Source organism: Pituophis catenifer, unplaced genomic scaffold (genome assembly GCF_029215685.1).
Source record: "Pituophis catenifer annectens isolate HBS135680 unplaced genomic scaffold, rPitCat1.0.hap2 SCAF_1, whole genome shotgun sequence".
In the NCBI taxonomy this organism is placed as follows: domain Eukaryota; kingdom Metazoa; phylum Chordata; class Lepidosauria; order Squamata; family Colubridae; genus Pituophis; species Pituophis catenifer.
This window is the reverse complement of record NW_027256881.1, coordinates 195,080,226-195,152,314: the sequence shown is the minus strand read 5'-3', so window position 1 is coordinate 195,152,314 and position 72,089 is coordinate 195,080,226. Positions and strand designations below refer to the sequence as shown.

General features: G+C 37.9%; 2 protein-coding genes across 3 annotated transcripts; both read right to left on the bottom strand.

The window, feature by feature from the left end:
- Positions 1 to 12,176: 12,176 nt before the first annotated feature.
- ATF2 (activating transcription factor 2) lies at positions 12,177 to 58,510 on the bottom strand. Of its 2 annotated transcripts, XM_070934092.1 has the most exons (12): positions 58,472 to 58,510; positions 49,941 to 50,010; positions 46,222 to 46,318; positions 43,684 to 43,802; positions 43,178 to 43,306; positions 41,878 to 42,056; positions 40,788 to 40,902; positions 39,166 to 39,252; positions 30,213 to 30,362; positions 29,275 to 29,481; positions 18,644 to 18,749; positions 12,177 to 12,491 (listed from the first exon to the last, which is right to left on the bottom strand). In XM_070934092.1, exons 2-12 carry the CDS (start codon positions 49,986 to 49,988, stop codon positions 12,265 to 12,267), a joined length of 1,464 nt encoding a protein of 487 aa, XP_070790193.1. In that variant the 5' UTR covers positions 49,989 to 50,010; positions 58,472 to 58,510; the 3' UTR covers positions 12,177 to 12,264. The 2 variants fall into 2 exon arrangements, with proteins under 2 accessions (XP_070790193.1, XP_070790256.1); XM_070934155.1 differs by lacking the exon at positions 46,222 to 46,318.
- A 3,067-nt stretch (positions 58,511 to 61,577) lies between these two features.
- Positions 61,578 to 69,302, bottom strand: ATP5MC3 (ATP synthase membrane subunit c locus 3). Its single transcript, XM_070934005.1, has 5 exons — positions 69,194 to 69,302; positions 68,930 to 69,058; positions 66,108 to 66,185; positions 65,154 to 65,350; positions 61,578 to 61,827 (listed from the first exon to the last, which is right to left on the bottom strand). Exons 2-5 carry the CDS (start codon positions 68,969 to 68,971, stop codon positions 61,713 to 61,715), a joined length of 432 nt encoding a protein of 143 aa, XP_070790106.1. The 5' UTR covers positions 68,972 to 69,058; positions 69,194 to 69,302; the 3' UTR covers positions 61,578 to 61,712.
- Positions 69,303 to 72,089: the final 2,787 nt, after the last annotated feature.

Below are 72,089 nucleotides of genomic sequence, written 5' to 3'. Positions count from 1 at the left end.
CCAGGGCATTTCACAGTGGGACATGGGTGACCCTGGAGTGGGGGGGGTGGGGGGGCGACTTAAATTGGAGCATGTGATCCTTTCTAGGAACATTTTTTCTGGAACATCTCCTGCTGAAGGAAGCTGTTGCCAAATTATGACAATTTTTTAGGTTTTAATAAATAGGGTATATAGAGGATCACACAGCAGCCTTACATATGTCTCCAAAATGGTTATTAGTGTAGAAGATGACAGGTGTGACTGTGTTTTTAGTTGAATGGGCCACAATTCTCTATGGTCCTGGTTTGTTCCATATTGCAGACATTTTTAATGACCCAGGTGAAAGGGTTGAAAGGCTTTTGGAAGACTGTAGATGATTTTTTTTCTCTTTTCAGATAGATCTGAATAGAATATCTGGCAGGAGTGGTTTCTACTTACCTTTACTACCGGTTTGCAGCAGGGCCACGCGCGCTCGCTCGCTTTGCTGGCACGTGTGTGCGCTTCTGTGCATGCGCAGAAGCGTTTTGATGACGTCAGGGTCAGTGTGCAGAGCCTCCCACCGGTTTTACTACTGGTTCTATAGAACTGGTGCGAACCAGGGGCAACCCACCACTGATATCTGGCTTGTAGTTGTACTATTTTAAATCATGGGGATTGATTTAAGGCTGCAGAGGAATAAATTAACCTTTAGACATAAAGTTTGGTTTTAGGCCCAAATTTAGTCCCAAATGATAGTTTCTTTTTGGATGGTGCAGAACTGACTGATAGCTCACTTATTTCCAAACTTGCTTGGCAAAGGTTTTGGCTGCTATTATAGGAATACTACGTGTTCAATCTTGCATATAGCCATTCCTGCTTTAGTGACTACCATGTTTGGTGACTGGGAGTACGGTGATAATGTTTTAAAAAAGAACAATTTTCCATGCAATATCTGCAATAATTATAAAATGTTGTACACCTGATAACATGCCAGAGTGAGAGTAAAGCTGGAGTAGCTATATGAGAGAACTTTATTAAATGAGAAGACAAACAAACAGTGATTTTCCCAGTGTCTGTCTGTCTGTCTTGTTTAGTGACCATTTCACTTCCAATTTAAGGAATGGATTGCAGTCACAAAACAAGTAGAGAGTTTAGTTGCTTCCTGCAACTGTGAATGATGAACAGTATGGACTTAAAACCCAGTAATCATTTCTCTTGTGAGACTATCTGGTTGCTGGTATGTATGCTCAGTTGATTAGGCTTAAGGACCAGTTAAATACTGGTACTTGGTCACCATGTTTAATCTCAAGGATGGGTTAAGTAAACTCAGAAGACTCTGTGAATTCTGTGATGTGAGATTGCTTGGAACCTCCCCCCCCCCCAATCCATTATAATATGAACCAAAGCATGGAGATCGGAACAATTAATTAAATTACCTAAAAGTGTATTCACTGGATTCTCAGTCAAAGTGATTGAGACCCTTGACAATAGATAGGCAAAGGATTATATAGGAGATTTTTAAAAGTTGCATCAATAATCATGAATAATTAATTACATTTGCATAGACAAGAACTCATCCTCCTCTATATCAATAACTAGCTGGATACTCATGCTCGGCTATGAAACTATGTGATCGGGCTTGATAAATTGACACTTACAGCTTGAAAATAAATGAGTAGTTGATCAGCCTCTCCTCTCCCCTTCTCTCTTTCAGCCTTGCCCCACAGAATCCTCCCATATCCTATCCCCTTCTCTCCCTCAGGCTTTCTAGCCCCTTCTCTCCCTCAGGCTTGCCCCACAGAAGCCTGTCCTATGCTATCCCATTCTCTCCAGAGTTATTTTTAAGTTGGGAGGGGGAGTGAGTAGAACCTGTAACTAATTAGCATCAGAGGGTGTTAAAATAGTATAGGAAATACTAATGCTCTGATGGTCATTTCAAAAAATCCTTTCCTAGTGAGCACCTAGAAGCCAAGAGGAACAAACGTGGCAAATGTCAAGTTTGTAGACTTTACGGTTCTGGAGATTTTGTGATTACAGCGTGAGTGGTTTTTGCTTTTATATGTATATATAGATAGATAAGAATTCGCCTGAATTCAGACCTTGATGCTGACACCCATAGTATTACTTTCACTCCTGATCTACATTCCTTTACTATTGCATTATAAAATAATCCCTTGGCCGCCTGACATTTCTGTGGCCTTCTTATCTGACTTGCGCTCCCTTCCTCAGGGTCACTTTAAACCAAGTTGCGTTCTCAAAGGACATCCTGAATCCCTGCAACTACTTTAATTCGGTAGTTTTCTACTGCTTCACGAAACATGATTTAAACGTAACAATCTTAAACTAAGAAAACCTACTTTGAGAGAACTTTAACTTTTAAATTCCTCATCTTTTGAAACATTCATCTGATGTTATATGGATTCATCGGTGGATAAATTTTGTCAGCCTCTTGATATTAGGAATTAGAGCCACTTTAGAGTGTACTTTAGAATTTATAAAGCTGTTTTGTTTCCTATATTTGAACCTGGATGAAAACATGAAGAATGTCTTGTCTTATTAAAAACACTAGGAATAATAGCTGCTTTCATCACTTATTACTAGCTTTAAAGGGGACTATGGAGCTGGATGTAAGCTCCAATTTCAAAGCCCTGTGTGCTGAGGGTTGGTTTCTCCAGTAGCGTCTTTTTCTTTCTGGAAGCTCTCCATATCTGAGCCCACAGCAAAGCAAGTTATGTAAATACCGTCTTTTGCATGATAATGTGTGTGGCATAATAAAAACATCCAACCTGTGATTATTCATTTGCCAAGCTTCCCAACTGCACGCTTTCCTTCTTTTCTAAATCCATACTAACTAATTTAGGATGACAGTTGATGAAATGGTCTAATCATAAAAGCTTAGGCTATAATCTTTAAAGAGATTACTTAGATAAATAAAAAAATCACAGGCAGCCCTGTGTTTTGTGGGATAAAATTAGGCTTCAATTTGTTGTAAACTTCTTTGCAGACAAACCCAAAAGAACTTTCAGCTGAGCACAGGAACTTTGCTGACACAAAGTATTTACAAAATTGAAAACAAATTTACTGCTATTAAACTGGCTTCTGTTCAAATACCTTGGCTGTGGGTCTGGCTGGCAGTATTGATCCCTTGCTCTAAACGAGAGCTATTTAGGGAAACTTTTAACTAGCAAATTCACAAGCTCTCACGCACGATCTCACTGTATTTTCTTCAAAAGGTACACTCTCAGAGGATAGATTATACTGCATCAAATACAATGTCAAATATCTTGGAAGTCTGCTTTATGGTTTGCAACCTTTCTGGGAGGGGAAGAAAAGATTTATGATCTTTAATAGGCGCAGGAACCATTTCTTACCATTTTATCTGACACCCTACCGGTAGCTAAGAAAGTCACGGGTGGAAGGGAAAACTCCACCCTGATGCCATTCAAAAAGATGGTGTCATCAGAGCAGTGACGGTGAACCTTTTGGACTCAGTGTGTCAAAAATTCAGAAAATGCCTAACTTGACTCTTCTGGCATGTCTTTCATACACACATACACAGACAAAAGACAAGCAATTTATAACAGAGTGGCTGTAGATCATGGGTGTCCAACCTTTTGGCTTGCCTGAGCCACATTCAGCAAAGAGGAATTATCTTGGTCTATATATAAAATATATAATATAGTTAATGTACATAAATGATTTATTAAAAGTTTATGGCCTTGTGGGGCTGTATTACCTGTTGTCCTGGGCTGCATGCATTTAGATAGTGAGATGGGTGGCCTATAAATTAATTACTTATGTATTTCTAAATATTTTTCTATTTGTCTCTGTCTCTCAAAAAAATAATGTCTATCCAAGGCAGCTCTGGGCCGCCAGAGGCCTGGAAACTTCAGATAATGCTCTTGCATGGCCTTTGCAGCAGAGGTGGGTTTCAGCAGGTTCTGAACCAGTAGCGGAAATTTTGAGTAGTTCGGAGAACCGGTAGTAAAAATTCTGACTGGCCCCACCCCAATTTATTCTCTGCCTCCCGAGTCCCAGCTGATTGGGAGGAAATGGGGATTTTACAGAAACCTTTCCCTGGAGTGGGGAGGGAATGGAGATTTTACAGTATCCTTCCCCTGCCACGCCCACCAAGCCACACCCACAGAACCGGAAGTAAAATTTTTTACTGCTTTGCAGTCTCCAAAAGGATGGAAAATTGTACCCCATTGTCTGGAGGGTCCACAACCAGTTGCTACCGGTTCACCCCGCTTCGGGCGAACCAGTAGCAGCAGCGGCGGGATGCTCTGTCCACCTGCCCGGATGCTTCTGCGCATGTGCAGAAGCTTCTGCGCACGAGCAACACTGGCCTGCTGCTGCTGCTGCTGCCTCTTTGCCAGTGCGAACGGCCTGCCACCCCAGCCTCTTTGCCAGCGCGAACGGCTTGCTGCCGCAGCCTCCTTACCAGCACGAGCCCTCCCCCCACACCCTGTTTTGAGCCAGGAAAGCCTCCACCAACCTGGAAACCAAAAGGGAGGGCGGGGGGGCCTCGCACAGCATGGGGGGTCTTGGGTGGTGCGCCTGCATGTGAACCCCCCAAATGCAATGCGAGGACCCTGCGTATGCACCCCCTGCATGCACGGCAGAGACCCGATGACCAGCTGGCTGGCAGGAAGTGCATGGGCATGCGCGGTGGAGCTGGGCTGGGGCGACGGCTGGCGTTCTGCAGAGGGCTCTGTGTGCCACCTGTGGCATGCATGCCATAGGTTTGCCATCATGGTACTATGCCAATTTTAAAGGGCAGAACACACTGCCTAATTAACAATTTGCAAATACTGTGTGGCCTCTAGGTGTATCGCCAAAAATGACACATGTGTCATAGGTTTACCATCACCAATGTAGAGCACCAAGGCCATAATCATAAAAATTGATAGTTTCTTCCATGCTTAATAACATCCATTAACACAATGAGTTTCAGACTCTGCTATTTGATCCCTTCCCAGGGTGATTTCTCTTCTTATTTAAGCAGTGATATTATATCTATGCTGCTGTAATTTGCAGCAATATTAGTATCAGTCTAAAACTAGACTCGCAGTGAAATGTTTCTCCTATATATCATCAGTATTAACACAATATTGTTGATATTGTGAAAGATCCTCAAGAGATTTACCTTTGCAGTATGTTATACCAAGGAGCTTGGGGAGATTTATGGAATGTGTCATGTAGTTTAGTCATTAGCTCAAATTTAGGACTTATCAACACACATTCCTTTAGCCCTTGAGCTGGCGGAAAAGCATGCCAGCATAAATGGTGCTGCCCCATCCACTGAACCCTATCTGGTCTCGGGAATTAGGCTGGTAAAAGGTGCTGTCTGTACAGTTTTAATTTATTTTATTGATTTATACAGCTACCTATCTGCCCCTGTGACACTGGGTAGCAAACATAGGATTGAAAGTATAGGGCAGATAAAGAAAATAGTTGGTAACATCTTCTGACATTCTAAAGTCATCGCCCGAAATCAGAATTGTGGGATTGATTTTTTTTCTAGATGACCAAGAGTTCTGTCTCATTAAAGCTTTTGCATGGTGCATATCTATTTGTGACTAGCTGTACCTGGCCACGCGTTGCTGTGGCCCAGTCTGGTGCTTCTGCTGGGCTAAAAGAGCGAGGCTAAAGTTCCAAACTCTCCACGAACATTTGGTGGGCGTGGCCAACTTGACGTCACTCACTTTCATCAGTCACATGACAGCCGCCGAGCCACGCCTACCCAGCTGGTGATTAGGGCAGAGAAACGGTTGCTAAAAAACAATGGGAACCACAAAATCCTCCCTGTCTCCCCCTCTCTCTTTGTATCTCTCTATGTCTCTCTCTCCCCCTCTGTATCTGTGTCTCTCTCTCCCCCTCTCTGTATCTCTGTCTCTCTCTCTCCCCCGTCTCTGTATCTCTCTGTCTCTCTCTCCCACCCTCTCTCTCTGTATCTTTGTATGTGTCTCTCTCTCCCCCCCCCTCTGTATTTCTCTATGTCTCTTCCTCTCTCTCTGTTTATCTCTGTCTCTGGCCCGGCCTCTTCTGCATCCCCCACCATCGCCCTTATCTTTTCAGGCCAGGCCTTCGCAGCTCTCTGCACCAGAGCAGAAACTTGGGGGCCCCCTCCGTCCTCCCTACACAGATGACCAAAAAAATGAAAACTGAACCTCAGGATAGAGTTGAGCCACTCTGAATGATAAAATACTTTGACTGGAAATAATTATTGCTTAAATCCAGCTATATATCATAAAATAACCATAAGACAACTATTGATCTTTTTTATTTTAGTTCAGTTTATTGACTGAAGTTCATACTTGCATGTAAATGAGAAAGTAGAGCTAAAAAGGAATGTTATTTAAAATTTATTTTTATTTATTAAATTTATAATGCTGTCATTTCACTATCAAAGGACTCTGGGTGGTTTTAATATTTAATCATCAAATGTTTCTTCTGAAACCACTTAAATATATTTATTATTATTAGAAACATTATTTTTAAAGCTGGTATTATTGCTTACAAAATTTGCAAGACTTTATATTCTTTGGCTTCTTTCAGATCTTGTGTTTCATCATCTTTGATTTTTTTTTTTTTTACCAATTTTGTGTAAAGCCTCAAATTGACATTAGGCAATGTACAAAAGCAACATTACATCTCACTGATTTAACTAGAATTAAATAATACAATTTGTTCTTATTTTAAACATACTGCAATCACAATTCGTATTATTGAGTAGAAACCAAAGCAATCATCTGACTTTCTCAGGGGAAAATTGAAGACTAACAAACCATACAAAATATTTAAGTTTTCAGAGTCATTTAACTAACATTTTCTCAAGAGACTAGCATCACATCTATTGTTAAATGAGAAATGTAACAATTTTCTCATACTAACACACTAGATTGCTCATCTATAATGGGAAACTCTGTGGTTCCTCTCATTTAGCTAAATTGTCCAATATTACAAATGCATACTTGAAAACCATCTCTTTTTAAACCCGAAAGCACCTTTTATGTCTAGTTTATGTAATGTTTCTTAAATAGGAACAAATACAGTGAATACTTTGTTCATTCATTCTTCAGGCATTTTGGTTGTCACTCTAAAATTAAGACATTTTAAAAAGTTGCCTGCCAGATGATTAACAATAAAGGGAAAGAAATCTCTTTCTGTAGTTGAGAAGGGTTATTTGGAAACAATTCAATTTTTGAAAGAAATGCTTAGATGAAGTGTTTAATAACAGGATCAGGACAGGAGTGGAATGGAACACATGTACTACAAATCCCAGCAAATAAAAATTATACAGGCATGGTTCAGCCAAAAAAAAAACCCCTTCTTGCTCTCAAAATTTGTTCAGTAGAGAATTATCAATTTGTTCTGATTGCTAGATTTAATTATTAATAAAGCAAAGATAAGTATTCAGTATTTTCAAATGCGTAGCCCAGTATTACAGAAATATTATATATTGTAAATAATATTACAGTATTACACAACCATGAATGGTGTGAATGGGTTTTAATTGTTTTTAATGGTTTAATTTTTAATGTTTTAAATATGGTTTTTAAATGCATTGTAAGCCGTCTTGAGTCTTCGGAGAAAGGCGGCATACAAGTTGAACAAATAAAATAAATAAGAACCCAATTTCTGCAATTCTGCAGAATTGCAGAAATAAGCAATAAAATATTAGATTGAATTTGAAAATCTTAAAAATAGGCAACTCAGAAGATATGTTGGGCCAAATTTATAGATAGCTGGTGAACTATGGCTCATAATCTGAACAGATAAAAGATTGTTCAATAAAATAGATTCATTAATAGGGATCCAATAGCAGAAATCATTTCAGTGGAAGAAAACATTAAATTTCTTCAAACATCATTCTTAGAAAAAATTGTTATGTTTTACCATTGGTATAATACTTCAGGTCTGATTTCTAAACTTGACAATTCATTTTCAATGACCAGCTTGGATCATTCTTTCATATTTGGTGGGAAAACTATAATACAAATCTGGAAAAGGATTCATTCTAGTATGAAACAAATCTTAAAAGTTGCATTTGATTTCAACCTATATTTTTTATTAAACTTCATGAAACTATATATCCCCTGAATCAGCTTTGTATATAACTGCTACAAAGATACTATATGCATCTTACTTGGACAGTTACCTGATCCTTTCAGTGGAAAAAAGGACAACCAAGCTGAAGCTATGTGCTTTGATATGAAATTGAAATTGATACGTATTGAAACTTTGATATTGATAGAGATTTCAACTCAATCTGGAAACCATTTTTATATCTAATATTTTTTGTTCTTTTTCATATTTGTTTACGTATTTTCTTCAAAGTATCCGTACAAAAAAAAGCAAAACTTTAAAAAGTAAAATGATGGGCAAAATATTGTACCTGCTGCATAACTAAATTGCCTTCCAGTATTCTACATTCCAAGGACAATGGCCTTTTACACAAATCCCAGTCTACACATCGTTCAAAATACAGGTAGTCCTTGACTTTTGACCACAGTTGAGTTAAAAATTTATGCTCCTAAGCAAGACATTTGTTATGTGAATTTTGCTTCACGCATTGTAAGCCACCCTGAGTCTCCGGAGAAGGGCGGCATATAAATCAAATAAAAAATAATAAATAAATAAATAAATAAAATGTTAAGTCAATAACTGCAGTTGTTAAGTTAGAACAACATTCATGGTTGTTAAGTGAATCTGGCTTTCCCATTGACTTGGTTTGTCAAAAGGTTGCAAACGGTGATCACATGACTTCAGGATACCGCCAACTGTCATAAATACAAGTTGGTTGCCAAGCGTCTGAATTTTAATCATGTGACCAGGGAGATGCTGCAATCTGAAGTGTGAAAAATGGTCATAAATCTTTTTTTTCAGTGTCGTTGTACCAATAGCAATAGCACTTAGACTTATATACTGCTTTACAGCCCTCTCTAAGTGGTTTAAAGAGCCATCCTATTGCCCCCAACAATCTGGGTCCTCATTTTACTGACCTCGGAAGGATGGAAGGCTGAGTCAACCTTGAGCTGGTCGGGATCGAATCCCTGGCAGTCAGCAGTAGGCAGTTAGCAGTAGTACATTCTGATCATTGTGCCACCATGGTTCTTCGAATGGTAACTAAACAAACTGTTGTGAGTCAAGGACTACCTGTATAATGCTTCAGTTTTGAGAACTTTACAGAACTATTTCTTACAGATACCTTGATAATATATTGTGTTCAAATATTACCTTGTAATATAGTGTTCAAAAAATGAGCCATCCAATTGAAGGATTTAGGATTTTTATGCTAGTACAGGTAGTCGTCAATGTATGACAATTAGCACCAGAATTTCGGTTGCACCACATTGATCTAGTCATTAAACAAGTCACCACATGACCAAACTTATGAAATTATTTACTGTAGTTGTTCAGCAACTCAATTGACTTTGCTTGTTGGAAGCAAGCTGAGAAGGTTGCAAATCACAACCATGTGACCAACAAGATGCTGCAACCTTCGTAAGTGTGAACTCAAAATTTGAATATCTCAGTATGTTTACAGCAGGATGGCTTCAGACAAAACTATGCAGGAAACAAATCCTATTCTCTGGCACTATGCCTTGCTGTAGAGAAACAGCAGGACTTGGTAAGGAAATCTCATATCATAAATGCAAGACAGCAGATACAATTTAAAGATAAATTTTATTCTCTTGATGATTTACTCATGCAAACTGCACACTGAAGAAAACAGTACAGTTTGTGAAACATGTTAAATTCAAGGAACGCAAATGCAAAGTACAGAAGTAGTGACATACAGTTTAAAACGGAATCTATGGTTGTACAACTGTTTTGTTGAACATAGATAGGATTTTCACTAACCCCTCCATTAAAATCATTTTACATATCTCCTCACACATACTTAGATTTACAACAGCAACACTTTTGTTACTAAAAACACCGTGTTACATTAAATAAGGTTTTAAAATAAGATTGGCTTATATTGCTCCAGGCATTGTTACTGAGCATCATCATTTAATTCAGTGAGCTGCTTCAGAACAGAAATGAAGATAGTAGAGTACAGCACAGCCCATCATATTTAGCAGAGCAAACACAACCAAATTATTCTTACCTAGTTCATGGAATTCACAATGAGAGAGTAATCACTCCAATTCAGATAGGGATATGAGTCCAGATCCCTTGCTTTTTACATTGTGCCTAAATTGGAGGGAGCACAAAGCAGGTGTGTACATCAGGTGTTCACAAGAACATAAATGCCACCTATCAACGATGCATTGCTTTCAACTGGGGGCACATCCCCACCTTGGCATGGCTAGAATTAGATCAAAGCAATTTTCTGTGGAGGTTTCTTTCAGGATTTGTATTTGCTGATGGAGACACTCGTTTTTGTTCTGGGTTTTAAATTCTGTAAGCGTGCTTTCAGTATTACAGTTCTTCTAAAACAACCTGATAAAGCAAAGGCAATTAAGAGTACTTCTTTGCAAACTATGCAAAAACCTGTTCCTTGTAGTTTTAATACCCAAAATATTTAAATTCTTATTTTCAGACTTAAAAGCAATGAAATGATATATACATAATTTAATGACTGCATCCAGTTTCTGTTCAAGTTTGGTTGTACACCATAAAGTTGTTTTCTGTCATTGCCACCGCTTAAAATTGTGACTTCATAGCTTGATGGCACCCCAGGTTAAAACAAAGCATAGGTGAAACAAGTCACACAACCCACAATAAATGCAATAAATGCTTGTTATATACATAATGGGTTTCTCCTGGTTTTTTTTTTTTTACTGCCGATATTGCATTGTGTAATTTACTTCATTGTTCTACAAAGGTTTACTGATGTGAATGCACAGACCTATATTTTCAAATTTTACAATTTAATAAAATGGTATACTGCTGTTGTTTTTAATGTAAATTCAGAATTAAAATAGATAATGGCACATTAAAAAAAAAAAACTCCGTATCTTACAGATGATTGGATAATGAGATGAACTGTACCTACACCATCTCATCAGAAACTACATCATGGAATGTTAATTATCCAAGTTCACACAGTAAATTACAATTCAAAATTGCAAACACCTATTCAAGCCAGCATCACATTGAAGGCATCTTTAAACATTCAAGCACAGATTGCCGGCATAAAGTATTGAATCATTCTTGTTTTCACTCATGTATCTACATGCACACTCACAAATGCATACTGCACACCCACGCACACCCACATACTGTAATTGTTTCCAAGGTATGGTAAATCATTAACTTCCCCGCATCCAGGTATCAAAATTTCTCTACTAAAACATGACAGTGCTTACACAAGAATAAAGTCAAGTTATGTTGCAACTACAAGACAATAACCAAAAAAGAAAGAAATCTTGAGTTGTTTGATGAGGGAATTTAAGCTTTTCTGGCACCCATACCATAGTAGAACGCACAAAAGCTTCTTACTTTAAAAGTCAAGAAACCACAAAATATCAAGTTATGTTGATTTTGAAAAACAGTTCCATTTTTCAACCCTGTTAACATCTGTCCATTGTCTTTTTTGATTTTTGTAAATGGACAGCTGCAGAATTTATTTCCATGTCAGAAATGAAAGTCCTGATTTTAAAATGGAAGTGTTAGCTAAACTGGTATCAATTAAAAAGAAAATCTAGCTAAAATGACCCTGATCAAGATTATGTATGTGCATAAAAGTACTGTATATCATATACTGTACTGGCCCTGTTGAACAAAATTCTTTAAAAAAACATCCAAAGTTAAAAAGCCAAAAAAATATTAATGCTACATAATATAATCAAACATATTCTCCCAATGTTTTCTTTTCATAATGTGCAAAACAATACAAAGGCAAAAAGACTAAAAGCAAATTTACCATTCCGGTCTTTTCCCCTCTTGCCTAGTGCTTTATGATCATGTCAACTTTACAAAGTTTATGTAGAACTTTGGTATAAAATATTATAAGATTATGATCACAGTTTTGGGATGAGTATTTAGTGACTGGTCTTAATTATTATTTTTGGAATATGAAATGAAAGAGGAGTACATTTCAACTGTACCAACACTTTTACATGGCAAGCAATGAAAATAACAAGCCATCCTAGTTAGGAATCAAAGTGACTACAAAGAGACTAAAACCGGCTGTGCAATTCCTGTTTGCCAACTTCCAAAGCCAAATTCAAGTTTGTATTTTACAGATGAGTAATTATTAAGCTACAGATGTTTCCTAGATGAAGGCTATTTCCTTGGTTTCCCTTTGAAGCTGCTAAGGAATATCTAAAAACAAAGTTAAGTTTTTGATCAACTTCCTGAAGGCTGTGATTGGGACGGAGGTGCCATGACAATCTGTGACAGCACTGGCTCTGTACTCTGGTCAGGCATCTGGCTGAGAACTGACGTAGCCACTGCTTCTGCCTTGGAAGTGGAGCTTACTCCATTAGAAGTGCTGACGGAACTATGCTGAATAGCTTCGGTGTGAGGACTACTTGGCACGGAAATGTCTTCGGAACTGTCATCTTTATCTGTTGCTGAAAAGAGAAGAACAGCATTTCTATTCCTTGTTCATGAAACACCCACCAACCATCGTGTTATATCCAAACAACTACAGGTTGAAAATTCTGACACAAACCATGTTTTAAAGGTTTTAACAGGCGGTTAAAGCTACTTCATGAAACAACGTGGTCCCTTCATTTTTGAGAAAAGCAGCTGAATGGTTTCATTATGCTTTGCTTCACTCCTCAGACTCCAGCTCTTATAATAACTGGAAATCAAGGGGGAGATAGGTGTTTACATGAAGGGCCTTAATGGGCCAAAGGCACCTATGCATCTCGCTGTGAAATAGGCTAATCAACCCCCCCCCCCAAGTTTAATATTTCGTGTCAGTCATACAAAAGAGCAAGCTCCTGTTCTATTAAATTGCATTAGCTGCTAGTCATATATATTACGAAGAAACTTTTTATTTTAATAACCAAAAATAACTATTTAATATATTTTGACTTTTTCTTCTCTACTTCCTTTCAAGACGTGAAATTCTCCAATGAAGGAAACAACTGGCATAGGAAACTAATGAGGGAAGCTGGGCACCAAACACAGCTCTATCAAATTCAAACAATTATTTGGAGAATGTCCTACCAGTAGCATCCAACACAGCTCTGTTACTGGTAGAACTGCCTTCCATCAATGCACTGGGGAGTATGGCCATTTTTTTCCTCCCTCTAAAAATCTGTCCTTGAGAATGAAGAATACTCAGATCCGGGGGGGATTTGGACTCTGACTGGGTAGATCAGGGCAGGGTGACGAGGAATAGTCTTGAGAATGTTACCTGGGAGGAATTTGATGCTGTGACTCCGGATGATGTGGACAGGATTTTGGGGAGACTTAGTGCGGCCACATGTTTACTGGACCCGTGTCCCTCCTGGTTGGTACTGGCCTCCCGGGAGGTTACACGAGGCTGGCTCCAGGGTGTTATCAACGCTTCGTTGAGTGAGGGTCACTTCCCCGCCGCCTTGAAAGAAGCGGTGGTGAGGCCTCTCCTCAAGAAGCCGTCCCTGGATCCGGCAATATTGGCCAACTATTGTCCTGTCTCCAACCTTTGCTTCCTGGCGAAGGTTGTTGAGAGTGTGGTCGCGCGACAGTTTCCACAATTCTTGGAGGAAACATCCTATCTAGATCCGTTCCAGTCGGGTTTCAGGCCTGGACACAGCACGGAAACGGCATTGGTCGCGTTGGTTGATGATCTCTGGAGGGCTCGGGACAGGGGTTGTTCCTCTGTTCTGGTCCTGTTAGATCTCTCAGCGGCTTTTGATACCATCGACCATGGTATCATGCTGCACCGGCTGGAAGAGTTGGGGATGGGGGGCACCGTATTACGGTGGTTCTCCTCCTTTCTCTCCGACCGGTCGCAGTTCGTGTTGGCAGGTGGGCAGAGGTCGACCTCAAGGCCTCTTATATGTGGAGTGCCTCAGGGGTCGGTCCTCTCGCCCCTCCTGTTCAACATTTATGTGAAGCCGCTGGGCGAGATCATCCGTGGCTTTGGGGTGAGATACCACCAGTACGCTGATGACACCCAGCTGTACATCTCCACCCCAGGCCACCCCAACGATGCCCTTGAAGTGATGTCCCAGTGCCTGGAGGCTGTGCGGATCTGGATGGGGAGGAACAGGCTCAGGCTCAACCCTTCCAAGACTGAGTGGCTGTGGCTCCCGGCATCCCGATATAGTCAGTTGACTCCATCACTGACTATTGGGGGCGAGTCGTTGGCCCCCACAGAGAGGGCTCGCAATTTGGGAGTCCTCCTGGATAGGCAGCTGTCCTTGGAGGAACATCTGACGGCTGTAACCAGGGGGACCTTTTGTCAGGTTCGCCTGATCCGCCAGTTGCGGCCCTTTCTTGATCGGGATTCCCTGTGCACAGTCACTCATGCCCTCGTCACCTCTCGCCTTGACTACTGCAACGCTCTCTACATGGGGCTCCCCTTGAGGAGCACCCGGAGGCTCCAACTGGTCCAGAATGCAGCAGCGCGGGTAGTGACGGGAGCAGCCTGGCGCTCCCATGTAACACCGCTCCTGCGCGAGCTGCACTGGCTCCCAGTGGTCTTCCGGGTGCGCTTCAAGGTATTGGTTATCACCTTTAAAGCGCTCCATGGCATAGGGCCTAGCTATCTTCGAGACCGCCTGCTGCCACCGACAATCTCCCATCGACCCGTGCGCTCCCACAGAGAGGGCCTCCTCGGGGTGCCATCAGCCAAACAGTGCAGGCTGGTGACCCCCAGGGGGAGGGCCTTCTCTGTGGGGGCACCTACCCTCTGGAATCAATTGCCTCCAGAGATAAGGAGAATCCAAGACCTCGGTGCCTTCCGCCGTGCCCTTAAAACCTTCCTTTTTCAGCAAGCCGGGCTGGCCTAATTTTTTAAGTGTTTTTAAGTGTTTTGTTTATTGTTTTTAATTAATGGGGCCAAATTTATATATGTATATTTTAACTGTATTTTAATATTTGTACTTGATGTTTTTACTTGGCTGTTCACCGCCCTGAGTCCTCAGGGAGAAGGGCGGTATACAAATTCAAAATAAAAAAATAAAATAAAAAATAAATACTTTGAAGTAGGTGAGATGGCTTGTGGGGGGGAGGGGGGAGGAAAAAGGCAAAACTGCAATTTGTGAGCAAATTTCCACTCAACACTGAATTTCATCGACTGTTTCAAAAATGTTAATCATCATACCTGTAACAAAGTTCTATTTAGTAATTGTGTGCCTTTATTTAAAAAAAACCTGATTACATCCAGGGATATCAAATTCAAGGCCTGGGGCCCGGCCTGTGGGGTGCTTAGGTCTGGCCCGTGGGACCGCCCTGGAAACAGCGAAGGACTGGCCTGCGGTGCCTCTGCCAGCAAAAACAGAGCTTGGGAGGGCCACGGGCAGCCCTCCCAAGCTGTTTTTGTTGGCAGAGGGTCGCAGGAGGCTGTCACAGCCAAAAATGGAACTTAGGAGCCCATTTTCTCTGGCAGAGCGCTCGGGTCACCACAGGCTCCCTGACATGAGTGACATTGAGCTGGCTACCTCCACCCTGGCCATGCCCACTCCAGCCCCCTGAGGTCAAATACAACCCTGATGTGGCCCTCAATGAAATTGAGTTTGACACCCCTGCATTAGCCTATCCCTTTTGTTCTATCGTAGCATTAAAAACTATAGTTATTTGCCTAATCAAGCATTTGTAAGTTTTATTATTTTATTTATCTTAGGCACAATTTACTGCAACTGACTTTGAATTTACCAAGTAACTTATACAGTAAATATATTATTTTACCTGCTATTTCTAAAATATTTGCCTTTTTATTCAGAATCAAGATAGGTTTACAGTACCAATACTATGATGAAGCTAGCAAAAACACATCCCTGGTTCTCAACAACTATATATAATATTCTGGAATGAATATACAGCTTTACACATTTTTCTACTTTGTGTGCATTCCTGGTAATACATAGAATTATATGTTGTGAATAGAAATATGACTGTATGGAGAGTATATATAAATATTAAAATAAATTTTTCAATCTGAAACTTATTAGTAAGTTTTTGGATCTGGAATTTACAAGTCCTCACATGGCTAATAAACAGATATGGATTTTGCAGAAAACTTTCACTTTGTGCCAGACTCCAAGTTGGAGAACTAGACCTAATTTACCGGATGAAATAAACAATGCTAATTTTACATGATATAGAAATACACATGAAAAAAAGGCCAATAGCCAAAAGTAATTAACAGAGACATTTGACTACAGGAGTATGTACAACTAATACAGTTTAAATATTAATTTCAAATTAGGAAAACAGGAAAAAGATTTTTATTGGAACATTTATAAGTATTTAAAATAAAGCAGCTCAATTGACTACACTTTTTAAAATTTTGGTTACTTTATATTGTTTAAAGACATTGAACATACACATTTTAAAATGCCCAAAGAACTATATAGCATCTGAAAAACGCTGAAAAATTATAAGTATTAAACACAAAAGGTAGATTTCTATTCTGTAATTTCATCCTTAGAGCAAATGTTGATGCGTTCGGGTAGTAAGAGGAGAAAGTTTATTTTCACTGATTTCCATATTTCTATCTAATACAGAAGTCTCTTCAAATGCTTAGAATGGATTTTTGGGGCATGTTATTGTATAGAATATAGGGAAGAATAGGTAGCAACATTTTGTGATGTTTCCGCCATGGTATCTTTTGGGTTCTTCAAGGTTTCAGTGAATTGTGTAGCTTGTGTTCAATTTTTAAATTATAATTTAGCCATTTTGATATGGAAGCAGGTTATATGTACTATACATCTTAATGGCATATGCCAAATTTTTACTTGTATTTGCATTTGTATATTCTGGTTATAGTCTGATACTATTTCTTTTGAGTGATAATGCTAGTTTAATGCTATTTTCATTGCTGACTTCCATACAGAATAAAAATAGCATATACTAATGTCTCTGAGATAGTTAAATATGTCAGAGGGGGGAAAAGTTATTTCTACATTAATATTCAAGACACCTAAGCTCATTCAGCAAACTAGGCATACAAGAAGCTATCCTATAGCAGCCTGAATATATGAAATAATATTGTTTTGTCAGATGGGAGCTATAATAGCCTCATCCCTGCAACAATCATTGTTAATATAAATTCAAAATATATTTTGTATGGTTTCAATTTGCTCCAAGATGCCACTTTCTATCTTGTCAAAATGACTGGAGATCAAAAGGACTGAGATTTATAACCTCAAAACTGACAAAATCAATGTGCTAAATATATACAGTTACAGAGAGTTGCTAAATCTCCAGAATCTTTTAAATTAAAAAATATTGCCCATTCTGATGAAATTGCTTACAATGGCTACAAGTAAAGATGGTGGCCATTAAGTTTTATCGCAAGCACCTGAGGAACTGTTCACATGCAATACAAAATGTTCTTTTATTCTCCTAAATTACTGACACTGGCAAATTAAAATGAAGTGGCTACATATGGCAGAAACAATCTTCACATTTACAAATACCCTGAAATATCACTAAATCATAAAAACGAAAGCTGTGGGTTATATATTATGAATGTTGCCTAATGCATTCCCAGCTCAGTTATTTGTTACAAATTTGTATACAATGGACAAAATTGCCCATTTATTCTACTGCAGCAACTGCTTTCTGGACTTTTTATTATATCCCCAAATAAGACATACACAATTAACCTTTGAAGTGCTGAAAAAATCAGAAAGCCAACAATTTAGTTCCTTACATTTTATACCTTTACATTGTTTTAGCCATAAATATTAATGTTTATTTTTTTCCCTTCAACAATACGATATATTACTTTTTTGGATGAAAATTAATTTTAATTCATCTAACAGCTTTTTAATATAAATATATAACATCATCAAAAGGATTTATGAAAATATTTTTTTTAAAAAAAATTCTATGAATTACTGTGTCCTTGAACATATTTTGCCAAAAACATGTGGAACAGTGTGCAGTGGCAGCTAAAAAAGCCAATGTATTTAAATTGCATTAACAGAAGGATACAATAAAGATCAAGTGAGGTACTAATACCACCCTATAAAGCCCTAGTAAGACCACACCTAGAGTACTGCATCCAGTTTTGGTCACCACACTATAAAAAAGATGTTGAGACTCTAGAAAAAGTGCAGAGGAGAGCAACCAGGATGATTAGGGGACCTGAGGCTAAAACATACGAAGAACGGTTGTAGGAACTGGGCATGGCTAGTCTAGGGAAGAGAAGGAGCAGGGGAGACATGATAGCTGTCTTCCAATACTTGAGGGGCTGCCACAGAGAGGCACCTGAAGCACCTGAAGGCCAGATAAGGAATAATGGATGGAAACTGACCAGAGAGATTCAACCTAGAAATGAGGAGGAACTTTCTGACAGTGAGAACAATCAACCAACGGAACAGCTTGCCTTTGGAAGTTGTGGGAGCTTCATTACTTGAGACTTTCAAGAAAAGATTGGACTGCCATTTGTCAGAAATGGTGTAGGGTCTCCTGCTTGAGTGGGTTGGACTAGATGACCTATAAAGTCCCTTCCAACTCTGTTAATCTGTTAAATTTCAGCATCATTTTTCAGTATTAATGTTTTCTTGGTTTGGTACTTCTTGGTATTTAGTGCTATGGGAAATGGAATATTACTCACTATGATAGCCAGATTTCTTCTGCATGGCTGTAACAGGACAATCTTTATGAGCCAGAAGTAGCTGTTTCAGCTGTGCCACTTCATTTCTCAGCAGGGTGACTTCATTCTAAATGAAAAAAAAAAAAAAGCAAGTTGTATTTTAGCTGTATTAAATTGTATGCATTTCAGTCAGAGGTTTACAAGATCCTGAAAAGACAAGTAAAAGTCACTGTCAGGGTTCTGAGTAATGCACCCATTGAAAGCAGAACTCTGAGGCAGGTAGATTCCTCAAAGAACATGTTTATTGGATACATATCGGCACAGCCGGTGAAAACCAACTCTAAAGGTTCCTGTGGTTTTCACCTAATTAAGAGTAAACCCCCCTCCCAGGTGTCACCAGTCACATTGTCCAATGAATATAGCTGGCAGGCTCCTCTCCTCCTTCACCAGCCACCTGTTACAATAACCTTGCTTCGCACAGGAAAACTTTTTTGTTTTGACTGTTAGCTGGGCTATCTACTTCCCCCCTCCCTTTCCTCTCTCAGGCTTCGTGGCAACTATGAGGCAGCACAAGATGGCTTCAGCCAGATTCGCTGGCTGGGTTGACAGACACAGCACACACTTCTAGTACATATTAATAGCAAAAAAATTAATATTTATGAAAAGTGGGATATAAATAGAACGAATAGCTGAAGCTTGTGGCCAGATAACTTCATTTCCATTCCTTTGTTACACAAAGCTACTCAGAGTCACTTCGAAATGAGATGGGCAGCAAATAAATTTAATAAATAAATAAATCATAGTGGGAATACTTTCTTCCCTCTTAGTATTATTCATATTTATTAATTGAATTATTTTTTTCTTTTATTTTATCTACTTCCTCTAATCTCTATGACCATACAATATCTTGCACATTGCCTTTTATTATTTAAAATCCTCACTCTTATCTTCTTGAAGATTTCATCATCTGCATTCAAGTATGGCTTTCCTTTTCTTCCCCTTCCGTCACATTTTTGCCCTGTAATATTACACAGTAGTAGTATTGTGTAGTATACAATCCCACTACATTCACTTTATTCATGCTTCTTCTTGATATGCCCACTCTCATTTCACATAACAAAGTAGGAATATGATCTGTCCCCGTACCCACACACACACAAACACAGCCAGTCGAGGGTTAAGGAAACGCTTTGGAACGCACCCAGGTCTTATCTCCCACTTGGCAGCGATAGACACACCGTCTGCCAAGTGACTTTATTTTCAAAGTAAAACAGAAAGATAAATACTCAAGAGTCCAAATGTCCGACACTTTAAATCTTTCTCTCAGCAGCTCCGGACGAGGCTTTAGTGACTATCCAAGGTTTGCTTTGTTCGTCACAAAGATCCTTGACCACCACCCTCTATTATATAGTCTCTGGGGTGTGGTCCAGTGACTCAGTTCTAATCCCTAGCAAGCCTCCTAAACTGCTGCAAACGTTTATCACGCCTTCGGAGGCGTGCGTCCAGGAATGATGTTTCCTCATCACTCTGATCCAAATCAGCTGTCTCCTCTCCCTCGGCCGGCACTTGAGACAATGCCAGAGGGGAGGGGCCTGGAGAGGGAGGCCTGGCTGACTCCTCTTCCTCATGCTCGGAGCTTTCTTCCTCCGATGGGACAGGCTCAGAGGGCGGGGCCACAATAGAATAAGCATTCCTTGTAACAGACCATATGTTATCCAGTACCTTTCCACCACAATGTTTATCTCTTAAAATTTCCCCATCTATTTTAATAAATATTTTATCAAGCTGCAAGCTGCACTAATTGATCTAGTGTTTTGTCATTTATATATATAAATTGCAACTGATCACTCCGGTTTCTTTTGGCATGAGGAAATGGTATCTCTCCATGCTCCTTTTGGCAAAATAAAATCTAATAGTCAGTGCAAATCATTTAACTTCTCAAACAAAATGGCACTGTCTGTGTATAAAAATGAGGACCCGGTTTGTGGGGGCAATAAGCTGACTTTGTATAAAATATACAAAAGTATGAAGGCTATTGCTTAACGCCTTGTAAGCCTCCCTGAGTCTCCGGAGAAGGGCGGCATATAAATAAATAAATAAATAAAAAATACACATTCACTTTCCAAACCAACAAAGTTACAGATGCAGTCTTAATGCACATCAAACACACACTTTTATGGAACCTTTCATAAAGAAACCACATCATATTTTAAGACTTCTCTTAAAATATTTAAGATTACAAATCCTACAACTTGAACCTCGATGATTTTTCAGCATTGTCATAGCATTGATGCCTCACTTTTCATCATTTTGCCTTGATATTAACATTTGTAGCATTCATTTTTGTCTTATGTTCACTTTTATTTCATTGACTTTTTTTGGTTTTTCTCTCTTAAAATTTGTCCTTTGTTCTTCCATCACAATATCACCATATATATCGCCAAGCTACGATTCCTACCTTAATAGTAATCCAGAACCTTTCTTTCATTCATAATTAAACAGATCCCATCACTTTCCTACATCTTTTAATGAACTTCATTCTACAAGGATCAAAAATATTATTTGCATCTCTTACATCTTTCAATTTTCTCTCAGATTTCAGAAAGGCACAATTTTCATTTAATAGTTCACATTCCTCTTAATTTCAACTTATAATGTTTCATGGTCATCATCTGATGAACCTCATATTGATGTCTGTGTTTATCATGACCTTAACTGAAGCTTACACGTAACTTTTTAGTAAGGCAGTAAAACAGGAAAGATGTAGACTAGGTTATCACTATTAGTTGCACCCATGCTACATGCAGCACTCCTTGCTTACACTATATTTTGGACTGTATATCACAAGACAACAGAAACCTTGTTTTATTCCCTCATATTTGTGCTAATTTATGTAAATTAGGATTTGTAATCCACATACTGCCTTATGAGCCTACATATGATCGCCTGAATCCCACCAATTAATAATTATATTCAGTGAAGTGACACAACCCGAGGATATATATGTAACTACTGGTACAACCTCCCCCCCCCCAACAATATCTAAATGGTAGACCAGAAGGATATATTCAGAATACATTTTCTCATTTAATTAAAAATAATCTGAAACTCTATTAAAGAATACTATATTCCTACTCCATATTACTCAAATTTTTAATGGTGTCCAACTAAAGCTAAAGATTCAGGCTGCAAAATCCAAATGACCCCTAGATGGCAGCAAAGTAGGGATGTGCAAAACGTTCTCTGCATAAACAATATAGAGTAAGGAACTGGCAGCTCAGATCAAAACACACATATTTTGTCTGAGCATGAATCTGAAACACACTTCAGGCAGGACCTGTTCTGGAATAGGAACAGCAAGGGGGGGAAAAAATGGCCTTCAGTGGCAGCACATGTAGTGTCAGCTAAGGGAGGTAATGGAAACAAATATGTTGTGAAGATTGGAGAGGAATGGGCAGGCTGGCTGAATTCAAATGTGACGATCTATAGGGAAGAAAGAAGAAAGGCACTGAGAAAATTACAGGATGAGCAGGCGGGTGGATACTTGAATGTAAATGTGTCATGGGAGTAAGAGAAAGAAGGTGCTGAATTTGGTAGGAGGGCAAGCACAATGGCTATGGAGGAACAGAGAAAGGAGAACAATACCACCATTTGACCTACTGACCCTATTATACCTTTCTGGATTTTGCCTCAGCTGAAACTCCAAACAACTAAAAAGTTACCGATTTTGATTTGGTTGTGCTTCCAAGTTGCAACATCTTTGTTACTAAACACACTTTCAGCATGCAATATTTGCTACCATTGGTGATTGTCTGGATTTTTGCAGTCCAGACCTGAGGTAGACCTAATTATGCAATAGAATGAACAACACTTGAGAAAGTAAAAAGGTGGTTTTGACCTATGACTTCGTGGTCAAATTACTTAAATTACCACCAATATATATATCAATAGATATCAATATATATCTCAGCATTTATAAGTTATACATAGCTGGGTCTTTTTTGTTGTAGCCATAAATAAAGAATTAATACCACTGCACAGATTTCCAGAACATATTACTTCAATATCGCAAGAGATAGTAATGCTAGGACAAAAGCAGAATTTTAATTTCATTTCTGCATAATTAAAATTAAGAACTAAATTAATTAAGAATAACCAAAATAATTTTCCATATGCATTTAATAATTATCTCCTTCTAGAAATTACAAAGTATAATTTGATGAGAACTTTTAGGAAATTTTGAGAAGCTTTAGGGCTTTAGGATATGTATCCTTGCGATATGTTGAGTTGAACAAATTAGTTTAAGTCTAGGTATCATCGACAACTATTCCTGAAATAACCGATATTTGTATTTTTACATTTAAATTATATGTAATTTTTATTATATTATATAAGCCACTTTGGAAATAATTTGCCCCAAAAGGCAAATTAAAGGTATATTTAAAACAAATGTACTATCTCAATAAACTTTTCAGAGCCAACACCTAAAATACCTAGATAATAAACTTCAAAATGTAGTCTTCTCAATGTTGCCTGAATTCATAGGACAGCCTTTTAAATTCAATAGGAAGAATTACAATTGTAATCTTTCCTTCATTGCAACTGCTACAGAACAGAACTGAATATTCTAAATTTTATGGATTGTACTGTGAGTGGGGGGAAGTATCAGACACCTAGCCAGCCAAATATTTTTCATGACCTGAGTATATTCCAAAAAAATGTCTTGGACTGCAGAATGTCCTCTACACACTAAAAGATTCTCATGCAGAATAATTTCTACCTGCTGGCTGGGAAATGGCAGAATCTCCCCCCATATTCTTCTTGCTCTTAGCTACCGGTATGGTAAATAGCCAGTTGGCAGGCTAGGATAAGTGTGATAGATTCAAGAATATACATTAAATGAAGAAAAGTGGCAGGAAAACAATGGCTCCCTACTGCAACTTAATTGTTGAGTTGAAGGTAGGGAAAAGTAGTTTTTTTCAAAGTAGCAGTTTCTCTCATGTTAAACAGCGATTTGAATAAATCAATCAGCTGGGCAGTAAGGAAAAACAGGAATAACACCTGAGGCTAAGGGTCCCTGTAGGGCTTTTTTCCCTTTTGAAAATATCAACAGTAGTGAGCACATATAATGCACAAATTAACACAAGGGCAGCATTTTTCAGCTTTAAATTATGTGAATGAATTTGCAATTTTGAGTGTCATGAGCACAAGCAGATTGACCAGCTGCCACACCACATATGGTCATAAGGTGATTTCACCTCAAATTGCCTTATCTGCTTATCATTTTCTTTTTTTGCAGAATAAACCCTAGTGAATTCACCTGCCTGTTCATCTCAGCCTGGAAGCAAAACAAAACTGAATGAAATTTGTTTAAAAAATACTCTTCCCATTAATTTAGTTACTATTTTTCATTGTGGCTGTAATGATCCAGGATTATTGTCTCTGAAGAAGCTGCTAGAGCTGAATCAGTGGAATGTCAGCCTCAGGAGACACCAAGCCAGGGATCACCTGAAGCTGATCACATACAGGCCCTATGAAAACATCTGGAGCAGTCAATTGATGAGATATGGTGCCCATGCCCTTAGACTGTTGAGTAGAGTGGAAAGCAGAGGAAAAATGCTCAATGAAATGTCTTGCCAAGCAAGAGAGAACGACCTTAATTAAAGATAGATAGTTGCAGCCTCAATGAAAAAGCAGCACTGAAACAAGTTTCTCTGTTGGAAGCAACCAGCTTATCTGCTGCTTTGGTGTGCGAGTTCTGTGAATTCTGCTTCTGTAAAACAAACCCTGAAACGTTGACCTTTGGACTGGATGAACTTTGGACTACATTTTGACTTTTCTTCTTTCTGCTGGAAGCAAAACTATTCAGGACAATTGCCTTTCTCAGAGTTTCTGTGCCGATTTACATTCCTTTCCTTGTGAGCTGTTTATCTACTCAGCCTTGAGTAAATTGCTTTTTTTACCAAGCAACTGTTCGTGTTGAGTTTGAAATTCAAAACAAAACAGTGGCAGATATTAATAACAAACTTTAAACAGAACTGGAGAGTGCAGTTAACCAATATTTTCTTACTTTTGCTTCTAAATATGCATTTGGATAGACTATATAGTTGATATTTTCAAAGAGCAAGAGATGTTCAGCAATATAGTAGTACTTGGTATTCATTGTTAATTGGTTCCAGGAGGCATGACGAGTACTAAAAATGGCAAGTACCAAATTTTTCCCATAAGGAATAATGTAAATAAATTCAATGTGTTTCCAAACCAAAGTCAATGCACATTTTAAGGCAACGTGTAAAATAATAGGGTTGTATTTCATTATATGAGAAACAAATCTAAAAATGAATACTTAGATTAAATAAAATTAAAACTTCAATTTACCTATGCTGATAAGGAAAAACACACAAAAATGCACAAAATAACCACAGAAACGAAGAGAAGACTGCAAGGGGATGTGCAAAGGGCGAGAGCTACCGTGTGACTAATGCATGACCCTTTGCTTTGGCTGGAAAGGGTACGGAGTCATGAGGCAACTGACAACAGCAAGTTCTAGCTTGCGCATTAAGTACCAAACAAATGAGTACCAGGATAAAATTTTCTCATCAAAATATGTTGTATATCAAATTCAACGAATTTCAAAGCAGCCGAGTACCAAAGTATGACTGTATTTGTATGCTTATGAATGCAGTGCTGGAGGTCTCAGCCTCAAAGACGGAAATAATTATCTACCGTATATTTGTAATCTAAGTAAACCAGAATAATAATACTCTTTAATCAAAGTATCTAATTGATATTTCAAACATTTCATTTCCAAAATTATGTAATTTTATGATGTCCCAGTCCCATTGTTTTACGTTTTGATCAATATTTCTTATTCTGAAATAGAACCCAGAATAATTAATCAATTCAATTAATTGTCAAAGTTCCAAGTAATGAACCCATTTAATCAGCACTCTGAGATTTTTAGCTTTCTCAAAGAACTGCCTTATTGAGTACAACATTTCGGCACGGTTGAAAAACAAACCAGCTCTGGCTATTTCTCGCGCTTTCAGTATAATTAAAGATTAGACAGCTCCCTCCCTCCTTGTCACAGGTTACGTTGTCCAGTCAGGTGTTCTGGCATCTCCTCTTCCAGTCTCTGGCCAGCACCTGTTGGGATGACCTTGGTTCCCATGAGATATAGTAAGTTGTTGATGTCTGGGCTGACATTCCAGAGCTCCCTCCTCCCCCCAAAGTGTGTCAAGCTGAGAAACGGAAAAAATGGCTGCAACAGGCCCAATCCATTTCTAAGTTGACATTAATATTATGACATCTTTTAGCTTTCAAAACAAGAAAAATCTGTGTACAGTAATATTTGTATTTTGCAATTTCAGGCTTTTAATTATATTCCTGAATCTGTTTATTCTGTAGAATTGACAAAGTAAAAAAATACTGAACCTTTGCATTATTTCAGAGTCAGCATACTGGGGATGATCAAATTTATTATATTTGACACTGAATGTAAGTAACTGCAGATCATCATTGCTCACCCTGATCAGCTCTCCAAACTTGTCAAGTCAAGAATTACAGGAATTCAGGATTAATGTTTCTCTATAAAGCATGGTTTAATTATTTCTTTGACATTTAATTTTCTTGACTATTCAGGCCTTCACAATGACCAGTTTTGCTGATAGCAGAATGTAAATTATGTATTTCTTTTACATCTATTAATATGAAGGTAATTTCTGAGAATGTGAAAAAAATAGTTTCACCTAACTACAGTTCTAAGTAGGAAAAGTTATTAACACAAGCAGAAACCCCTATTAGATCACATTTATTTTAGATAGGCGCAGCCTATTGGGATATATCACTCACTTCCAAATTGTCTTTCTGGACAAAACTGAAAGAGGCTTTTTCATCATAAATCTATATATTACCATCTCAGAGGTGTTATTTATTTTTAATTGCTAAAAGAACCGTGAAACAATAAACTCATAAATTTTGACCAATGTTACTGAGGCTCATCAAGATTATTTGTACACAAAATTTTGTAATACTTCAGGCGTTTTGAGATTTCTTAAAATTTGAAAATTTTGTAAGAATCTGGTATTTGAAGTTACTGTAGGCATATTGTATTGCTGACCCTGACCTAGATGACACTCTCCACTGATTTGCTGGACAAACTACAGTACTTTTCGGACTATAAGATGCTCTGGACTATAAGACGCAACTAGCTTTCGGGCAAGAAAAAAAACAAGAAATTTTTTTTTGCCTCTGCCTCCCAGCAATTTGCTTCCTTGCAGCAAGCAGCAAACAGCAAACAGCCTGGTCAGCTTCAGCACAGCCTGATTTAGCATGAGTAGCTGATTGGCGGTTGGATCAGCCTCCCGGAATACTGCCGATCAGCTGTTCCAGGCTGCAGGGATCGCCGCCAGTCATCACCGCCACCTATCCCCACCGCCTTGAACGGGTCGAAAACGGGACATACAGAACCCAAAAACAGGGCGCATGGAGGCCGAAAATGGGGGGTGCAGAGGCGGCAATGGCGATCCCTGCAGCCTGGAATAGCTGATGGACAGTATTCTGGGAGGCAGATCCAACTGCCAATCAGCTGCTCGTGCTAAATCAGGCTGTACTGAAGCTAACCAGGCTGTTTGCTGCAAGGAGGCAAATTGCTGGGAGACAGAGGCCGAAGGGTGGGGGCTAGAGGGCGGGCAGGGCTTCAGCAACATTCACTCTATAAGACACACAGATATTTCCACCTACTTTTTTTTGGGGAGGAGTGCGTCTTATAGACCGAAAAATATGGTAGTTGGGACCTGAGCTATCTTACTAGCATCTCTTGATAAGTTCAGCATGCTATTATGCTGGGTTTTTTTTTAAAGAATACAGGTAGTCCTCAACTTACAACCATTTGCTTAGTGACCGGTTTGAAGTTATAACATCATTTTAAAAAGTTACTTATGACCGTTTTTCACATTTATGACTGCTGCAGAATCCCCATGGTCATGTGATCAAAATTCGGACATTTGGTAACTGGCATGTATTTATGGTGTTTGCAGTGTCCCAGGGTTATGTGATCTCTTTTTGCGACCAGATTCATTTAACAACTATGATACTAACTTAACTGCAGTGATTCTCTTAACTGTGGCAAAAAGGTCATAAAATGAGACAAAGCTCACTTAACTATCTTGCTTAGCAATGGAAATTTGGGGCTCAATTGTGGTTGGAAGTTGAGGACTACCTGTACAAGTTGCTTGAACAAGAGTGCTCTTAACAATGGTTACTGTTGCTGTTATATTACTGTTATTATTGTGCGTTAATATTCAGAAATTTCTTAACATGGATGATTAGTTTAAAAAGGTCTGACAAACTTTTTTTAGTAGTCCAACTGATAATATCACTTTCCTAATGCCCAAAGAAATCGACTCCAAGAAATTATATTGAATGGATATTTCAAGAAATATTTTCTGCTGGACCTTATGAAAATGATTATATTAAAATCTCACAATATAAAACACCACAAAAAAAAATCTATACTAGAAGTATAAGTCAACTTATTATAGCCTAGTTTATCAATTAATGAGAACTAGAATATTATTATTATTCATAATCTTATTATGAATAAAGTAGATGGGATCACCTTTCATGAGACTAGCAATCAAAATGTGAAGAAAAAGACTCTAACTGCCATTTTCCATCTTGTCCTCTTCTACCTGCCTTTGTTACAAGGGAAGGTAGAAGGGAAATTGGCAATGGTTGTCCAAACTGAGCAGGGCACCAGTTGCTCATAATTGTGTTCTGTGTCTGTAAAATCATGCTCAGCTACTTTACATCCACTCCTTTCTTATCAACTGAGTTCCGTTCCAACAACCAGGTCATTAACCAAAATGGCTACAAACGAATATGTGAGGGACAGAGAGAAAGAGACTGTGAAGATTACTGGTTGCTTCTGTCTTATTCAAATAAAGTTCTTGTATATCTACACCAGCATTATCATTCTGGCATGCGTTTTTGTCAGGCATACGAAATTTGGTTGTAAATGTGCACATTGGTCTGAATTTTTTTTTTTATTACCATTGCATTTGCAAATAGTCACTAATTGAGGATGTTACTAAACAAGGGATGGGTGTTTTATTAGATTCAGGACATATAATTTTTATTAGGCAGAGGTTTTAGTTTAGTATTCCTTGCTACCATTTCAAGTTGTACTGAAATAAAATATTAGTCTGGATGCAGATTTTTTTTTTTTTTAATTTGATTTATATGCCGCCCTTCTCCGAAGACTCAGGGCGGCTTACAATGTGCTCAGCAATAGCCTTCATCCTTTTGTATATTTATACAAAGTCAGCTTATTGCCCCCACAACTGGGTCCTCATTTCACCTACCTTAGAAAGGATGGAAGGCTGAGTCAACCTTGAGCTTTGGCGAGATTCGAACCCTGCAGTAATTGCAGGCAGTTGGTCTTAATAAGCTTAATAACAGGGTGCCTTAAACCCCTGTACTACCAAGGCTCTTTTTACTACGCTTAATACACTAGAATCACTAAGACAGATAAGCAACACAGTGGCCCATTTCTAAAATGTTATGCTTATTGTTAAAAATAATTGCAATTTTTGATTGACTAAACTTCTTAATAAGAAAACGTAAAATTGCAAGTCAAAAAATCAAAATACCTGTAATTGACCATTTAGTGAGCTCAGGTCTTCTGCTTTTTTCTCCAAAGACTGGACCCAAACTTTTCTTTTTTGTCTACACCTCGAAGCAGCTGCTCTGTTCCGCTCTAAGAATTTCCGTCTTTTTTCATCAGGATCTTCATTTGCTGCTCTTCTTCGCCGGCCTCCTGTATTTGGCGTTTGTGGTGCAGGCTGAGCAGGAGAGGCCTAGAGATACCAGAATATCACAGTTTGTTAGGACAAACGCTGCATGCTTTTTGATATATCCACTATAAATTTTAACATTTATTTTGTAAAGGATTCCAGGATTGTTATTAGTCACTCTGTTATTTGAATATCATGTAAAATAACTGAAACTTAAGAATGAGCATGCCTAAAGCACTTAAGATATTGGACAATGTGTGAAATTAATGAACTCACAGAAAATTTAAAAGTTGTCTACCCAAAGTGAGAAGACAATTATTGTCTAATATATAAAACTGTTTTCCAACCTAATATAGTTACACAAAGTCACAGTGGAATTAATTTTCATTCATTATCATCTTCGCCCCAAGACAATAATAAATTTAAAACAGTTAGTCCCTTTTAATAATTTAAACAATACAGTCAAAAGACGGACAGAGGTACAATAATAAATGTTTAACAATAATAAATGCAACAATGTTGCATTTACAATCATGATAAATGCAATGAAAAGCAGGTAAATTTAAATTAAATCACTAAGTCCATCTTCATTTCTGCACGAGTACAATAAACATATTCAACTATCTTACTTGCTTGTAATTTAGTTGCCATATACTCCCAGCGTCTGTCCTCTTCTTTTATCTAATTATATCAAGATGAATCTGTCTCCTCTCCATATGTTTAAGACATATAACATGAAAGAATTGTTAAGATTTTTTTTATGTTAGTACTCAGTCAGAAACTAGGTTTCCTACCGGTGTTTCAGTAGTAGATGTGGCGGGCTGTTGTAGTGATTGTGGTCGTGCTTCCTCTGACTGAGTTCGAACTAGTCCACTTGTTTGTCCCTTAGCAGTATCTCCATTTGTTACCTGAGAATGCTGCTGGGTCAAAGCAGCTTTTAATCTCTAAAGAGAGGGAGACAAAAACCCATACACACTCCATTTACTCAATGATGAACGATGCCCTGCAACAGAAAGTGTAATCAACAATAAAAAAATTGTAATGTTATATGTACCCACGTTTTTATCCAATTGTATTATAACTTGCTGCCACATTCCAGAGAATTTCATGAGATCACTGAATTCCCAAAACGGGCTTTTCTAAGATCAGAGACTTTGATTAAAAAGCCCTAACATGCAAGCAGAATTCTTTTCACTCAGCATTGCATACAATCCATAAACTGCCTCCTATCAACCATTCTGCCATTGGTATCTTAACCTTAAGACTATATACACGTACCCATAATCATATTACAAATTATGTTACAATGTAACAGGTTTACCCGAGACCTCTTACTAAATTTAGTAAATTTAACAGAGGCCTCCATCACTATATTGCACTAGTGATATAGAAATATATTGGCACAGCAAAATCAAACACAGAATTAGTAAGGCTAAAGTGCACAGATATTCATTCAAAATGGACTTATAATAGCTCCTGATAGAAGAGCAGGTAACAGCTGTGGCTAGGAGGGTCTTTGCACACACCTCTGGGTTGTGCGCCTGCTGAACACATTCCTGCACTGGGAGGCGTTGTGAAATCACTCATGGCCTTGTGACCTCTTGACTGGATTACTGCAATGTGCTCTATATAGGGATGCCTTTGGAAAATATTTGAAAGCATCAACCAGTGAAAAATATGGCTGTGTCAGATGTTTGACATGTAACATCAATATTACGTGAGCTGTATTGGTGGCCAGAGTATTTCCAGATACAATTCAAGGTGCTAGTTGCCACTTTTAAAGTCCTTCACAAGGACTTTAACAATCTGGTAATCTGGTCCTTCACAACCAGATTACTTTAGGGACTATCTTCTCCCAGCTGTTTCTACCCATCTAATTCAGTATGGCTGATAGGGCATTTATGGGTCCTATCAGCCAAGGAATGTTGACTGGTGGAGATTAGGAGACGTGCTGTCTCTGCCATAGCCCCTGCCCCCTGGAACATTCTTCCTTAAGAAATCAGGATGACCCCAACCCTACTAGCCTTTTGTAAAGATGTGAAGATCTGCTTAGGTTTGGACCCCAAATGTGTTAAGGATCCCGTTTCTTGGCTATCTTAACCTCAATAGTAATAATTTTATTTGGCAACCATATATATATTTATTCTCTATTGTTTTATTATGTGCTTATGATGTACATCGCGCAGTGTCACTGGTTGTGATGGGCGGCTATAGAAAATAAACAACTGCACAAACAAATAAAATATATTTGCAATACATCTGAAATATTAACTGCTATTTAATAGTAAACAATAAAGGTGTTTGCAAAAAAATGCCTCTATCGTTGAAAATAAATTCCTATTACATCTGCCTGAATTGGTTGCACTAGATCACTCCATCATGAGTTCACAGATACAGTATTATTGTAAAAACAATTTATGAAAAAGTCAGATCCATATTTCATATCTGCCACAAAACCTCATCAGAGTAATAACCTTCCTTCTCCTGGGTGTTATCTTACCATCTGCTACTCTATTACTTATCTTTATTTTGCAACTAATTAACAGCATAATCTTCTAAATTCAGCAAGTTAATTATCATTATTGTGGTCTTTGCAGCATCATCAGTCCTCATGAAGTCTTTTCTCCCCCTCCCCCTCCAAGAATGTATAAAAATGAACTTAAGAAAGGGTCTGTTTCCTTACAGCAGGCTCATTAGGTGTTTGCTGATTAGCTTAGCATGCAGAGAGCCAGGTCAGAAGAATTCCACTGAATATAAGGTCCCATGTGGAGCTCAACCAAGTTAATGTGAGTTTCTGAACATTTGCCAAGCTACCCTCTGTCAATTCTCTGTAGTAACCCCTGCAGAAAACCTACAGGCTACCCACTATATGCCAGGTATTTCTCAGTTTGCCACAAGACATTGCAGAGTTCTGGGGAATGCCACTTAAGAAGAAAAATGTTTTTCTATCACAATAATTCTAATTAAGATACCTTATTTGTTACCTCTTTCTTTTCCACAATAAATGTTAACTCTTTATTTGCTACAATTCTGGCATTTCAGAAACCATGATTATGCTTTATAACTCATTTGAGGACATTTGCATATTATTACTTCTAAAGCACCATCATTTTAGGTGGCAATTTTAAAAACTTAAATGCATAGTGTCTCAAGGAGTTTACAGTCTAAAGTTTAAAAGCTTTTATATTTGTCCAAGCTTAGCTACGATATTCAGCATGGTTGCTAATACTTTCTAACTTTATGTATTTCTACTTAATTAAAAATATAGATTTATCCCTAATACTAATTTGCTCACAGGATCTTCCAGTGCACAATTATATAAATGTAAACAGGTTTCTGGAAGCTTTACTTGTAACAGATTTTGTTAAATAAAAAATATTTTGAAATATTAATCTTTTCTAAATTCAAGTGACAACTCAAGTGGCACAAATGTTTTAGTGGCAATTTTTTGCATCAGGTTTTCACTGTAATATTAATAATCAATTTTCAAGGAGCAAGGGCTGCTAAACTAAAAATCAAAGCTGCTACAAGTTTATTATTAAAACTAATATTCTACTTTCCTAAAGTTCTCACCAATGTTGAAACCTAATTTAACATTACACATTTGATTTATACTTATATTTATATCTCCTCTTGCATCCTAATAGGTTTAAGCTAATAGGATCAAGCTAGCTAATAACAAAGTAAAAATGTTAAACAGGAAAGGACAGAATAAAAATAACACTTAAAATATTTAAACATACAATATAGCATTTCACTCAAGCAAAATAAATCTTGAACAGTTCAAAAAGACAACATTGTCTTGGACTGTATTTTATTAGTTTAAAAAAATTCAAAAGAATTCACTGATAAAATGTATCTTAATTCCTTAAATTGGAGAAAATGGGAAGCAAAGTGGGATTTCAATTTTTGTAATAATGCAGGAGAAGATTTTCTCCCATATACACTTATTGAGAGCCATCCTTAAAGTGGCCTCAGTTATAGATTTTATAATCCAGATAATTCTGGTGTAATAACAAGCCTTATTTTCAATAATCAGATTATAACTGGTAGGAAACAAGAACAGCTTTTTGTATTTGAAAAACAAATTCAAACAAATACCAAAGAACCAGTATTAGTTTTTCATGTGAAACTTTCATGAAGCTACATCTGTGAAAAATTCAGTGCAAGGCCTTTCCCAATGTTCTTCACTGAAGACACGTGTGCTGGAATTACAATTGAAGCCTAGCCTTCAATTTCTAGCTTTGAAAATGTTGACAGCAAAACTGTCTTCTGAGCACGAAGAGCTGGAGCTTAAAGTAGGCATGCAGTGAGAGTCATACTTCAAAATGGTTTGCACATCCCTACTTAATCCCTAATTAAGACCAGTGTGTTAATACTGAAGTCTGACCACAGCAGAACCAGATGCATCACAGCTGGGCAACAACATTCTTGGCCAAAATTGATGGCTGAGCATTTAAAAAAAGACTGGATTCAGGGGGATTCCCAATTCAACTCATTATTTACAGACTCTGCAGATGCCTTCATGTGTAATAATAGTGTCAACATTTTAATTTTTTCGCACTTAACTAAATCAGAAAGGAAAACAAATTAAATTGAGCTATTTAGGCTGCAATGAATAATATCTAGAATATCAGCCTAGCAATCATAGATTTGATCAATTAATTTGATAAAACTTTGATAAAAGTTCCTTAAACTTTAGCAGAAATTTAGACCAGCTTGTGAGAAGAATGGGGAAATAACCAGTAAGCTGGTTATAAAAGTGTTCTAACTGGTAGGCAGGACTGCTCTGGCAGCCTTTTTGGATGTGACATCATGGCTTATTTTTGTTTTTAATTCTGTACACTTCAAGCTTCATTTATTTATTTATTTATTAGTTCAATTTATATGCCGCCCTCCTCCGAAGACTCAGGGCGGCTTACAATGCACTTACAGCAATAGCCTTCATTCTTTTGTATATACCTGCTTATTAGGGCTTTTGTCCCCCATTAGCGGTGTTTCTACAAAGTCAGTTTATAGCCCCCACAATCCGGGTCCTCAATTTACCTACCTTGGAAGGATGGAAGGCTGAGTCAACCTTGAGCCTGGTGAGATTTGAACTCGCACTAATTGCAGGTAACTGGCAGCTAAGTGCTGCATAACAGCGCTTAGTCCGCTGCACCATCAAGGCTCTTTTTATAATTCATAAAATATAAATTGCTGTAACATTTCTTTTTAAAAAAACAGCATTCTGATGGATATTTATATATCTGAGAACTGTTGCACAGAATACAAAAATATTTTGAAGATTTAATAGCAAATTATTCTGAATTAGGACAATTATACAATCTACATTTCTAAAAGTATTCCCCGTACATTTCTTTTACACCACAATGCTCAATTCAAATATAGGAAACATATTTTTTTAAAAAAATATATATACAAAATCAAGCATTCTTTATTACATATGGTAATTGTCATTAATTAATTAATTAGTCAGTTTTGAATAATATACAAAATTCAAGTTCATGAAATTCTAGTTAAAAAACTAGACAACTAGGACAGCAAATAAAATTCAACACCTTTTTTGTTTTGACTAAGTACAGCTGTAATAATCACAAGTTAAACATTCAGTCACTACTGAGTATTTACTCTTTCCAAGAGCAGCTTTGTGAGAAAGAACAGTGAATGATACTATTTTAATAAGGAAGCATACTAGCATTAAGTTATTTTTTGACTACCAGGATTAAAAGTCATTTACTTTGAGCATTCTTTCAGGAAATATCACTATTTGTATATACTTGAATGTGTGAGTGATGATTATAATAAATATATAGGCATATGTATTGACAAGCATTCATTTCAAGTTTGAAAAATAATATAGATAGTCCTTGATGTATGACCACAACTGAACCCATCATTTCTGTTATTACGTGAGAAAATTGTTAAGTGAGTTCTGCCTCATTGTATTTTATTACCTTTTTGCTAAGTGAATCACTGCAGTTATTAAGTTAGTAAAACCGTTCTTAGGTACCCTGGCTTCCCCACTGACTTTCCTTATCTGAAGGTCACAAAAGGTGATCACATGTCCCCAGAACACTGCAGCTGCCATAAATATGAGTCAGTTGCCAAGCGCCCAAATTTTGATTACATGACTATGGAGATGCTGCAACGGTCGTAAATGTGAAAAATGGTTATAAGTCACTTTTTCAGTGCCGTTGTAACTTTGAATGGTCACTAAAAGAATGGTTATAAGGCAATGACTATCTACCGGTATATATTGAGCTTACTTAGAAGCTGAGTTCTCAACATACTATATTAAATTCTTTTAGCCCCTTTTGAATGTACTTCTCTCCTAAGTTTCTTGGTTTGTGTGGGTGGGTGTTACTTTTTCAAATCAGGCAGAATCTAGAAACATGGCCTCTCTGCTGTTTGTGTGTTGTGTAATTAGTCCTGTTATATAAGAGAACACGCCTACTATTGTTACTATTATAGGTAAGTAGGAGATGAAACAAAATACGCTGGTAAACAGTACTCCTAGTCAAGACATTTTATTCCCCTGCTTCCCACTTTTTAATATTCTGTAGACTATGTTTTTAATATTCATCTCCTTCACTCTTAGCATTTTTAAATATAAATCTGCATACATATTTTCAAACCTGCTGATTATCTTTCCTCTTGTGTATGGCCTGTGTTGATTTGGCTACAAGAAACAAAGAACTATAATTGCTTATCGTTATACACACAATACAGACAATTAAAGATTACAATAAAGTAATTTATACACTATGCGAAGTTAAGTACCGTATTTTCCGGCGTATAAGACGACTTTTTAACACATGAAAATCTTCTCAAAAGTCGGGGGTCGTCTTATACGCCGGGTGTCGTTCTCCTGTAACCAGGCTCCTGTAACCAAAAGACTCTGACGAGCCTTAAATGGCTCTGGCGATCGAAGCTCTGACGATCCCAGCTTTGCTTGCTAATCAGGCAACTCAGCTGGGATGCCAGAGCCATGTTAAAGGAAAAAACTTTTTTCTTTTTACATGGCTCTGCAAGCTCTGACGATCCCAGCTGAGTTGCCTGCCGATCAGACAACGCAGCTGGGATCGCCAGAGCCATGGATCCAAGCTCTGACGATCCCAGCTGCGTTGCCTGCTAATCAGGCAACTCAGCTGGGATCGCCAGAGCCCAGAGCCCTGTAAAAGAAAAAGTTTTCCCCCTCCAGCTTGCTTACCTTAGCTGCTAATCGCAACGCTTGCCTTGCTTCGCTTGCCTGAATCCATTCCATCAGCAAGCCACTCCCTGCCTGCAATCATGCAGGCAGGAGTTGTGGACTTCAACTCCCAGAATTCCTCAGCCAGCAAAACAAAGCTGGCTGAGGAATTCTGGGAGTTGAAGTCTACAAGTCTTAAAGTTGCCAAGGTTGGAGATCCCTGTTCTATTGGGTAAGTTTTTTTCCCCTTTGGGAGCTTTAAAAAAAATAGTCAATTGGGGTTTTTTTTAGTTCTTCTTTTTTAGACCTAGCCATTTAAAGCTTAGGAAGTTTTAAATTTAGCTTTCATATAAAAATAAAAATAAAATAAAATAAAGTAATATATGTGCAGCTTTCTGAGATTTAGTGTGTTTCTGTAGTGTTTCACTCTAACTACACAAACACACAAAATCTCACAAAGCTGTATGTGGAATTTTGTGTGTGTAAAGTGTGAAAGTTGGTTTTTTGGGCTTTTTGTGGCTGTGTGAGGTTCCTGCTTGTTGCAGGGGCCATTTTGGGTCTAGCACAGCTGCTTTTACATTGTGGGTGAGCCAGTTGTGTTGTGTTGTGTTGTGTTGTGTTGTGTTGTGTTGTGTTGTGTTGTGTGTGTGTAAAGTGTGAAAGTAGTTTTTTGGGGGGCTTTTTGTGGCTGTGTGAGGTTCCTGCTTGTTTCAGGGGCCATTTTGGGTCTAGCACAGCTGTTTTTACATTGTGGGTGAGCCAGTTGATGTTTTTTAATTTTTATTTGGTGTGCGTTGGAAGAGGGGCAGTCTTATATGGCGAGTATAGTCCAAACCCTATATTTTAACAGGAAAAGTCAGGGGTCGTCTTATACGCCCAGTCGTCTTATACGCCGGAAAATACGGTAACAAAAGTTGGAATGTATAACTTCAAAGGAACATGACTTTCTAGTTTCTCATGAATATTTTCATTTTTTGTAAGTACAGTAGGCTATTAACTGTAGTCACATTGGCTACTCTGAAATTATATGGCTACCATTAAATTTTGCAGGAATCCCATCCACCTTGATAATTTCCAAATATAATACCTGTGGTATTATAATCAAGTGATCAGTTCATTCAATCTCTAAAAGTAATAAAGAACATCTAAGTTTAGGAAAAGAATCAGCTTTTTCTGCAAACTATGTTTACAAAACATAGAAAACTATGGAATTCAATGCTATCAAGGGTGATGATGGCCACTACGTTCAAAATTTTTAAAAGGAGAATCGCGCTATCAATGACCACAAGTCTTAAAGATTCAGAATGCCTTAAATACCAGCTACAGCAAAGCAATAACAGCAAAGAAAGTGTTTTGCCCTCTAATCCATATTTGTCAATTTCCTGACTGCATCTATGCACACGCAACTCTAACCTAGTAGGCACTAACGTTTCAACTATATATATTCATGCAGCTGAGAAAAAAACAGAAACTACAATATATTTTACCTCAAGTTATACAAATGTTGAGCTGGTCATGGAATTATTTGAGTTGAATTTGAATTTATTGCAGTCACTCACCAATGCACACTAACAAAAATAGATAAGAATTAACACTTTCTACACTAAAAATAAGTAACAATAAAATGAACTCACAACAATGAATTGCTAAATCAGAAACATGTAACAGAACAATTGCCTCAACTGTAATTTTAATTTTTAAACTAGCAATTTTTCAGCCACAGTGGTTGATAAAATTGTTATTTTTACCAGGGATTTTGAAGGGGCTACATTAATTTTCTCCAAATGATATAAACTAGAATACAACATTGCATTTAAATATGTAAATTGTGATCCAGTTTTCATGCTTCCATCAACAAAATGTGGAAAATAATTTGAGCAGGATTCAGTGTTTGGACAAAACAACCCCCAACTTGTGGGGGCACCGGCAATGTTAATTCATCTAACAGCAGGTCAGTTTGTTCTGTGTGTCACTAATGTGTTTTAATGCCCTGGAATTTTTCTTTAAATCTTCTACCTATGTCCCAAAGGTGCTTTTTCATGAGGCAACTGGACTTTCTGGTTTTTCTTTGAAGACATTTTGTTTCTTATTCAAGAAGCTTCTTCAGCTCTGGATAAGAAACAAAATGTCTTCAAAGAAAAACAAGAAAGTCCAGTTGCCTCTTGAAAAAGCACCTTTGGGACAACCATGACCTGTATGACTAAGAATCTCCATAGACATCTTCTACCTATGGGGATTTAGAGAATCTCCAGACATCTTCTACCTATGGGGACTTAGAGAATGTATTCCCTTCTACTGAAATTAATGAAGGAAAAGAAGATGTGAAAGAAAATCGAGTTGGTAATTGTTTTAAATGTCTTGTTTTCTGAAACTTAAAAAAAAACCTTACATAACATAAAGGCTCCCTCAGAATTCACATATCATTAGAACAGACCTGTCAATGATCTGAGAATCAGAAAGTACCAAAAGACTTCAAATCAAAATATGATCAGCTTTGTACTGATTATTAGTATTCACATACAATTTTACATCTGGGAAAATGATGCAGCACCTACCAATTTTGCCTCTGACTGCACTGGTTGTGGAGATGAGGGTCCCGGAATTCCTGGGATACTAGGCACCATGGTGACAGGTCTGACAAGCTGTCCAAGAGAGTCTGAGTTAAGACCAAATACAAAGAAACTCTACTTCATAAGCAATTAGGATTTTCTACCTATGTGAATGAATGAACATCCCCTTACTAAAGTAAACTATATCACAACACTGCTCTATCTCAATGAGATTAAGACTTGACTCGGAGGATCTTTAATCCTATCTGCTGCTATTAGGTAGGTGGTACCCAGGAAGAAGAATCCCTACCAAGAGCAGCAGTCTGTTTGGGAAATAATCTTTCCAGACATGTTTATTTATTAATCAAATGTGTGTGCTGATGCCTTGTGGTGGCTAACGAGATTGCAAAAACACAATCAAGTACAGTATTAAACAAAACCGTAACAGTAAAATAGATACTGTTCAAACATCCCAGTGAAAAGCCAACCATCAGCTTTTTATGGAAAGCAGACAATGTGGGAGATGGACAAATATCCAATGAGAGTTGCTTCCAGGGCCAGGGCCAACTCTGAAAAACAGAGCTTGTTTTGTTAGTTCACAATAAGGCTTTTTATCTGTTGAAATATTATTAATTTACTATTACAATGATCACTTTTATTACTATTAGATTTACAAATCACTTTTTATTTTCTACAACTCAAGGCAATTTACACAATGCCCTGCTTCCTATATTCTAATCCACAGTAACAATCCTGTGAGGTGGATGTGGCTGAGAATGATTAGCCTGAAGTCCCCCAGTTGGCTTTTATAACTAAAGGAGGAATGGAACTTATTGGTCCACCTGGTCCAATCCACTCTTCAGCACAAAAATCCAGAATTCTTTCTCAACAGATGGCTATCTAGACTTTGGTTTCACATCATCAATACAGAGAAGCCCTGCCTCTTGAACATTTTGTGCACCTCTTACTGGTTAATTGAAAACTAACCTCCTACATCTTAAGGGACAGCCTATTCCCTAAGGAGTAAAGATGAATCTTTCTCCTCCCCTATTCAGCTGGCCTCCACCTATCATGAGTTATGCTATCAAACATATCTCAATAATATGGACTGCTACTTTTCATTTTTATTCATGAAGACCCAGATATTTTTATTCTGAAGAGCCAGATATTCTTCTATATATTATTTATATATAATAAATAAACCTGTATCCAGGCCTTTGATTATGACCAATTATACATAAGGATGATTAAAAATGTTGAAAAAATACCAAGCCTGAGTCAGAATACTACAAACAGGGTATGCATTAGGGATGCCTGTAATACTGTTGATAAACTATGTTGGGGGGATAGTTAGAGCAGATATGCTTCATCCCTCCTTGCCCAAATTAGTTTATATGAAGATTTTCCCCTTTCTCCTACTGAGGAATGTCTTTCAGCTTTTTTTCTCCACAGGATCCTGATTTAGATCTAATTTCAGTTTCCCAGTATTAGTACTGTATAATTATATGCTCCTCTCCCATCATCCTCATTGGTTTTGCCAGAGACACAGATGTTCCCAATATAAGGATTCAGTGAGAGGGATTTGTCCAACCTTTGAAGGAAAGTATTACATCATATAATAGACTTACTGGAACTGCAGTTGGTACGTGCACATTAGAATTTGTGATTGAAGCGGGAATAGCAACAGGCATGGTTTGTCCATTAGGAAGATGCAACAAAAGGGGGAAAGGGCCTGGCACCGGTCTAAGAAAAGAAGAAAAAATAATTATAGCACGTATAGTAGAGAGAATATTGCAAATTTCAGTAGTCCTTGAAAAAGGTCTAGGGTGCTGAAACATTTTCTACTCTATCTCCATTGTTAGATTAATTTTAATTTGTAATTTTGATTCTCTTTTCTACCACCAGAAAAAATCATCATGATGTTTGTTTTTTAATTTTTGACCACAGATGATCTTTTTTTATTTCATAAATATTTACAACAATCCTATCCAATTATAAAAATTATTAACATACTTAGTTTTTTTTTTTTAAAAAAAAAAATCAGAGATATACTCATCTAATGGGTTTCACCATTTCAGCACTAAGAGATTTGTTTGAGGATCATTGCTATTGATCATAAATTAGAAATAGTTTATGGAACACTGTAACGTTATCTGATGGTTTTCTAGATGGTGGGGTTAGTGGGGCCTTTCAGACCTGGAATGTCATTGTAAAGAAGCAGAAGCAGAAGAAGAGGAAGAAATAATCTGATCCAGATACGAAGTTCTGCAATCTGAATTAATCCTTCGGTTTGTAAAAAAAACTAAGAACCACTAATGGAAGGAGAAATGTTTTTAGCAATTCCTCTCTTCCATCAAAATACAACTAACACATCCAATTTCCAGATAGCACCCACAAAAAATGGAGGAATCAATGAATACACTACCTTCCTTTCAGCAAAAATATTTTAAGAGAGGAACTTTGGAGATAAATCAGAGCTATTATGGCTTACAAAACAAACATCAACATTTGTTTCCATCATTTCCCCCCCTTTATATATAAAGCATAAAACTAAATAAAACTGACAGTTTTTATTAGAAAATCTGGATTATTTTCTTCAACTTTTCAAAACCCCAACTAGTCCTTGCCATTTTATTGAATTCTTTGAAGCTTATACCAGCAGTTGTGAGGATATATTTACAAGCGATAAGAACATTTTAGTATCTATTTAACACTTACACTATTGGCCTATTGGAAGATGGAGCTTGTGTTATGACAGTGCTAGATGTTGGTGAAGGTATGGCTTGCTGAATAATGACACTTGAGTCAGAACTTGCAAGCAACACATTAGGAACCTGTAGAGAAGCTGGGCGTACAATTGTGGAAGTAGGCTGGGCAGTTTGCTGCAGACACACTTCCTGCAAGAAACATGAAAGCTTCTCAATTTCCCAAGCCTCATTAGAATCAAAGATAATCAGAATTATTTAATTATATTTAGATTTCTTTTAACTTTTTCTCAAAAATGTTAAAATCCCTTGAATTCTTTTAGTTGCAACTTACTACCATTTCTTACATTAAGAACTACCACATGGATCTGGAATAGGCAACCTGCAGTCCTAAGGCCCAATGCAACCCTTGGCCCGATTTCATGCAACCCTCAGACTAATTTCAAAAATTCTTCACAACTGATCAGTTCAGACCCCTGGCAAGAATGATCTGTCCCTTCCCCAGCAGACTGCTGTGAGAAAAGAAAGAGAGAAAGGGGAAAAAAAGTGTCAGAAAGAGATTATGAAAGAAAAAGTATGAGAAAAAAAGAGGAATTCTAGAAAGAGATTAAATGGGTCAATCAGTTCACTTTTGCTCTGGTTCTCTCCATGACCTGCTTCTGCCTCACCTATCACTGCCAATGCCAATGAAATTCCCAACACATTACAACTAAATGTATGACACTTTCATGTCGCAAAATAGATCACTCACCCCAGCAGAGATTGTTTGATCAGAACTGCAGGCAAAGACAATATTCTGCAAACATGTTATCGTTTGAGAGGGTTTTTTTTCCTCACGCTTGATAAGTGTCTCTACATCATTTAAATTTAAATTATTTTTATCAGATTTTAGTAATAATTTGTGTCTGGAACTCTGCACTTTGATATGGCCCAAGGGCTAATCAGTAAGTAAGTATATCACTTAAATGTGTAATACCGGTATGGATTCTTGATATGGATAGGTTTGATTGCCTAGTCCATTTGAGATACATAGCAGTAAAGATTGTGTTTGCATCACAAACATTGCTATACCAACTTTTAATAACTATACAGGGTAATAAAACTGCATTTCGGTGCTTCAAAAATGTAACATTTAAAAATTTAATTTTAATGTAATGTTTACATTAATGTGGGTTTAATTTGCCCTACTGTATATGAGGAATACAGATTTGCAGATGAAGTTTAGCAGAATATTTATGATTTTACGATTATCTTAGATTTACTGGTAATATCAATAGAAATACTGTATATTTGAAGTATAAAAAATCTCTGACCTTCTCATCACTGGTCGTAGACTCTGGATGAGGTAAGGGACTATCTTGGTGAGTTGTTTCAACCACTGAAGGCTCTTCAATTTTATTTCTTATAATTGGAGTTGCAAGAGGTGATAAATCTAGAGGCATCTGTAAGAATTAATGGTGAGATAAATTTTAAAACCTGCAAAATATAAATATCTCTTTAAAGAACATTAATGCCAATGTAGTAGCCAAAAATATGATTTCTTCAGTTAGTTAGAAGGTATCTACTGCTAATATTAACTTAATATAAGTGATATCCTTGAAGTTCAATCTTAGAAAAACAACAGTGTCCATTTATAAATAGAATGTAGAACTACAAAAAGCCTATTAAGAGCTTTGTCTTTCAAGCAAAGTAATATTGAATTAAATTTAACATTTTAATGCTCATCCTCATTTTGTTAATGCAAAATTACTAGTTATAAACAGAATTCAAGTAATCAATACTCTATAAATTGATAATTTAATCCGCTACATTTACATACTTTTTTAATATCATCTTCAGAAGCTTTTTTGAATTCATTTTCAAAAGGACTTGCTAGTTCATTGAATAAACCCACTTCTTCACAATTCTTCAAAAATCGAGTTGGCGTTGGAGTTTGATCTGAGATTAAAAGAGAAATATATTATTTCACCCCCTAATATAAAGGCATACATGTTTGGCAATCAAAATCAATATTATTAACATCATGTGCACTTTATAAAATTATTATGTTCAAGCAAGAGCACAGTAAGAACAAAATTGAACATCTTGTTCTTAATGTCACCATATTTTTGTTTGAAGAACATTATTGAAAATTCATACATAGTTAAAAGGACTTTAAAAATATGAACATTTGATTTGTAGAAATTCAGGATACTCTTTATAAGGAAGAATAAAGATAACATTTTTGTATTTGAAGATGTGCTTTATCCATTACTTTGCTCATGGGCTTTAGAAAAAGCAAATACTGCTTTTTGTAAATACTGGAATATCAAAATTAAATGTAACACAGAATTAAATGTTTGTTTCTCCAAAATATCATAAAATTAAATTCATTTGAAAATAGCCTTTCATCTTAAAAATTATAACTGAGCAGTTAAAGTGAAAAAGTCAGGTATTAAGAAAAAATATCTCTTATATGAGAAGGGGTGGCAGAACATGGGGGCGGAGTCAAAAGAGAAGTCACCTAAAGTCTCTATGTAGGCACAAACTGACTAAATCCTATATATCTCTTGAATTCAATTGACCCTTATCTAAAGCCAAGCCAAGGCTAATGGTTAGTGGAGCAGTTTCCTGGGCATAGATGTGATTAGTAATAAATCATGTGTGGTCCTGATCTTTTGTGCCTGACACCTCTTCACCTACTTATTTATTTATTTATTTATTTAGTCAGATTTATATGCCGCCCTTCTCCCGCAGGACTCGGGGCGGCTCACAACAATAAAACAACCCGACAATAAATAAGAATTAAATAATATTAAAACCTATTGTTGAAGAATAGTATCTTCCTATTCAAAATAAATACAAGGGGAGAGAATGATAGAAACTTTTAAAAAACACAATCAGTACAAATTTTAATTTTAATTTTAATTTCCAACACTGCAGAATATAAATACCCTAAAACCCACAATTAATTTTGTATCGATGATAGTAACATGGGATATTGGCCAGATTTGAAGAACAAAATAATCAGAGGGTGGAGGGGCACTCATTAGGATACCTTAAAATGTATTGTTCTCCAAATTGTATATCAGTTGCAGTCAGCAGCACACAATCCTTCAAACACAACAGTGTTTAAAGCATTCCCAAGATATATGTGCCCACACATTGTCCAAATCTCATTTTGTTCTTTGAATCTCATATCTGACAGTTATAATATAATGATTGAGACTTAGTGATAGCTTCCTAAATATGTTATCGTTCTATGTTAGTATTTCATTGGTAGATAGTTCATGCAATCACAATTAGATATCTTCATAGGGACAAAAGAAGAAAATAATCCACATAATAGCTAAATCGTAACATTATAAAAGGTAATTTTAATAAATGCATACAAATCCTTTATGAAAGGTACACCATAATTTTACACCAAAATAATTATAAAATTATTTTGGTGTAAAATTATGGTGTACCTTTCATAAAGGATTTGTATGCATTTATTAAAATTACCTTTGGAAGATAACATTACATGTACTGTAATTCCATTGTATTTCATACAATGACATAAAATACATTTGAATCAGGCCTATACAAACAATAATGCCCAAATAACATAATAACCTGGATCACACATTACATTTACCATGATTTATAACCCCTATGGATCAAATCATATAACATGACAATCCAAATCCAAACAAACAAACCATATTCTGGTTTAGTGCAATGTGAACATAGTCAATGGATCATTCTAGAATGTGAGCATCGTTTTGATTACAAAATAGATTTTTTTTAAAAAAAACCTAATTCTGTTTACTGTGTTATTCTAATATTGCCTTTCAGACCCTTTTCAATTTTTTTTCTATAAACCTTTTTGTTCAAAAGCAAAAATTTAAAAAATATTTTAAAAGAAGATATTACCATAAAAGACCATCAAAGATATAGAGATTAAGGAAGAGTGTATTCAACCAATTAAAATTTATTTTTAAAGCTTCTTTATAAGACATAATTAAGATCAGTAAAAAAGTAAGAAACCATAAGAAGTTATCTCATAGCAACATGTATAAATGACTTCGATAAAAATATATTGTGTGGATATGCATTCTTTGTATCTACAATAAATTGCTAGATGTTTCTTCTCACAACAATTTTGTGAAGTTCTGTATATTAGACTGCTCTTAATTACTAAGGCTGAAGTATATATAGGCAGTAGATTATTAATCTGTCAACCAATCAATGTTAAGGAAAAGGACAATACATGACATAACTGCATTTTATTTGTAAAAAAAAAAAACAATTCTGACAGCATCTCAAGCATATACAGAAAATACACAAAATCTGGGCACGTTCCAAGAGTTGGATTAATAAAAGATATACTAACCAGCTACAATGACACTGTCATTACGAGCTGGACCGAATTTCAGTGTCATCTCATGTTTATGTTTATGGACAGCCAAATGATCCTCGTTGGTAAAACGCTGTGACAAGAAGTTTTAAAATACAGTTATAAATTTGAATTATGACTAAACAGTGGGAATAATTTTCTGAATGGGTTACAAACCATTTGCAATGAAAAGGCTGATTGATTTTTGTTTAATTAAAAGGTTGATACAATTACGTACTTCTAAATTTGTTTTTTTTATTGACCATTCTCTTGAATATTTAAGTAGCATCATCATAAGTAACAAATGACACATATCAATTTTAATGGTTTTCACTCTACTTAAATACAAATTTTGACACACAATAATTCAGAGTTTTAACCACCAAGATAAATTGCAAATATGAAGGACTTGCAACAGGCAGAAAGCCCTTATTCTATAAGCCACCCACCTAAGAATCCTCTAGTTCAGGGGTGTTCAAACTGGATTTCTTCGAGCGCCAGATGAGCATCTGCAAGCCAGTGGGGGGCAGCAGTGAGTGGGTGGATGGGACGGATGTTTCCTGCAGCACCCTGCCAGCCAAAACAGGGCACGGGAGGCTGCCACGGCCTCCTGCAGCACTCTGCAGCAAAACAGCCGGCTGTTTTGGGGCCATTTTGGGGCCCATTTTTGGCCGACAGAGTGCTGGAGATCATGGAGGGTGAAAACGAGGCCCCCCCGCACGCAGCCAGTTTTAGCTGCCAGAGGCTGGATTTAAGCCCCCTGCGGGGCGAATCTGCCCACGGGCTTTGAGTTTGACACCCCTGCTCTAGTTCTACTCCAGAAAAATCAGAAATTTTAAAAAATAGATTGAAAATACATATAAAAAATTGCCTTATTTCTATGTGCTCTGTTTTCCTTGACACAACTTTGCCATTAGATTCTATCCAATGGTCAGTAATTGTGGGGCACAATTAAATGGAAATTACAAGGAATAGATCATTTCTGTGCAAATTCCCCAACTGCTGTTCGCATATAAGACTTAGCTTAACATGCATTCTAGTGTGTGTTCTTCTGGATGGTATATATGCTTCTAGCACATACTAGCATTTCTTAGAATAACACTTTGAAATTATTCAAAACTAAAATTTGATGTTATAGATCACACATCAGGATATAGTCTTCATTTAATACCACTGAACATATCAGTTAAACGCTCTTGGACCATTAGATTATTATATTTACCTATTTGCAAAAGTGAGCCATGCTCCTGCCCACCTAGCAGTTCAAAAGCATGCAAATGTGATTGGATAAATAGGCACCACTTTGGTGGGAAGGTAACAGTGTTCTGTGTGCTTTGGCGTATAGTCATGCTGCCCACATGACCATGGAAATTGTCTTCGGACAACTCTGGTTCCTTGGCTAAGAAACAGAGATGAGCACTGTCCCTTAAAGTCAGATATGACTGGATGGGGAAACCTTTACCTTTTTAATAAGCCATGACTAATTCTGAATTTCCATCCTAAGAGTCCTGAACATTTTCTCTTCCTTGTCTCTTTTTATGATATTGGATAGAGATAAGATATCTATGATATTGGATCGCTAACCTATACTATTTTTAAAAGGGAGATGGCTTTCTGGTCATTTGCTTGAAAAATGTGATAGCAAAGATGCTTTGCAAACTCAGAAGTGTAACAGTGCACAGTGGCTGTCAATCATTCAGCCATTTTAATATTATATTGGGGAAGGAATTAGTAGCTTTTGACTAACATAAAATAAAATTGTAGTATGTGAATGCTACATGTGCTTTAGATGTGTTCAGAAATCATTTAAACATTATCCAAAAAAGGGCACGCATATGAAAATAGAATATTCCATGTCAATATTTCTAAATATATTAATCCACTAAATATCACAGCTACAATTTATCTATCTGTAACACATTAGGTCACGTTTATAAATGTAGAATTCGAAAGAAAACAAACCACAGAATTTAAATTGAAAAACTGCTTTAAGAATTGCATTTTCTTAAATTACTTCAGAAGTTAGATCATGCTGAATTTTTCATCTTCCTACCCTCTTAATGTTTACTGTACTGTTATATTATACCCACATCAGAAATTTTCTGGATGTTATACAATCAATTAAAACATGTTATACAATAAAATTAAAAATTATACAAATATTACAATTTTAAAATTAACATATTACATACATTTTGAAACATTCAAGCAAAAATAAAATAAAATAAATCTTCATCTGACACCAAAATGGAAGCATCAGGCTAGCATCTCTGCAGAAAATAATGTCCTGATAAGTAATCATAGAGGGAGATACTGCTTCTGGCAGACTTACCTTAACTGATGATTAAATTAAAGGGACTGATGATGTTATCTAGTTGTTAATGAAATCCCTGTAAGCCAACAACCAAGCTCAGAGAGCATCAGGGATTCCACAGCCTGACCTTAAGTCCTTTAGGGAATTATAGGCTACTACTACCATTTTTTTGAACTGGTGCAAGAAAAATGGACTTATATGCAGGCAAATTACAAAGCTGATATAATGTAATTGTGTCAGCCATTCTTAGGTAACAGCTTAGCTGCTCTATTTTTAAATCAAACTTTCTGGACTATTTTCAAAGGGACATATATAATCCATAATCCTACCTGGAGTGAAATGATGATGTTGCTAGGCTATTTTTCTCCTGGCAAGGTCATGGCTGTTATCATCAGACCAAGATGATAAAAGGTATCCTAAGTTCCTGAAGTCACTCAGGCTTTGAAATGATAATGCTGGGTCCAAAAATATTACCAAAACCATACCCTTGAACTCTAGTGGAAATACAAGTCTTTCCTCAATTAGATGAACACAATTAATCAAACAGGTAGCCCATTTACAGGAAGTTTGCTTTTTTTGTACTGAGTGACAATTATTAAACCTATTCCAAGCCATCATTTTGCTTAGGCCTATTTATTATTTATGATTATTTTCAAAATAATTCTTCAAGAAAACTACTCCTTTCCAGAACCCACATGTACTGCAAAACGAGTTCCTCAAGCATATTGTAAAAGTATTTATACATACTCAAAAAGAATACAAGAATGGTGAAAACATGACTTTATATAATTGAAAATATCACTCCATATGGGAAAACATTAAAATATTCTTTATATTAAAAGAAACTCCAAGGTAATTTCTTTTTTTTTTCTCCTTTGTATTATTCAGCACGGCTATGGAATATCTTTCAAAATTAAGGTAAACAATTTAATAAGAGTTTTCTGATTATGAAGCAATGAAGCAATTAGAAAAATAAAGCAATTTGAAAAATGAAACAACTCTGTTAGCAGAAATAATTTTAATATGTTTTTTTCTAATCTATCTAACTTTCCACTCCTAAATTACCCCCGATCAGGAACAATTACAATAAACAAACAAACAAATAAATGCACTTGGATTGAGGCTTCATGCAGATCCACTGCAGACCTTATACTGCCGTTCAATATAGCAATACTAAGACTCATAATGTATCTTGAAAGTGAAGGGAAGCTAAACCTGCTGCTCATCCCAGTCCAAGAACCAGAAACTGAACATGCAGCAAGAAGTGCATTATTAGACTGGGACAATTGCTTCTTGTTTAAAAGGAGGAGACAGATGCTTTAGGATCAGAAATAAACCACTTCTGATGTAACAGATGTCTCTCTGTTGTCTTAGATGAACAAATCTAAAATACATATATTACCTGTCCACATCCAGGGGCAGTACATAGAAAGGGTTTGTCATCACTCATATTCTACAGGTTCTTGTGTTACCTATATTGGAATAGCAAACATAATTAGTTAAGATTGTGCCAAGAATTTATCTTGCATTGATTTACATGACAAAGCCTCAAATAAAAAACAATATTTCAATACACTTAAATTACCAGTATTTCAAGCATATTTTTAAAATAACGTAATAAAAAAATCCCAAATAATCTGGGGCATTATTTGCCAAAGTGAAATTGAAACTTAAAGACGCAATTATTAGTCAAGCTTCATTTTTATGAAGTACAGAAACTAGGCTTTAACAGGACATAAATGAGTCACTATATCTCCCTCTTACCTATACAGGTAGTCCTTGATTTATAAGAGTTTCTTCAGTGACTGTTTATAGTTACAACACTGAAAAAAGCGACTTATGACCATTTTTCACACATACCACCGTTGCAGCATCCCCATGGCCACGTAATCAAATTCAGATGCTTGGCAACTGACTCATATTTATGATGGTTGCAGTGTCCCAGAGTCAGGTTTTGCAACCTTCTGATAAGCAAAGTCAATAGGGAAGCCAAATTCACTTAACAACTGTCTTACTAACTTATCAACTGCAGTAATTCACTTAACAACTGTGGCAAGAAAGATGGTAAAAGGGGGCAAAATTCACTTAACAAGACTATAGTCTTGCTTAGCAACAGAAATTTTGGGCTCAATTGTGGTCATAAATCAAGAATTTATGCCAAAGGGGCACGATGAACAATTTACTGAGTGCGAAAGACCTCTTATTCCAGAGATGCTATATTCTTTTTCTGGTTTTGGATGAGTTGCTTTTTCCCATTTAGAGTTAGTTTATAATCTGGGAGTCCCTGAAGAACAGGTACTACCTTTACGAAGAAGAGCCTTTCACAGCTTCATTTTGTACAGCAATTACAGCATGGCCTTTCCTGGATAAGAAAACCTTGCTCAAATCACTCATAGCTTGATAACCTATTTGTGGGATATAGGCATGGGACTGACTTGGAAAGTTACTGAGAAACTTCGGATGGTCCACAATGCAGCAGCCGGTGTGTATCAGCAGCTTGAGTTTATGGGTACTGGTCTATCTGCACATGTAACGTTCTTTAGCCAGTTCGTGGGATATCAGTTTGCTTCCGAGGCAATTCAAGGTGCTGGTTGTCATCTTTAAAATTCTATATGATCCAGAACCTGAGCATCTTTGTAATATCCTTCTAATGGTTCCTTCTAGTTCATTACAATATTGAACAGTTGGTTCCTTTTGCAAAACTACTGCTAGAAAGTATAATTTATCCTCCCTTCTCTAGAACCTGGAGGTCAGATTTGGACTTTCAAAAAATGATCCAGAACTGGTTTTGACAACAACCTTCTGGGACCTGGAGTTTGTCCCTTGAGGAGTTTCCTCCAGATTGCTTATATTTGTTCCTTGGTGCTTAGAATATATGATTGTGGTAATATTCTGTTATTCGTATTTTTACTTCCATTATTATGTTCAGGTGTGTAAGGTGTTCAGAATTACCTGTGACAGAAGCAAGGTAAATATATAAACAAAGATGTTACTAAGTGGTGCCTAATAGTAGTGGAACCTAATTGCTATAGAAGGTTATAAAGCTTAATGTAAACAAATTCAGAGTGTATTAGATACCATTAATTCAGAGGTTCTTAAACTTAACAATGGAAATGAGGAATGTATAAAATATTATCAGAAAAATGTGTCAGTGGAATCTTTAATTAGATCAGATAGGTCTTGAATAATTTTTATTCTACTAAAACAGGTTTATTATAATTATGCATGACAATAAGTAGACTAAATTTATATCTTAATGAATACAAATGGGACACTTTTTAAATAAATTTAAATTTTAAAATATTCTAACCAATTTTAGATTCTAATGGATTCCAATGAAAAGTGTTCAGACTCAGTGAAGTGAACCTCTCTTTAATTTCAGGTGGGTAAGTTTATTTCCATTTATGAAAGATTATTCTTTTTACTCTGACTTGGTGGAGTCAATTCTTTTCATGAAAACGTTAACGTCCATATTTTAGGAATATAGTTCAACATTACATTTATATCTTTAGATGTTGTTTTTCTTCCAAAATTAAACCATGCCACGACTTGAAACCAAACCAAAGTTTTAGATGGACAAGACTAAGTTCTTATAACTGATATTATGGTTCCAATTAAGCTAACTGGCCAAACTGAACTGCATTGGAATTTTTGATGGCAATTCCACATAAAACATGCAGCAGAAGTCCAGATATTGATAATTCAAAATGACCTTCCATGTAGGTAGCACTTGTATTTAAGTTGCTGCAATGTGAACAATGTCAGAGAATACAGGTAGTCCTTGACCTACAACTGTAATTCAGCCCAGAATTACAGCTGCAAATTGTCCTGGTTGGTAAGTGGTTCAATGAATGACTGCACCTGGTTTTATGACTTTTGTGGTAGTCATTAAACAAATATCAATGGACGATTTTTTGCCGGAAACCAGAAGTTTCTGACAAAAAATATGGTAAAACATGTTCATATGATTGTGGGATACTGCAAATGGCTGTAAATACAGGCTGAGCACCCAAAATGCAATCATATAACCATAGTGGGGATGGAATGGGGCATTAGCTATTGGAACTTTGAATTCAGGATGTAAATAGCCCTAGGGACCAATTGTAAATTTCCATCAAAATTGCACTCCATACTGTCTACCAAACAGTATTGCCCAGATGGACATTATACACAAGGAAGAAAAATCTGGATCCTTGTATTCCAAGATGGTATGGGGATAATCAGTGTATGGATTTATCCTTCTCAACATGCTACCATTATATGAGGCCCTTAAGAATAAAAGTAAGGGACAATCTAATTTCATTATTGGAACACTGACCACAACATAGCTAAATAACAATATCGAAAAGTGCCAGAGTTTATGAACCAACCATAATTGGTTTCATGCCTTCTGAGCTAGTGAGCACACCTTAACTCCCTCCAATTTATTAAGAAAAAGTCTAATCCCACCTAGAAATGGTTGAAGAGCTTTATGAGCTTTCATCTAGACACTTACTACTTTCATGCAATCAGTGCTATCATTAAGCTGCCAAAAAATCAAGAACCCATTAAGTCACAATTTCCTTTTTCTCCGCAACCATCCTTCAGGGGTAGCTGAGAAAACTTGTCCTGAAGACAAGTCAGTATCAGAAATGAAGATCACTACTTCCACATAAATTTAGTTGTGTTCTGCTTCCACTATAGATAGAATAATTGAAGTGCACAAGGGAAAGGAATCCCATGCTGCTACTTGTTCCATCAAATCAATACATATTTGGATTCAGACACAAAATCCTAAAAAGTATTTTTTATGAACCACTGCTTCCTCGGCAAGAGATTATGTGGTTTTTTAAAGCTATGTTTGCTAATGAAAACATATATTTTGCTCTTTTTATTAAAACAAATTATATCTCAAGACAAGGCATATAATAATTTAAAAGACATCTCGAGAGTCTTCTTTTTGATCCAATAGTATACAATAAAGTATTGTCATCCATTGATGCAATAAATGCAACAAACAACTGAATGATCACATTGATTAGCTTTCTAGGCTTCTAAACAATCACGACAGGTAGCACTATTCTTGCAATTGTTTGAAAGGTTCCTTCTCCAAATTGGGACAATTTGGAAAAGGAGCCTTCCAAATGATGATAATGGTTCATTTGTGGAACATCCCAAGGCAGCCTCTATAAGGCCACACCTTGCATTGGCTGAGCACGCTTGTCAGCAGCTGCAAAAATGTGGCTGCTGGGCTTTGTAACTGGCAGAGGCCTCCTTGGACATGGAGGGGTGGAGAATAGGCCTGGGCCTCTACAGCCATGGCAGCATTGTGCACACTGGTGGGGTAAAGGGTGGCTGAGACTGGAGTAGATATAGGTTCATGTGTGGGGGCAATTACAGCAACCTGAAGTCGGTCATAAGAATGAACTGAATGCCAAGTGTCCGAATTTTCATCAGGTGACTACGGGGGCTTTGCCCGTTTATAATTTTGACTACCAGTCATAAGTCCATTCATTCAGTACCATCATAATTTCAAATTGTTGCCATCACATCTTAATTTAAACCTGGGCATTTTACGGTGCCCAAGCCACATCCAGCCGTTTGGCTGTTCCTATCCAGCCCATGTAAAGTCAATTGGAAATTAAAAATCAAAATGTAAATAAGATGTAATATGTATTCTTACCAGTAGCAACTAATCAAAACCATGTAATTTACTGCTTTTTATAAAACGGTAAAATAAATGTTGAGCGGAATTAAGTTCAGCCTATTGGTTCAGCCCTCTGCAACAGTTCTAGTTTCTCATGTTGCCCCTTGGGAAAATTAATTGCATCCACTGCCCTAATTGGTCCATTTGAGAAATGAATGCGAATAGAAACTTTTGTCACATGACACATGACTTGGAGAATATATTATTATATACATAGCCTAGAAACACGTATTTCTGAGATGATGAGAAATAGATTTTATTTATTCTTTGAAGACAGAGGTAAATGCATTAATATGTGCTTGTTTCAGGACTTTAGAATTCTTCCTTAGAACACATACATTTTCATTGTTTTTTGGGCAACAACTCCAACCTGCAAAACTAGATATTCTGCCAAATATATGGTATTTCATGAATAAGCAGATTTACAACACAAGGACATTCAATAATTATGGAATTATCTAAACAAGGTGTTGGTAAACATGTACAGAGGGGAAATGTTAATTTTATGATATATAATAGCCTATATAATAATCTATTTCCAAAGTTTTTATCTAAATTCCTATGACCATATATATATCATGGATCAATAGGGACACATTCAAAATTCTTTTAATAGAAAAATTGAAAACTGAGCTGAACTAGAGGAATGTATTTCCGTATTTCAAAATTATGTGCACAGAGTAACATAATTGTTTTTAAAATAAGTATTTTAAACTACATGTAGTTCTCACTTAACCACAACTGAGACTTGCAACTCTACCATTAAGCAACACGGCCATTAATTTAGAAGATTTAGGAATTTTATTGCAGTTTAATTCACTCACTCTGCTTGTTGGAAGCTGACTATTAAGTATAAAAATGGAGATCAAGTGACTATGGAACACTGCAAAGGTTATAAGTGCAACAACCAATTGTAAAGCTATCTTCAGCACAGTTGCAACTTCAAATGGTTGCTTAATGAGTGAGGACTACCTGTACATCATTTCAAAAGAACACATCAAAATCTTTCTTCTTGACTTGGTAATCTTAGTTTACAAACATTCAGAAACTACTCAATGTGGGCTTTAGAAATTATTTGAAATAGATGAAAATTAGCTAATTTTTAAAAGAATAAAAAAAGTTTCGGGAGCCGCAATTCATCTTGAGAGAAAAGTGTCACAATAGTAACTTAGTAAAATATACACATGGTTAGCCTTACTGACCACTCATCCAGCGACCATTTGAAGTTGCAGCTATCACACTGCTCTCATGGTCATGTGATTGTGATTCAGGTACTTGGCAACCACTCGCATTTATGACAGTTGCAGCATCCTGTGATCATGAGATTGCCATTTGCAACTTTCCCTACCAGCAAACAAAATCAATGGGGAAGATGGCAAAGGTCAAAAGTGGCTCTGGCAAATCTCCCCCTTTTTGCAAACTGCACCCCCTTCTCTGGCTCCCTGCTCCCTCCTTCTCTCAGCTTCCCTATACTTGCACTACACCACAGCATCTCCCTCCCCAACTTGTCTGTGGCCTGTGCCTATCACATACCCGTTCTCCTTATGTGGGGCTTCCGCTGCTTCATGCTTAATGACCCACACGTCTTGGAGTTACAATGGCAACTGTGAATGTCTGGATTGCTGTTGCTGTACAATATGGACCTTGCATTTTATGACATTACTTAGTGATGCCAATCCCAGACCCAACTGCCATCACCCATGGACTACCTGTAATCATTTAAAATAGGAAATGAACAAAACCATGGTAACAATGGAATACAGATAGTCTTCATGCTTATGAGTATTATAGCATCCTCACGGTCAAGTGATCAAAATTCAGAATGGCATGTATTTACAACAGTTGCAGCATCCCAGAGTCATACGATTTATCATTTTGCAACCTCCCCAACCAACTTCTGACAAGCCAAAGTTAATGGAGGAAACTGGATTTGCTTAATGATGCAATTCCCCTAAAAACTGCAGTAATTTGACTAATAACTGTGGCAAAAGGGTCGTAAAATCAGGTGATTCACTTAACCACCTTACTCAGCAACAGAAATTCTGATCACAATTGTGGTCATAAATTGAGAACTATTTGTATACAGTAAGAGTCTATGCACTAAACATCTTGATTCAGTTCAGACTAAATTACAAGCTTAAAACTTGACATGACTGATAAGATAAATTTCATAAGCATATATAAACATATTCTTTATAAATAAATAAATAAATAAGCAGACAGATTCTTCACCTTCCACTATAGGTCCTCTATGAAAAATAACTTTAAACAGGATATTTCATTCCATTTCAAACATTACCCAAGTAAAATTTAGGCTTCTTTCAGATGGCCAAATTAACTATCCATGAGTATTTTAGCCAGCAAAAAAGCATGTCACATAAATTGTGCTGCCCTGATTGCTGATCCTTAATCTCATACTGTAACAAGGCCTTAGAATGGTGCTATGTAAACTTAGTTATTAAAGGTCAAGTTTAAAAATGTGATTGGTAAACTCCTCCGGATTTGTTTCTTCTCCGACACAGCATCAACTCCAAGCAGGAAAAAAATTCTTCTTACTGTGGAGAGGAAGACATCTAGACAGATTTATTGGATTTGTAGGACACTTGACTCCATCATGATTAAGATGCTTAGCATGATAGATTTAGCTACCTGACAATTGTTCTAATAATAAATGGTAAGCACTTCCCCACGGAAATCAGATTGGTGGCTACTCTAGTTTCCAAAGACAATCAAGGTGGAGTTAGTACAAACAGCTTTTAGAATTGTAAATTACTCCAGTTAGGCTGTCTGAATTGTGGCAAGTCTCAATCATTACAGAGCAAACTGCTGCATTCTGCACCAGTTGTACCTTCCTAATAATCTAATAATCAGGACCAGTATTTTTATCTGTGAATCCTCCAAAATAAAAGTAGTAATGGGGATGGGGGAGGTCACTGCTTAAACCCAGCAAGAACATGTAATACACCCAACAGTGACTGAGCCAACAACCTATAGTTGGCAAAACACTGTTCACTTTCCCTGTTAAAACCAACCCTCTGTGCAGCATAGGATTACTGGTCTCTCAAAAGAATCCTAAACTTATGTTTAGAACACAGGATTAGCACTTGTGTAACTTAAAAAAAGTGCTAAAACTGAATGTAAAAAAGCCTGGGTGCAAGATCTGAAAATGCATTTTACAAAACAAATATTTGGGCAGATAACCTTTGTTGATATTTTCTACACCCCAAATCAAAATGGTCACTGCCTAATTGTAATGGTAATCAAATGGCCAATGAAACGTGCCAGGTCCTATTAACCACAATTCTGTCAGCAGAAGAGAGCAAAAAAGTGTTTAAGAACTGAAATGGCCAAGGACAATTAACCCTTGCTGCAGGTATAGGGTGGAGATCAGGTGAAGACAATGTCAGAAGGAAAAAGTTATGTTCCTGCCACCATTGGAGTCAAATGAAAAAGTGTTGATTGGATAGACTATCTGTCCTACAATAAGGAATAATAGTGACAACAATAAAACACCAGCAGTCTCTGCTACACTTAACTCTCACACCTCCTTTTAATAACTGAAAAAAGGAAAAGCCTTCTGGGCCGAGAGCTATTTTATTCTCGAGTTCAGCTGCCTAGATCTCTTTCCTTGCAGGAAACAGGGTGATAGGAGAAGATAGGTGCCCAGTGCTCGTCAAAAGCGACACTTGGCCATCAAAAGCCAACGCTTTTTTGGCCTTCTCCATCAGGGACCGCGGGGAGGGAAGGTCCGGCTATATATATGTATGCATGTATTATCAATATATCTGCACTCCCAATGATATAAGAGGAGGAGGAGGAGGAGGCCCGGGCCCTCCGTGGCTCCAGCCCCCTTCTTTCCTCCTCCAGGATTCCTGGAAAAACGGAAGGAGACGGAGGCGTCCGGGCCAAGGCCAACCGGGAACGACAGGAGAAGCCAGGCTGGCGTCGGGGGCGGCCAAAACCGGCAGCCGGGAGCGAAGGACGAGTCGAAGGAGGGGGGAAAAAAAGCCACGGAGCGGCGGCGCCATGTTATACTTCCCCAGGATCCCTTCTCCTCAGCCACCACCAGGGCCCCGGCTCTTCTCCCTCAGCCTACCCCCGGCTGGGGCTACAGCCACACCCCGAGCCGTTATCCTAACCTACAACGTCAAGGCGAGGCACGGCCTTCCTCTCCGCCTCCATTAAAACAAAACCACACCGCCGCGCGCGCATACAGACACACACGCACACACACACAGCCAACTCACCCCTCACGACCGCCGGCCGAGCCGCACATTAAAGCCCGGGTTTTTTTTTCTCCCCCCCCTCCCACCCGGTTCTCGTCACATCTCGCGGGAACTCCGGGACATATCGGTTTCTGTCTGTCTGTCTGTCTGTCTCTCTCCCTCTCTCTTTCGCGTTGCCTTCCTTTCCTTTCTCCCCTCCCCCACCTCCCCTCTCTGGGGAGGGTGGCTGGGTCAGGAGAAAACGGGGTCACGTGCCCCGCGCGCGGAGACGGGAGGGGGGGTGCCGGGTGCAGCACAAACGGAACGGAAGAGGAAGGAGGCACGCACAACCGCAGGAGGGAGAGGCCGCGTGGTTGTGGGCTCCGCGAAGGCGGGGCCTGTGCCATTCCGCCGGTGCCTGGGTGGCCGGAAGCAGCCCCATCCGTCCTTCCTTCCTTCTTGCGCTCCTCCTTTTCGCGCCTGCGCGCAGAAGAGGAAGTTGTCCTTTCCAGGGGAGCTTGGGTGTTCCCAAGTGCTGGAAGGGAGGGGCAGGACTGTTGGATTCGAAGTGCATGGAGGCGTGTTAGCTAGACGCAAAAATCACTGCACGTTGATAGTCTCGGCAGCCAGATGTCCTTTATTCCACAGGGCAGTCCTTTATTATATTGGTTTTGTAAAGTTTTTCTTGATTTTCCTCCTGATTTTTTTTTTTCTAAAGCAAAAATTATAAATAATTAAAAATATTATCTTTATGAACCTTTTAGATTTGCCCCTTTCAGGTTCAGGCTTTTTACCAAGAAAACATGGTCACTGTGTTTGTGTATATGTATATATGTATGTGTGTGTGTGTATGTATACACACACACACACATCCCATATGTATATACACACAAACAACTATGTATTTAGGATAAAATGGATTTCTGCACATGGAGGTTCAACTGTTAAATCAATTATTACACAGGAAAGGGTATGTTGAGCCTGTAATTTCTGCATATTTACCTAAAGTGGAAAGCAATACAATTGTAACTTCTGAATAAATATGTACAGGCAATCTCGACTTATGACAATTGAGCCTAAGATTACTGTTGCTAAGTGAGATAGTAAATTTGGCCCCTTTTTGATATTTCTTGCCATTAAATACCGGTAAATCATTGAAGTTAAGTTATAACGTGATTGCTAAATGAATCTTGCTTCCACATTGACTTTGCTTGTCAGGTCGCAAAAGGCAATCGCATGATGCTGGAACACTGCAACCATCATGAGTCAGTTGCTGAGCTTTCAAATTTTGATCACATGGCTATGGAGGATGCTACAATGGTTGCAAGTATGAAAAATGGATGTAAGTTATTTTTTCATTTATGCAATTTTGAAGTCATTAAATGAACTGTTTTAAGTCAAGGACCATCTTGTATACTCCTCTTTCTCTGATAGGAATTATGGATGTTAGAAATCCAGCAGTTCCAGAATACAGGCAATTAACAATGGTACTTGGAACAGTAATTGCCATTGTTAAATGACATAATCATAAAGCATGCCATCACATGACTGCAGATGGCAGACCTGGTTATGGCAATTGTGGCAGTCCTAGTTGTTATCATTAAACAATTGTATTAAGCAAGGATTTAGGACTTCACATGAGCATGATTTCCATCTTCTTGCCAGCTTCCCCATTGATTTTGAGAGAAGGCAGCAAGGAATATTGGAAATTATGATTGTGTGACTGAGGATGCTACAGTGGCTAGGACTCCAAGGATCGTTTGTAAGCCATCCTTCTTCAGTAATTTATACACTTGAGCAGACACTGAGTGGACAATATCCAAGGGCTACTTTTACTTCTTTGAGGAAAGCTAAATTAATGCTTGTGATATAACATGAGTCTTAAATATTGACGCTCATTTTGTAGATTATGCAAACTTTAATACTTGATGCAAGTCTTCTACCAATTTAATTTTATTAGCATCGTCATAATCAATTCTTGCTTTTTGCTTTTTTTTCCCAATTGTAAAATCAGTTACAGGTAAAAAGAATGCAGACAACTTATGCAACTGCATAAATCCCAGCCACATTCCAGTTGTGGTTTTCAGTAATGTTCAGGCATGTTATGTGAAACGAGAATTGTCTGCCATATATCAATATCTAAGGAAATAAGATCAAAAAAGAGCAGTTGAAACCACAGGACATGTCATTCTAAAACTCACCTGGCAGCCATAAAATGTGCCTTTTAAACCATGATCAGCAATAGTGCACAAACTGCTCACTGCTTCTACCTGATGGAAGGGGCAGTTGCTGAACTGGGACCTGATCAATATTCTGCCAGGAAAAGGGTTTTGGATGACAAGATTGAAAAAAGTAAAAAATAAAATGGTTTCAATTTCCTAAAATAGTAGTCCTTCATGTTTACATCTGTGTTGACTAATCCAACTTCAAGAAGCTTTTTGAGCATGCACAAATGTAATTTGCATGTATGATCCTCCCGACTTTTTCATTTAAAATTTTTCATTTGTCTTGTTTTAACACATATGCAATTGGATTTGCTTGGCAATTCTCCATTCTTGGCATTATATTGATACTTTATTTTGAATATGAGATATTTTGTTTGTTGCAAGTATGCATTTGTCTGGCTTGTAAGTAATATATGAACTGATTTTTTTTACTTCAGTATGTTCTCCTTTAAATAACTCTGATTTTCTATTTCATTATTCAAGAGCCATGATAAGATAAATCTACCAAATGTTGTATAAAAGACATGTGTTAGGTTACACCCTTTATTAAATATTTCTGGTAGACTCATTTATAATCTGAAAAGCAATTTCCATATGAATACGAATTCCCAGTGGTCCATTTTTGTATTTCTTTCAAGTGTCATACAGATTTAATTAATCCTCCCCCAAATGATGACGCTACTGGTGCTACCCACACAGCTGACAGCCATTCGCTAAAGGGCATTATTTCCAACTGGATATAATTTATGCCCATGTAAGATAAAGCAAAGTCATATACGTAATCTGAACAGATCACATTCACAATATTATTCCGCTGAGCTTTAATATCAATTTTCTTGGCATGAGCTCCCAAAAGATAAATGTCAACCTCTGATCTCTCAATAGGCTTTGAAAAAGTCAGGTAATTAAAGAACAAACCATGGTAAGTTTAAACTTGTTACCATCTTTAATTAAGCTGCTTTGGAAGTAGCATACATTTCCATGATAAACATTTTCCAAGCTCACGTTCACAGAATCACATTGTAGTTCATTAGTGCCAACACTGGAAACAAATCTCTTCACATGGCAAACAGAATTAAGAATGCAACCATGAGACAGAAGAGACCCATGGCTTCGGACAGGGCAAATCCCAGAATAGCATAGGAGAATAGCTGCTGTTTCAGAGAAGGATTCCTAAACAGAAATACAAGATAAAAGTCACATTTGTATAAATAGTAGAAAGCAATTTTAATTTTACAGAGTAGGCATCCTTTTAGGACGTATGCCCCTTCTGATCTTTAGAGACCTCGTAGGTAATCATGAGTAATAGGAAGATCAACAATGTATTTCAACACATGTCTCTCACATTGTTAGGGATGGCCACAAAGGAGGGTATTTCATTTAATTTTCATTTTGAGTTCTTAGAAAAGTAATGGAAGAAATAGCAATCTGTTCCTTGCCTATTAGCTGATCAGCTAAGTAGGGTTTAACACGGGTGGGGCTCTGGCAAGCCAATGAGAGGATGGTTGTGGGGTGATCACATAGCCAATGCTAATGACACCTTAAAGCTAATAAAAAAGATGCAGTTCATTTAACGAGGGGGTGACACATGCATGTGCTAACCAACACAAATCTGGGTAACAATATAGCCTATAACAGTGAAGGTGAACCTTTTCGGCACTGAGTGCCAAAAAGGGAGTGTGCACACATCTGGGCCGCAAACAGGAAGTGGAGCTGTCCAGGACGAATGCCCCCCACCCCCACCCCCACCCATGAACTTTCGGTTTCAGATACTGAACTTCTGGTTCCAGCTACTCTTCCGGGTTTCTGGCGTGCATGTTCACACGACTATCAGCTGGCCGGTGTGCATGCTGACGCAGGAAAATGGAAGACCAGCTCTTTGTTTCTGGCACTGCCGCATGCAAAGGCCAGCTGATTGTCGCGCACACATGTGCACCAAAAACCCAAAACAGGAACGGGCAATGCCGTACACACCAGGCAACATGGGCCCGCATGCCACTTTGGGCACACGTGCCATAGGTTTGCCATTACGGGCCTACAACATTGAAACTCTTTTTGCAGCCTTCAAGAGTCTTCTGATGTCATACCTCTGGAAATTAGCCCCATTGGCAGCCCTAAGTGTAGCTTTTGATTGCTGCCTACTCTTGAAGGAGATAGCTCACACTTTCTAGTACAGCTGATTACCATTAAACCCATTCACACCTTAAAAACAGATGGTGGGATTAGCTTGCTGTAGGGTATGGCTACCCTTCCAGATGCAATTACAGCCACCTGTATTTCCAGACACATCAGTCAATTTGAGATCTTAGCTCAACTGGACGTGGTGAGCCACTGCGTTACATAGTTCAGGAAATTGGAAAACTTGGGAATTTCTTTAATGCTTACATTTCTGATTAAGAAATCAGTTTCTCAAAATCTACATATTATGATGAAAAGAATCCTAATCCTAGTTTAGTGAAATCAGCCATTTTTAAGAGATTGCTTTCTATTCTTAAGTGTAAGAGTCAGTCTCATAATGATACTAATTTCACACTCTTCAGCTAGGGAGGGATAGGCAACCTGATACCTTCCAACATCTCTGAATATTGGCACATTGTTTGAGATTATGGAATTAAAATACTAAGAATATATTTATCCTGGTCCTGAAGATCCAGTTTGGTATTATACTTTTCAGCAATGTATGTTTTAAAGGTTGGCTATCAACACACGACTTCAAAAGCACCCTTGACTTGCTGAAAGGATTATGACATTGATTCTGTAACTGGATGTGATGTAATATAGTAGGAAGGAGGGTGTATATTCTAGAAGAGTAAGAGGAAACTCAATCCAAATATTTTGCACGAGAGGAAGAGGATGAAGATAGCCCCTTGCTAATAGTTCAGAGTATATTGTAGATGCAGATAGTAGAGTTTTCAGTCGGATAAGGTTTGTCTATATATGTGAAACAATCACCATATGCCACTTGGTTTTTGGGCTTGGCACAGCTGCTTTTTCTCAAGCAGCCAGTTAATATCCGTGAGGCCCATAAATCTTATGGTGAAAAACTTATTTTTAGCTGGAAAGAAGATGGAGTCCTCTATTTCTCCAGTTACTGAATATTATAGGTAGCTCTAATTTTCTGACCACTTGTTCAGTGACCATGGTCCAAATTACCATGATGTTAAAAAAGATGACTTGTGACCGGTCCTTAAAATTGTGGCCATCACAACATTCCTACGGTGATATGATCATGATTTGGGTACTTAGTGCATTTACAATGGTTGCAGTTCCTGCAGTCACATGATCACCATTTGATCTTCAGTCAGCTTCTGACATGCAAAGTCAAGGGGGAAGTCAGCAGGAAGTCGCAAGTAACATCGTAATCTAATAATCTATTATGTGATAATGTAGTAATGGTGATCTGCTTAACAATGATAGCTGGAACTGATATCATATGCCATATGATGCCAGCATGGTCATATGACATTTCACTTTATGATGGTGTTGCTTAATGTTGGAGATGCTGGTCACAATTATGATCAGTTAATAAGGACTATTTCTCATTATTTCAAAATCCTCTGACATGGGTTTTATGGTTAATTTACTGCTTTATTTTCTAAATCATACCAAAGTTATCACAATAGTTTTTAAACATGAACGACGTTTGGTTGGCATTTAGGAGAAGTTATTCCTTCATATGTTTTTATGGGAAAGGGAGAATCAACTTATTTTAGTGATTATTGAATCTACCGGCAAGTAAAAAGAAGGGACATGGATGACAAATTAATCAATTATATGGGAATTTTCAGTCTCTAAATAATTGCAAACTGATTTTTTTCAAAGTTAATTGAATTCTAACTTTGCAATTTTCTATATGGAAGTATAATTGAGGTTTAAGAAAATGTACGTTTGTTAAGTATCCATTTTATCTTCCATTGTAGTTTACATTAGTATGCTATGAATACTGACTTTTCCTACAGATAATTAACGTAACCCTTACTCTGTATGAAAGTATGGAGCTTTTTCTGAATTTTAAAGATCACTCTTTTTCAGTCAAATACATTACAATTTAAACACTTATTTGAGTCTTAGCTGAGATATCATGTTCTTCATTACAAGCTTTCCTTGTTCTTGGTGTAGACTTTTCTTTCAGTTCTTTTACTTTAGAGGGATGCTGCAAAAGTCATAACTGTAAAAAACTGTTGCTTTCAGTACTATTGTTAACTTCAAACGGTCACTAAATGAACTGTTCTATGTTGAGGACTACCTGTATCTTCCATTTCTGCATGCAGGTTTATGTAAAATAGTAGCTTCCACAGCAAGCCATGATTTCATCAAATTGACAAAGTGTGTATTAAGATGTAGAGGTGCAAGCTTAGCTCCTCATACATTTGTGAAGCTGCAGTCCAACTACAAAGGGGAAGAGTATGTATGGGACACTTCATCACACATTTCATCATTCGCCATTGCTCCCCGACATATATCCCAGTTACTTGAATATCAGATAAAGGGTAGGTTACCTGGCATAACCAATGATTAGACTCCCAAAGACAGTTCCAATACCAGCACCAGAACCAGCCACTCCTACTGTGGCTGCACCTGCACCAATAAATTTGGCAGCGGTGTCAATGTCCCTGTTGAGAGCACTAGTTTGGAACTCCCTTAGTGCTAGTTGATTGCCAGCATTATGAGAACCTGTAAGGAAAGTAGTATTGCCCTACAAAAAAAAAAAAAAAAAAAAGAGAAAACTCCAAGGATTAATTTCAGTGTAGTAGCCCAATATTTGTATTATAAAATTTAAAAAAAGCATTCTAGAAGAAAGGCAGCAACATTTTTTTTGAGGTAATCTAATTTAGGAAGTGTTTTTACTCTTTCTGGATTTAGCCCAAAAGCCATACTTAAAGTAAAATCAGTATTATTAAAAATAGTCACCATCACACCTCTGATGGCCATTAATTATTTCTGCCCAGATTAGTATATTGATAGCAAGGTATCTAGAATGGACAACTAGTAAGAGAATGCTGTATTTCAGCATCTGTCTTCTATTTTCCCTTTTGATACTGGGAACCAATAAACCAGATTCTGCTACTCAATGTGCAGTTTTAGAAGCAGATTCAATGCTGAGCAACCAGAAAGCATCCATAAAGTTTAAAGAATCTTGCTCAGAATAGTAGTGACATGGAAAATAGCGGGGCTATTAAGAAAGAAATACAGTACCAACCTTAACATAAAACATAAATTGGTTAGTGCTGCTTAGTTTATATTCTATTCCATGTTCATTAATGAAACTAACTTGCTCGAAGCAAGTAAAATGTACTATTTAAGGGAAGAAACTGGGAGGTGGGCAGAGAAGGTGGCCTGTAAAGGCAAGGTCAAATTTACAGCTTGGTACTTTATTGTGAATTATGATTACTAGCACAAGAACACATGGGCTCACCAGATAATTTAGGAAGCTACAGAATTGTTTAAGGTACCTCTCCAGTCCTGACTTCCGGCCTAGACAACATCGATGCAGAAATTGGTCTGTATAGGATCCTTGATCCAGTACGCATCTAAACATCAGAGAAGATTAACATAATCAAGCATCATAACAAATCTCAACGATTTTAGACTCCAAAAACTTTTGGAATTAATTCTATTTGGGATTTCAGAATAGCCACCTCATCTATAAGGAAAAACTCATTCTGGCACCAAATATTGTAACATATTTAACCTTTAACTAATTCTAACATGTTTTAATTGCTGAAATAGGAGTTGATTGCCAAAAGGTATGTTACAATAAATATATTAAAAAAGGGTTTTATTCAAGAAAATATTGCCACTCTGTCCATAAAGTACAATTGTTGATTACATGGAAATGTCCTGTTTATAATATACAGATGGATGAATGGGAAAATATATGGTGAAAAGGATTGAGATTTACATTATGTTATGATCTCAAAGAATTTTTTATAAAATAATGTTATCATTGATACATGACACCAGAGAAAATTTATCGAATGTTTAGAGGAATTTCAAATGTATGTTGAAAATGTGAACATTTCAGGACATTTTTCTTCATACTTTGCTGGACCTACAAAAAAGCTAAAAAAATATGGATTTATACTTTGAGGATTTTAAAGATTAATATTCAGCTGTAGCCAGAATTTTTATTTTTAGGATTATTGAATAAAATTAGGGAAAAACCATGGAAGGTTATTTAAATATACAATTACTGTGGTGAGGTTATTACATATAGAGAGATAGATTCAACTTAATCCACTATGGAGGAATTGTTACTGGAAGTTGACAGATTTTGCTGAAATGAACAAATTTATTTATTTTATAAAAGATATCTAAATTTGTGGCTAATTGGAAGCTACTTACCAACTTTTTGTGTAAAAATGAAAAAAATGGAACTTGTGATTTATGGTTTTGATACAGATTGGCTTATACAATATGATGTAATTTTATGGAGAGATTAAAATATATTTGTATTTATGACTTCTATGAAGAATAGTAGAAGCCATTTTTATAACTTTTTCTACTACAATTCCTCTTCTTGCATTTATTTTTCTTTGACCTTTTTCTTTTCTTCTTTATATTAGTTTGTGATAGTTTTTATCTTAATGTTTTATACACACACAAAATTATATGGGAATGTTCGTATAACTTTCTTAGCAACAGAAAAGTAATTTACATTTTAAGAAACATTTAACTTCTCTTTCTAGATGACACCTCATCTCTATGGTTTCCTATTGGTCTCCCATCCACATACTAAACCTGTTGGACTCCACTCAACTTTTTTCAACCAAGGTCAGCAACCTGAACTACTGTTTGTCTGTGAAGATATATCAACACTGACTTCTCTCCAGTGTGTGAGATGTCTAAATTGCCTGTTGAAATGTCTTTCAGCATGACTTATCTCTTTTAAACAAATAAATCACCCTTGGGAAAAATATAGAAGTATTTTAGTCAGAACAGAATGAGAAACAATTTGGGCTGTGTGTCAAAATATGCTTCATGCTTCAAAAGCTCTACCAGAATTTCAAGCAGACTAAATCCCAGAATACTTTGGTTATTCTAGGTTTTGGCTGAAACAAATTGCATGTCTAACAGAGCAAGTAGAACACAGCTAGTGTCTCCCGCCTTAAACCCTTGCAATGACCTTTGTGTCTTCCTTTCCTTACTTGTTCAGGTGCTTGTCTTTTTCCCATTCTCTCCTCTCAGACCACTTCTGCCTAGATAAGTACATAAATGAACCCCACAAAAATGTTTGTTCCCTGTGCCAGAATGCTCTGTACCTTCCTTGGAGGGTTTCGTTCATCTTGGCTTCTAACGCCTTCTCTAAAATGTCAAAGCAGTTGTGGGTTTTTAGGCTTTTATAGTTGATCAGGTTTGAAAAACACCAAAATCCAGTATTTCTGTATGGCAATGACTGCCTCCTACTGTCTAAAATTCAATCCGAACAGCCTTCCCCATATGGCGCCCTTGAGGTGTGTTGGATTACAAATAATCTATCCCCTGCATTGTCACCCACTACTGGCTGAGAATAAAAGAAACGGTTAACCAATCCATCGAAAAGGCACCCAAATTGGAGAAACCTTCCTTACTACTACAAGATTACTACTACACGTGATGACCTTCAAACGTTCTTCGGATTACCCAATCCTAAAACCATTTACATAAAAGACAGCCCCGGTTCTCCTCTCTCCAGAGCTCTGTCACACTTGGATCCAAGCAGAGAAATTCCGATTATTTTAAAACAGCCCCATCGTTACACACACACACACACACACACACACACGTACACGTTTTCTCTCCCCATGCAGGTTTTCACCCCCGATTTCCCATAATAGCCCCTCCTTAAACCCCAAATTCACTTCCGACAAGCGGCCTGTCAAATTTCAGGGAAGGCCTAATGAATGAATGAATGGGAAGCAAACCGGGCCCGGCCGCCTCGGCCTGCTTGGTGTCCTTGGGCCTCTTAAGGTCACGCGGATTTCCACGTCGGCCTCCTTCCAAAATCAGTTTCGGGGATCTCGCAAGGCGGGATTTATCCCCGCACGGCCGAACGGGCTTGGATGCGTTCCCCGCAAGAGGTGCCCGGGTGCGTGCACGGCGGCGGGGAGGTTAAAAGGGGCAAAAGCGGCGGCTGGGCCTCTAACCCGCCCTTGCCCCCCTCTCTCTCTCCGATCCTCGCCCGCAAAAACCCTTTCAAGGCGTCCCCGTTTCCCGGAGGCGACATCCGAAGGGCAACGACCCAAGGAGAGCCACGCAGGCTGCAAGACTTAAGCCTCGCCCTGCTGCAACTCACCAATGCTGGGGAGCCGGCGGCGAGCTTGATGCACGCGAACATGGTTGCTGCTAAACGCTGCGCTGCTGGGAGAGCAGGGGGGCCACGGGAGCTCTGCAGCTCCTAAGGATCCGGGGGCCTGGTAGCTCGCTAGGGGGAAGGAGAAGAAAAGAGAACTTTAGGAGCCGGGAGAGAGCGCTTCCACGGCGCGCTGGGGACGATAGCGCCCCCGATGGAGACGGATCCGCGGACTCCCCCCCTCTTCTCTCCCTCTGGATCACTCACGGGATGGTAGCGGCAGCAGCGGCGCCGGGCGGCTTTCCGCCTAAGCGAAGTACGGCTGTAGAGGTCGAAAGGACCGCAAGCTCTTTGCGCAGCCGCAGTAGCCGGAGGACGGGATCATGGGGGGTGGGGAAGGAGAAGAAACATTAAAAAAAAAAAACCCGTGGGGGCGGGGGAGGAGGAGGAGAAGCGCGTGCACAGCTGGGGAAGGTCACTTTGCGGCACGCGCGCCGTCGTTAATATTGGGCGCGGGGGCGGAAGGGCGGCTCGGGCGCTGCTGTGAAAGGGTGGAAAGAGAGCCGGGGAAATGGCCGTAAATAAGGCGACGTCCATTTTGATCGCGAGAGAGAATGTAGAGGGATCTTGACAGACTTGAACATTGGGCGCTATTTAACAAAATGGAATTCAACAGTGAAAAAAGCAAGGTTCTACATTTAGGGAAGAAAAACAAAATGCACAGGTACCATATATGTGGTACCTTGCTCAATAATAGTAACTGAGAGGGATCTTGGAGTCCTAGTGGACAACCATTTAGATATGAGCCAGCAGTGTGCAGCAGCTGCCAAAAAAGCCAACACAGTTCTGGGCTGCATAAACAGAGGGATAGAATCAAGATCACGTGAAGTGTTAATACCTCTTTATAATGCCTTGGTAAGGCCACACTTGGAATACTGCATTCAGTTTTGGTTGCCACGATGTAAAAAAGATGTTGAGACTCTAGAAAGAGTGCAGAGAAGAGCAACAAAGATGATTAGGGGACTGGAGGACTAGGGGAGACATGATAGCAGTATTCCAATATCTCAGGGGTTGACACAAAGAAGAAAGAGAAACTATTCTTCAAAGCACCTGAGGGTAGAACAAGAAACAATGGGTGGAAACTAATCAAGGAGAGAAGCAATTTAGAACTAAGGATAAATTTCTTGACAACAATTAATAAGTGGAACAACTTGCCTGCAGAAATTGTGAAGAAGATGTTGGATAACCATTTGTCTGGAGTGGTGTAGAGTTTCCTGCCTGGGCAGGGGTTTGGACTAGAAGACCTCCAAGGTCCCTTCCAACTCTGTTTTCTATTCTATTCTATTCTATTCTATTCTATTCTATTCTATTCTATTCTATTCTATTCTATTCTATTCTATTCTATTGCGCGGCTCAGCTGGGATTGTCAGAGCCTTTTAAAAGCATTTTTAAGCATTTTTTTTTCAGCCGAAGAGGTAGAAAAAATGCTTTTAAAAGTAAAAAAAAAAAAAAAGTTGGCCACGCCCAACCCAGTCATATTACCTCCCCCACCAAGCCATGCCCCCGGAACCAGTAGTAACACATTTTACATTTCACCACTGGCCTCAATCCCTTCTTAAGAGGTCCATAAAGGGGGCGTGCATAAGCGCACCAGTGTGCCTACCATCCCTCTTACTGTCCCCATTTACTTGTATTTACTTCCTTTGTTTATGTTTATGTTCATACCTACACTTGTTATCTTGTACATGTTTGACAAATACATAAATGTCTGTAGGCCATCAGGCTGAGGAAAGATGATTAAGTTATCTTCCTCTATCTGCTCTTTAGTGACAATAAAATGTTTCTTTCTGCATATTGTTTATTGTATTACTTTGGTGACCAGTCTGACAATTTCTGTTTTGTTGTTCCTTTTAGTTTATCTTGGATGTGTTAAATAATTACTCCTTATGCTTTTTATGCTGCACTCTGAGTGATTTATTTTTTGATGGGAAAGGTGGCATAAGGTGTTGGCTGGAGGGCAGAGGTTGACCTCAAGGCACTTGGTTTGTGGGGTCGGTCCTCTCGCCTCTCCTGTTCAACATTTATGTGAAGCCGCTGGGCGAGATCATCCGTGGTTTTGGGGTGCAGTGCCATCTGTACGCTGATGACACCCAGCTGTACATCTCCACCCCAGACCACCGCAACGATGCCCTTGAAGTGATGTCCCGGTGCCTGGAGGCCGTGCGGGTCTGGATGGGGAGGAACAGGCTCCGACTCAATCCCTCCAAGACTGAGTGGCTGTGGCTGCCGGCATCCCGATATAGTCAGCTGGTGCCATCGCTGACTATTGGGGGCGAGACATTGGCCCCCACGGAGAGGGTGCGTAACTTGTGTGTCCTCCTGGACGCACGGCTGTCTTTAGAAGAGCATATGACGGCCGTGGCCAGGGGGGCTTTCTATCAGGTTTGCCTGATAACGCCAGTTGCGCCCCTTTCTGGATTGGGACTCCCTATGCACGATCACTCATGCCCTCGTCACTTCCCGCCTCGACTACTGCAACGCTCTCTACATGGGGCTCCCCTTGAGGAGCACTCGGAGGCTCCAACTGGTGTAGAATGCGGCCGCGCGGGTACTTATGGGGGCGACATGGTGCTCCCACGTGACACCTCTCCTGCGCGAGCTGCATTGGCTTCCAGTGGTCTTCCGAGTGCACTTCAAGGTGTTGGTTCTCATTTTCAAAGCGCTCCATGGTTTAGGACCCTGTTACTTTCGAGACCACCTTCTGCCTCCGATAACCTCCCACCGGCCAACACGCTCCCACAGAGAGGGCCTCCTCAGGGTGCCGTCTGTTAGGCAATGTCGGCTGGCGACCCCCCGGGGAAGAGCCTTCTCTGTGGGGGCACCCGCCCTCTGGAATGAGCTACCCCCAGGGATACGGCTAATCCCGGACCTCCGTACCTTCCGCCGGGCCCTGAAGACTTTTTTATTTCAGCAAGCCGGGCTGGGTTAAAAATCTTTTAATTGGGGAATTTTATGGGCAAGGGGTTTTAAATTGGAGAAGTCAAAGATAATTTAATTTCGTTTTAATGTATTTTAATATTTGTATTGTGTGTTTTTAATTCTGGCTGTTCACCGCCCCGAGTCCTTCGGGAGAGGGGGCGGTATAAAAATTTAATAAATTAAA

Excerpts from the sequence above, each read along its gene's own strand:
- ATP5MC3 (XM_070934005.1), bottom strand. The coding sequence starts at position 68,971 with ATGTTCGCGTGCATCAAGCTCGCCGCCGGCTCCCCAGCATTG. Across the intron at positions 65,351-66,107 it reads CGGAAGTCAGGACTGGAGAG|GGCAATACTACTTTCCTTAC; the intron begins GTACCTTAAACA and ends TTTTTTTTGTAG. Across the intron at positions 61,828-65,153 it reads CTAATCATTGGTTATGCCAG|GAATCCTTCTCTGAAACAGC; the intron begins GTAACCTACCCT and ends ATTTCTGTTTAG.
- ATF2 (XM_070934092.1), bottom strand. The coding sequence starts at position 49,988 with ATGAGTGATGACAAACCCTTTCTATGTACTGCCCCTGGATGTGGACAG. Across the intron at positions 43,803-46,221 it reads TGACAGTGTCATTGTAGCTG|ATCAAACTCCAACGCCAACT; the intron begins GTTAGTATATCT and ends TTTTAATCTCAG. Across the intron at positions 43,307-43,683 it reads CTGAAGATGATATTAAAAAA|ATGCCTCTAGATTTATCACC; the intron begins GTATGTAAATGT and ends TAATTCTTACAG.